At 41.1% G+C, this 72,089-nt stretch overlaps 1 protein-coding gene across 1 annotated transcript; it reads right to left on the minus strand.

Annotated features, from left to right (window-relative positions):
• Positions 1–8,792: 8,792 nt before the first annotated feature.
• On the minus strand, positions 8,793–40,638 carry pudp (pseudouridine 5'-phosphatase). The gene is made up of 4 exons (XM_062381055.1): positions 40,553–40,638; positions 39,523–39,741; positions 37,492–37,721; positions 8,793–9,612 (listed from the first exon to the last, which is right to left on the minus strand). Exons 1-4 carry the CDS (start codon positions 40,620–40,622, stop codon positions 9,436–9,438), a joined length of 696 nt encoding a protein of 231 aa, XP_062237039.1. The 5' UTR covers positions 40,623–40,638; the 3' UTR covers positions 8,793–9,435.
• Between the last annotated feature and the right edge of the window lie 31,451 nt (positions 40,639–72,089).

Genomic DNA, 72,089 nt, shown 5'->3' on the forward strand with positions numbered 1-72,089 from the left:
ATAATGAGGACGGGTGCACCACCAGGCTTTGAGCAGACAGACCGGTGGCGTTGTTCTGGCTTAATTAAAACGTGGGAACAAATTAATCAAACCCTGGAAATAAATTGTATCCTGTGCGCACACAATCCCATTTTGAGCACTCATTGTAGTCAAATGGGAACTATTTTAGCTTTTTTGCTTTGGCCAATCTGGGGCTCTGTTATTACCTCATTGTAGAAATGGGCCTTCTACCTCACTGCCGCATGCACACCCTCCAGCTGTTTGCAAACATGCAATCGGTTAATTGACATTTTGGAGTAAAACATAAAGATAAAAGTATTTATTTGTCAAGTGTTGTCATCGCTTGGTCATTGTGCAACAACTGTCCTGAAAAAAAGTCGATACGAAATATGGATAAAAACTGAAGTGCCACTGCTCCTCGCAAGTCATTCCAAAGGGAATTGTAAAGCAAACAGCTGGAGTTGTTTATCCTGATGTGTTGCCGTCTTTTACTGCTATTGACATTCTGGCAGTTGACGGCCTGGAAGAGAAACACTTCCATCGACCCGGCTGATGCCCCGGAGCGCCGACCTGCCGCTCGGTGCCTTATCAGAGCCGGGCTCTGTGTCCGACTGACGGAGCTCTGTTGGGCCTTTTCTGGCCACTCAGCAGACCATTGATAGGACCATTCAAATGGAGGAGCAGGGGACATGCCTCACTGGCCGTTAGGACCCTAAGGGGGGGGGGGCCTGGCCCATGGGTCATTAAAGGGTATGTAAACAAGGGGTCTAATGGCGGTAAGGAAGGAGGAGTGTTACCCATGTGTCCAATGAACTGGAGTTTATCCTGCTGTAAATATGAGAGCATCTTCCAGCCATTAGCACGGTAATAATATGTACATTACTGTTTGTTTCATCCCATCAGATGGGATTAAAGAACATTTGTAACACATTGTTTCTCTGACCTGTCAATATCATACCTCATGAAACTAGGGAAATGAGGTGAGGCTATCAGTTAGCCCGATTGAAAGACATTTGTTTCATCTTAAAATGCATTTTTGTTGTGACATTTATGGCTTCGTATTAGAATTTGAAAACTAAACTGTGTCAGTGTGGATGGACAATAACAGATATGGTTGGAAACAATACCACGAGGCAAAGCAATGTTGACGCTTGCATTTCCGCCTCGTCTTTTGAAACTGCTTCGCCTCAATTTGTTATGCTTGTTATACGACATTTATTTGCCAAAGCACATCTCCTTGGTTTTTGCCCCGATGCACAAACACCCTCGGTGCACAAATAGCACGGTAGGATAAGTAAGTTTGCTGCACCGCCATCTTGTCAGATCAAATCTCCCCCTTTAGTCTCTCACTCTTCTTGTTCCAGTCTCGGAATTGAGCCCGTCCCCCACGTGAAGTTCTTTGCCATCTTTCCTTCTTCCTCCACACACTAACACACAAACACACACACACACACTACTATTCAAGAAATGAATAGTAGCCATTCTGAGTCATGGTTCAAGTATTGTGTAAAACAATTAGAGTGCTTGGGTCGGTGGTTCTAAACCAGTGTTCTCCAATTCTGTATGCCGAGCTGAGCTTGGGCAATAAACTGAACCTCAAGCTGCCATGGTAAAAGTGCTGCTCTTAGTGGCACTGTGTGAATGTGTTTGTGAATCGGGGAATGGAAAAATAAACTGTCCTGTAAAGTGCTTTGAGTGGCTATCGAGATATGGACAGGGCTACCATTTCTACCAAACAACCATTTACCATTTTTTGTTCACGTGTGTGACTTATAAACACGTTTCAATGAATTTCTAAACCGCTGTTCCTTATTCATACATTTCATATCAGCTATTTCAGAGGTCTGTTAAGCGATTGAAACAATCTTTGGACCAATGGGAAGAAACTGGCTCTGAAATTCAGCTCGATGGAAAGCAGCAGCAACAAAATAAACATTCTGCTTGTCCTTCGCAGACAAAATGTCAAACAGGAAGTGATTGTGTGAATGTTGTTGCCAGGATGGAGATCCACAGACTGAAAGCACACTGCCTCGCCCCCATGACCGAGCGCCGCCTCATTAAAATCTTTATTGATAATAACATAGAACGCATTGCGTGTCCAAATTCCACCAAACTCGGCAGAGCGCTTTCTCTGGAAATGTACAACACACATCCCAAGTGTGAAGCTGATGGGAAATGGTTCAATATATGTGTTACACAGACAGACGTTTGTGGCATTGGTGGGTAGATTGTGAGCAGTTAAATCTATACATAGATCAAGTAGCATTGGCAAACATTATATCAGTGGAAAGGGACGTGTTTACATAATTTCTAGCAACTTCAAATAGCAAATATAGGCCTCCCCCTGGCAGAAATCCAAATCAGAATCAGAATCAGACTCAAAAAGTATAGTAAAGTAAAAGTATTTATTGCCAAGTAGGTTTACACCTACAAGGAATTTGCTCTGGTTATTGGTGCATACAATGAACATAGAAACATAACATAAAAACACAATAAATACAACACACATATGAAAGGCAATAAAAGAAACAATATATATTTACTCACAATTTACTCCCTTTTTCTAATATTTATACAAAGTAACATATATTTAGACATAAACATATCTAAATAAAAATATGTAATAGATAAATGATATAAAAAGTGAAGTAAAAAGTGAAATGCAAGATGCAAAACAGTGAACAGTGTCAGATTGCAATATGCAATGTAATGCAGTATAATATAATATAGCATAATGTGTTAATTTAACACATCCTTGAGGTGTGGGGGCGGAATAAAAGTCAGAGTCAGGTGGGGGTCCCGGGCCTTGTTGATACAGCCAGTAGCAGCTTCGTGTCGCTCAACGGTTTCCCCTTCACTTTGGGGTGTTGCTCAATCCGCTGTTCGATGGAAATGTCGCTCCCCTCACGTCAGCCTGATACATAATTCAGAAAATCAAGGGGTGAGTAACTCTCCCGAGGCGCTCACCGCGGAGTCTGAGCCACTCTCCCCCTGAACCCAGACGACCTTTCCTGCATCATTTGCTTTTCTTCAAACCGTGGTATTTTTCTCAACTGTACACATTTATATTTCATTTCCTTTTTATCGCAGCCGTTAAGCGGAAGGCTGCAGCTGTCATCTTAATAGCGCTCGGCTGGTCTACGGGGACGGAAGAGGCATTTTTTTTTTTTTGCAGAACACTTGTTCTCAAACATTCGACCGGCTTCAATAGAAGCTCTAAGCCACACAGTGTCCGCCTCAAAAGAGACGAAGATTAACCGAGAGTGATAAAAAGGAAACAGAGAAAAGAGCGAGGAGGGTGTAAGGACCGTGGAAATGAGATGCCGATGCACTGTTAGCTCGTTTGTCACCGTTCTTCTTCACAGAAAAGCCCGTGTAAAGTATTCATGGGTCCCTCTTTTGCCTTTACACTTTCCTTCCTGCATGAGATCACTATTGACTCGTGTTGAGCCCTCCGCAAGCAGCGAGTCTATGAGAGGGCAGCCACACTCAGGCACGCCGTTATTCCCTTGCCAGATTAACACTGGCTGTGTCAAACCAGTGGGAAGCAAGGTGGAACAGATGAATGTGATTGTGATAAAGATGCGAATATAAAATGTAAAACAGGAATCGATACCTCACATTAAATCATTTAACGGAGCGGTGCACACTCAAATTAAAAGCACACGGTGTTATTGTTTGACGGGGTGATCTTATTAAAGGAATTAGAGAGGCAAATGTGTTTCGCTGGAAACATAAACGTTGGATGAATTATGATTCATTTCCTGAAAGAATGAAGAAGCAGAGACACAGGGAGGTGGTTGAGGGGGATGGCTACAGCTCCCCCCCTCTATCATTGATTCTATGTTCAGGTTCCGTAATGCTCTCACTCAAATAGACCCTGCTTGTGCTTTCATGTCCTGCTCCCCAGCTTCAGCTCTTTTCCTCACACTCACGCTGCTTCTGTTAGTTTGGGGAAGCTGTAGGGCAGAGTGGCCATTTTGTTTCAACAGAGTTATCTCCTGTTTAAGGGCTGCCATCGAGGTTCAGTTTTTGCAACTTTTCTTTTGGTTAGACAGAAGTATGTTTGGTTCTAGCTAGGGATGTGTTTCGGTTTGACTCCCTCTGAAGTCATTTTGCTTCTGTTGCTGGCAACAAACAACCTTAAAACTAAACTTGAATCCTGCCATCTTGTTATAATCTGGTAATATGTTACTTCCCCCGACCCTTAGACCAAGTTGGGGATGTAACACTTACTCTGAAGGGTGTTTGGCCTCATTCACCAATACCATCCCAGTCTTCCCAGTCTGCATTCCCTAATGTCCTTTGGCAACACACTGAACCCCAGTGACAGCTGGTCTAATAGAGGAAGTGCTGCACATGGATGCACTGTATGAATGAATGGGTGAATGACAAAAACTGTGCTTTACTTTTAGTGGTCATCAAGTGCTTTATAAACAGAGACAATTTGTTTTGTAAGAATATTTCACTTCGGATTTATGAATGCCACATCTCTGTGAGATGGGAGTGTGTGGCAGTTATTGCTTATTAGCATATAGGTCAATAGAAATAACACAAAATGAAAAACAACATTTAAGAATCCAAGAAAGCCCCCCCCCCCCCCCCCCCTCTGTGTGGGGGGTGTGGACACACAGCACTGCAGCCGAGTGTGTTTTCCTGACCCAAGCCCGTTGGGACCCGGCAGAAATGGATCGTTTCGTGAAAGACGCCTCTTTAATAATAACTATCGGTGGTAAAAACCATATTGTTTTTTCATTATCATGCAAAAGTTTAAAGCAACCTAAAAACAGACCTTTCCAGAATAAACCTGATTGATAACTCAAATCTGGCAGCTACAGCTGGATGACCTCTTCACTCGAGCAATTCATATTTCTCTTTGCACTCACGCTTCCTATCCCTCCTCAGGGCCTCTCTCTGAAATTAGCCACTTCCAACAACGGGAGGGTAGTCGTGCCACAACAGGAGGCTTGACCCAAGACGGGATGATTCCCGCTCATTTAAAATGAGCAAATCCAGGTTGATTGCATTCTAGGGGCAATTTTGTAATGTTTGATGAAACCCCCCCCCCCCCTCCCCCATGAGGCTCCATCTGGATAGAGAGAGTAGGATTTCTAAAAAAAGTGATTCATTCATACGACGTAACTACAATGCCCGAAAACAACAAAAACATCTCGATAAATCCTCATTACTCCTCGCAATCAAATCCCCATGGCACCAAAAGATAACAACGAGCGCGCTGTTTAATTCCTCAAAGCATTATTGCAAAAACGCGCTAATCTGATATTGTCTGGTCTTAATTGTACATTTAACTCCTCTTTGTGTTCACAAATCTGCTCGCCAACATTGTCCTCGCCATCACCTGCTCCTGTAATCAAATTTATTCTCTCATCACTGGGAGCTGAATAAAACATGAGGTCTATTTGCATCACTGAGGATAGCGGGCGGGTCTCAGAGCTGGTGGGGAGAAAAAGCACAGTGTCTGCATCCGATCTCATAACGGGCAAAGTGCTTCTCGCGGTCAGAGGGCCTCGATATCTTCACCTCCGTAAAATCCCCTTTGGTTCACGCCGAGGCTGCACACGTTGGCAGCGGAATACAAAATGGCATCCAGCAGGACCAGTGCCATCAGATCTCGGCATTCATCGGCGCCCTCCCCTCCTCGGCAAGCCAGTCGTGGCCTGTGCTTTGGAGATATGCAGACTTGAGAGATATGCTTTTGCTTAGTGTTGAGAATAGAGAAATCTGTCTAAAGCTCTCCCCACCGTGTTCGTGGCGTTGCTGAGATATTTGTCTCGGCCGAGGCTTCAAAAGAAAAAGGAGGATTTTCTTAATACTATTAACATGAAGAAGTTTGCATACACAGAACCACTGTTGAGTATTTAAATGCAAACTTTTGGATTATAACCCTTTTTGTCAGACGAATCAATTGAAATACTTAAATCACTCGCTGTAGGGGATTTTCTGACTTTAACACAGAAGCCCCCTGTGTATTTAATCCCTCATTTTCCTCAGCAAGGTGAGTTCTTGTCTTTCCAAATCCCCTGGAGAAAGACAAGATACAAATATTGCTTCCTTACAGATATGACATTTCGGTCAGTATCTTTTGATTCGGCATATCTTGATGGAAATGTTCAGGAAGAGGCCAATCTGCATTATCTGATGGGCTCCCACGCTTCTCTCTCCACATTCCGTTCGGCAGCCCCCCTAGGCCTGGAACAAATAAAAAAGTTTACTGTTTATAATAAGGTCATCTATACAACGTCTCTCCCTGGCGTCCAGTGGTTCCCCCCCCCCCCCCCAACTTTGCCTGTACAGGAGCTGCTTGTCTGAGTCCTGATAAAAGCCGGATATAAAACCTGACATTGAAGATGGATGTGTCCCGCGGCCACTCTCGCCTATCAGTCGCGAACACAGCCGAGGACAGGGGCCCGGGAAACGTGTCAGGGAGCTATCTCTGCCGCCGCTCCCCTTGCCCTCTTCACTCACAGGCAGAATTAAAGTTGAAAAGGTTTGCGGCGAGGATAAAAGAGGACGGTGACTGGCAGAGATGGGAGAGAATGCAAATTTGTGTTTTTTTCTCCCTTTTTGGTTAAAAAATAAAACGCACATAGGGGGCGACGCCTCAAGCCCACTTGTATGTTTTTTGAACAGGTAGCCGGAGACACCCTGAGATGTGAGGACATCACACGGCTGACCCGGTGAGATTGCCCAATATCCCAGGGGAGGGGCTGTTTATAAAGTAGGACAAAAAGCCAGTCCAAAAAGGGGGAAACCATTATCTTGAAATGGGTCACAGCGTGCTCAAATGAGAGGAAAAAGACGCCAAGCTCCACAACTCAACATCACAGGCCAGATTTCAATTTCAAAGAAGACAGCATGCTGAAAGGCCTGTTGTAGCCAAAATGCTCTTCCCAATACTCTCTGTCAATCGAAACACGGACACTGTCCCTTGTGAACATGTTCAAAAGCAGCAGTGGAGTCAGGTCAAGCAAGGTGAGCAGTGCTTGATTAGAAATGGAGCTAAAAATAGAATAAAAGAACAATAAGACAAGAACTAAATGGAAGTACATGGCAAGCTGCACAACTTATATAACGTTAACCCCCAAAAATGGTTACATGAACATCAGAAGGTCCACTAAGTCTGACAACATCCTTAAAATCGGGTTAAATCTTTTGAATGGAGACCTTTTAGTCTGGTGTTCTTTTCAGGCAGCCTCCACTTTGAATCTACGTTTAAGCACATGCAGTCCCTTTTAACACTTAAACCACAGTGTGATCAGACTGTAAGCCGCACGCACACGCCAATACAGGAACTTCACCTCAGGCAGGAGAGGGTGAATGGTATGTAGAACTCCAGAGAGAGGAGGGTGTGAGCCAGAAACGAGGGAAAAAGAAAAAAGAAACAGCTGAGGAGATAAACTCGCTCCGTGGGTGAAATCAGATTTCAGCGAACCGAGGGAGCGGCGGCACCGGGATCCTCCGGCGGGCCGTTAAAGCCTGCTCAGCAAGAGGACGGGGTACACGCCATTCGTAGTACGAGCAGAGATGAAAGAGAGGAGGCAACTCAAGGCCTCTGGATTACTGGATTACACAATGGGGTGGTGTCGACTCCAAACTGATCCAGTGTGTATGTGTGTGTGAGTGAGTGTGTGTGTGTGTGTGTGTTCCAGGAGCTGATCATTTTAGCGGAAACATCCAAAGGACCATGGTAACTGTGTTATTACATGCAGCACGACATTGTGGCCCATTGCTGTAATGCTGAGTTCACACCAAGCGCAATGAAACTGCATGCAAAGACGCAAACAAACGTACATTTTGTGTCATTTGGGAGTTGAAATATTTGAAGAAGAGCCAAAAAAACAAAACAGCATGACCCTATGTTGCAAAAGCCAGTCAGCGCTGAGTGTGAAACTCACAATTGAGCAAGAATTTCATGAAACTGACTCCGATAAGCCTCAGGTAGCATCGTATAGATTGATTGTCAATTTCATACGTCTCCAGGTGGCCTCGTGGACTCACACTTGACCATGCTGCCTTCTCAGGCATTTCCATTAACAGGACAATGCAGCAACTGAAGTCAGTGTCTTGAGTAGTGTGAGTAATGGCTTTCAACACGAATTATCCTGTGGTGAGAGTAAACGCAGCCTAGCTGTAGTGTAACACAAAAGCCCTGCACAAGTTTAAGCACACTCATAATTGCAAGGGGCAAAAATGTTACTTGTTCAGCCTGTGACATTTTGAAAGGCAGAGGCTGAACGTGACGGGTACATCCGGTTTAAGATGTAATGATGTTTTTTCATGTAATCCACCACTGACCTCCGTGTGCATCTACTTGCGACACGTGACACACACTGACCACAGGCTGGTTGGAACAGTCATAGAAAGTAGGAAAAAAATGTCATTTGATTTGAATTAAACCTGAGCTCAACCCAAGCCCGAGGCTTTTGAGCACATCGTTTCCGAAACCCAGCGCGAGCCAACACTGCAACAAAGCTTTAGGACTCGGTTTGTGGTAGCAGAACTCTTGTATATATTATGCCACCAAAACAGTTGGTCAAATGCTGTTTATTTCCTTTTTGAATCCTACAAACTAAAATGCTTGCATGCAAATTCAGTTCATGTTTAACCTGAATGTCTCCGACTCAATGGGGAAACGGCAACGTGCAAGAAAGACTCACTAACAATCATGCAAACATTTCGAATGATACCCAACCGCAGCATGGACTCGTTTATTTTGGAAATGCACACATATGATTGTCAGTGCCCGACATCCAAGACAGTGGAGCTTTCCATAGAGAATAAGCCACAGTTTTATTGTGAAAACAACACAATACATTATCAATAAAATGAATTTTGAAATGTGCGCTATTCATGTGTGCCAAAATGTGGGGGTCTTTTGGGGATTTTAAAGTATGACATTCACATTTTTAGACCCAGTGCCCATGTTTCTCTGGGTATTTTAAAGACCCCCCTGCTAGCTTTTTACAGTATTACAGCTTGAGCTGTAGTTTTTGCTGTTGAATACATTTGTAATATTTAAGCAATGCACATTAATCCCTGTTCACTTTGGCAAAATGGTGGAAGAAGATATGGAAACAGATATATAAACCTCACCTATGCCAAGTGACACAACATGTGTAATATATCCAGCAAAAGCTTTCAGAAAGGAGTCCTGAAATAGATTGCTAATGAACTGCCCTGAGATCTAACAGCTTATTGGTCTTCTTCAGTGACATTAAGTCTCATCTGTCGAACGATTGAATGTCATTAACTGGGAAGAAAAAACAAATAACATCACTTTATACCCAGAACAGGGTAAGGCATGAGGGGAGGAAGTCAGCTTGTTTTTTTCGACTTCATCATCACCGTGGAATAAGAGAGGAGTCGGACGCACAGACTGAATTATATGGTGTGGTTTCTGACGGGCTTTCGGGCTCAGTCATACGCCGGCAAGCCAAAGAGCTGCGGCCGGAACTCCTCCATGCTCCTCAGCCGCAGCGTGGCCTCCTGGGTAAGGCTGGGGTCTAGGTTGTCATCGGGAATCATCACCACCTGCATCCCTGCCGCCAGCGCTGCCTTCACGCCGTTGGGAGCATCTTCAAACACCAGGCACTGAGCAGGGACAAGAGAGAGGAAAACAAAGTGATATTATCCTATAAGCCTATTAGGTCTACAGGATTCCACCCCTGCAAACGCTGCAGAGCTGAGAGCGAAAACAAAACATGGGCAAAACGGGGGAGCAGGCCACCATTTCCATTTTCAATGTGATGAACTTGACACTCCTCCGAGCAGTATTGTTTACCCCTGCCAGGTGAAATATCCATTTAATCTTCAATTTGAAGAAGGGTGCCCCCTGCAGCCCTGCTTCATTGGCTTTGTTTACAGTTTCAGAAATGCTCTTTGACTCCCGAACCGATACGAGTTGTTGTGCATATCAAGAGGCTGGATACACTTTAGTTTGATAAACAAGTTCTTGGTTTTTTTTTACACTGTAAAAGATGATTTTTTTTCTGAGGCCATGGATGCAGGACTTAGGGACACACAGGGAGCGGCAGCCTGTAATATTTTCACTCAGTCTATAAAAAAAGCAACATTTATTTTACATTCATCCTGGGAAATGTGTGTGTGGCATATTCCTACCAGTGACACTGAAAAGACATGACTTTTATTTTGTTACTTGTTACCTCACTTTATCCCTATTCCCTATTAAAATTGCTTCGGACTGGTGTTTTGATTTCATAATGAAAAAAATAATAAAAGGAAATTAGCTTTTCCCATCCACGGGCACGTTTTAGACAATGGACTTGTGAAACTCTTCCCACTAAGAAACTTAGTGTTAGTCAAACTTCTAATAAGCGGTTGAAATAACTGTTCTATGTTTTAAATCCAGCAAATTAATAAAAATCTGTTATTTTTATTATTCTTGTCATAGGTAACATTGCTGCTCTGTTTTAGTGGATCTCATAAAATAATATAATATGCCTAAAACATTGACTTACAGCGTTTTTCAGTTTAATCTTAAATTTGTATGCAACTTCATCAAATAAATTCAATGTAAAAGGTCATATTTAATGAAGTGTTACCGATCATGTTGAGTTAGTGTCGGTAAATCAAATATCTTGAGAAATATTTAATTAAATAAGGTTTTTTATACATGAAACTTGTGTTTAATGTAGATATTTATGTATAAATATAATTTTATTTAATCAAATCACTCCGAAGTAATTAGATTTATTCACACCAACTCAATATGATAGAAATACTTTGTTAAACATGACACTTTATGTTAACCTTCCTGCTCTGGTGGACAAATAAGTTTTACTGCTCTACAATTTGTCACGATACTGTGTTTCTGTGTTTTCACATCTCGGAGGCGGCAGTCGGTACGGCAACGTTCGCACATGGCGGCCATCTTGCCACAGGCGGCTCGCCCACCCATAACAATAATTCTTGATGTATATTTGTAAAGGGAAATCTTGTACCTATTTAGAACATTATGCTTTATTTTTATTATTAATAAGTATGCAGTATCATAACTTAATCTCTGACTTAAACCCATCCAGTTAAAAATCGGTTGAAAATTGAGCAAGTTATGGTTATTTAAAAAGTACGTACCTTTACAACACAATGTCATGGGTGAGCGAGCTGACTGTGGCAAGATGGCCGCCATGTGCGGACGTTCGACTCTGTTGGCCAAGACATCTCGCCTTTATATATATATCTATGCTCACTACACCCATGCTGTATTGTTTATAGCTTAATAAGGCATAGAGATGAGGCTTTGTTGATGGTGGTGGAGAGGTTCTGCTGCTCATTCTTGAAAATAAGTGATCAGTGCAGACTGAGTTAAGTAATATTAACCACAATTACAATTAGTTAGTGCCTGCATTATCAATAACTTAAATAACAGTTATACTGTTAGGGGTATCACAAACTGTGTATGAGATTTTTCTTTGTAAAGAAGTAACTGTCACAGTGAATCTAGTCTTTTTAAATCTTTGGAAGTGGATGTCGTTTGTGAGGCAGACCTGTGTCAGGGTGACATGCCAGGCCAAGTGAAAAGATGGAAAGCACAAGGCTAATTTTGCATCTGAATAATCTTCTGTTCAACAAGGACATTCCAACAGCTGCAGTAAAACGAATACGGCTGAACCTTCACCAGGAGGTTAATCAGTTTTCAGTATCAATAATCGCATTCAGAAGTATGCTGAAAGGAAGAGAGAAAGCGCCAAGGCTTCGTTCATACCAAGTATTTCACAAACTTTAAAGCTGGGCGCAGAAGCCAGAACGCTCATATTTTCCCAAACAGCAACTCAATAACATAAGCTCCAAACTCATTGTTTATAGGCAAAATTGAGATTGATAAAAATAATTTTGATGACATTTTCATGTTTTGTATGAATGGCTAATGAAGTTCATGGCCAAAAATGGTTACATTACACTCAATGGCATGCAAATCACCAGGGGTCGAATTCAAAATTAAAGGACTTAGTGCATTATATTTAATGCTGAATTGAAATTGGAAATTGCCAGTGCAGGATGTGGGATTCAAAACATGGACAGGGTAGGTATCATAGGTCAAATATCTCATTCAAGGGTCTTCACAGTGAAAGTAAAGCCCACGTTTTCAATTATATAACACAGAGTTGCAGCTGAATCCAATACAATTGAAGAAAATGCCGTCCCCTTCAAATATATAAAAAAAAAAAAAAACACAACAGAACATAAAATGCCTCCATGCTGCTCCAGTGGTGTGATCCAAGTGTCCGGAAGCCCCGACATTCAAAATCGACTCGAACACTGTTTACCCCCTGAGACTCAAAGTGTTTAGTGGACTCCAGCACTTCACCCACCCCTCCATCGGCACAGTGGTGTGTAAATAATGGATTTCATCTTTGGGTTAACTATCCTTTAACAACAGTCAATATTAATTTCTTGAAACCGGAGCGACCACTTGTTCCAAACCTAAAGCTCATTCAGTGGACTGGACGCGATAAAACTATTCTTAACCCAAAATAAGACAAACTTTAGTCATGAGAACAAAAATAGTGAGTATCATACTAATATTATAACTGATATAGGTATATATATAGCTGCTGAGAAATGACACTTAACAAATCAGCTGAAAATAAGTAAGTAATGTATATCTATTAAGTTTTGGTATCTGATGTCTTGACTTAAAGGTAGGGTTGGTACGTAGATTCTGAAGTACTTCATCTTAGTCTGTGAAATCCTTTCCACATCCTGATGGGCATCAATAAAGAAAGCAGCTTTCTCTGGCCCTCACGTGATTGTAATAAACCTGATCAATCATTTTGTTGGGACAGAATGAAATGATATGCTGGCGGTTCTATCTGTCACTAAAAAACCTGCCTGCGCATGGCCGCTGTATCCACAAACCATCAATCCACGGATTAGCTTCAAGGATTGCTCGTGTGTCTGCTGACTCCAATCCCTAATGACCACGTATACACCCTGGATAAACCTACATTGTATATATAAAAATCAATGTGGGGTTCTATATCTGTATATTTTGGTCTTTTCATGCAGTATTTTCATTGCTTCTTTTTGTCCACACAGGTTGTAGTTTTGAAGTGGCCAGAAGTGTTTCACAGAGAGGTCTAAAGACTATTGTTTCGGCAATAATTAAACCACAAAGTGACTTTAGCATGAATTTGAAATGCCTCTTTGTTTCCTTCTTTATTACCAACATTGGATAGAGAATTCATTACTGAGTTAAAACACAGCTTTAACCTTTGTGGTGAAACGGTACTTCAGTGTGAATAAAGGAAACGGCCGTAAAACCGAGTCTAAAGCCCTACAGAAGGAAGCGAAAGCTCAAGTCTGAAAGGCTCGAGGACCTTTGTTCATCTCAACTCTAATACTCAGGTAGAATAAAGGGGGCTCCTCGAGTCTCTTTAAATCCTAATTGACTTCTGTGATGTCACTAAGCCTGAAACTGGATGATGTTGAACAATGCAAGCGGAAACACAGAGTTCACAACAGAGGGCTCGTGCTAATTCCCTTGAATGGGAGCAATTAAAACTAGTAATTACCCAATGAGCTGGCGAAACGACCCTTTAATCTGCCTCCAATGCGCTGTATTGAAATGGATGGACGCCCAGTGACAGCTCAGGTGGATTATAAATAGAAGTTACACAAGTAAGAAAAACATTTTTATAGTTGAATAATGATAGGTCTGTACCAAGTATGTGAACAAACCCAGTCACAGATACATTACAAGGACTGCAACCCAATAGCTAAGACACAGTCTTGCCTGATATTGGGAGGTTGTGGATGATTACATTACATCACATTAAGACAATTCCGACCCTGAGCTTTAGATCAGGGTCGATCATATTGATCAGATTATTCCACATCATGTGAAACTATATGAAAAATGAACACCTGATAGGTGTATATACAGGGTACATACAGGGTACCCATCAGCCCCCCCCCCAATGCTTTTCATTTATTTATATGAGGAGCATGATCCTGTTGCTGGACTGCCACTGACATCGAAACCACTGTCAGGTTTGTTGCTAATCGATAGTTTCAAAATAAAAGCGCTTAAATACAGCAGTTAAACTGTTCCTGGTCTCTCTTTCTTCCCCTCCCCACATCTCTCTCTTTTATCCCACTCTTTCAGCCCACCAGTTTACTCTCTCTTTTTTTCTCGTGCTCATTCTCTGAACTTTTGGGTAACTCTATAATATTCAGAGGGTTCTGACCCTACTTTGAGCAGTGGTTTAAGAAAATGTATTTTGTCATTAGGCTCTGTACAAATTAAAAAAGTAATGGAATTAAATTGTCAAATTAGAGGATGAACTGTGTCTTTGTAAGGTGGGCCACCACATTGATTCTCCATTTTTGTCATATGTTTAATTTATCATGACTTTCCAAAGTCTCTTCGTTTAACTGTGTTTTTCTAGCTCTTCCCCCCCTCACTACAAATTTTGTTTCCTCCACTTTAGTTAGTTCCTCCATTTAACCATTACAATCAGGCAACAATCATAAACTGTCTGAATAATTGATAGGCATCTTCTTTATTCCTCCCAAGAGTAAACACATCAGTAAAATGTAGTCCATAATCTGGGTTAGTATCAAATTAATGCGCTTTTCCACTGAAGAGTCTCAAGAATCCATAACCAGGGACTTCCTGGAACCATTATAACCATTCTAACGACAGTCGTGGCACTAATGGAGCTCGTAAAAGCCAGTTGGGGGGCACCGTCACCAGCAAGCATGAAATAAGCATGCATAAATAACGTTATTTTCAGGCTGTGTTATGTCCCTTATTCTGACAGATTCCAGTAGTGTTTTTGCTGCAGTAATGCTTGTTGTTGTCTGCTCCCCCACCAGCACAAGTCCTAATTGAGTCTATAGTTGGTGGAGAACAGCGGAAACAAAATCAGAACCTCTGCCACTTAATGCACATTACATTCTAAGCCCCTACTGTGGTAAAAGGTGTTAACAGGATTTCCCTCCTGTGATAATGGTTGCTGGAGTGCCAGCGAAATCGAAGAGGTTATTTTCAAGGAAACGAAAGGGGGTTTAAGCGACTTCAATCATTCACACATAAGTAACATGCTTTTGTCTGATTCCAGATGAGTGTGTCTAAAGACGTTCATTTAAAACTACATAGACAGACTGAAAAACGACAGGACAGTCACTGATTGACGATGAAGACTTGTTGGGAGAGATTGTGACACAGAGAAAAGCATCGCTCTCTCAGCTCACATGCACAAAGAATAACCTCTTTTATTGGAAGGCAAAAAATCGATCTGTGATTGGTCAATACATATTAGGGCTGGCCGATGAGATGAATACCAATAGATTATCTGCGACTGGTGCGGGGGCCATTGTTGGTTGTTGTTCTCTTTTATTGGTTAATTGATCAGGAGATATTTATTTAGCTAATATAATGGTCTGCCTCCTCGAGACTTATCCTCTCAACGTATTTTTTTATGGTTAATTTGTCACAGTATCAAGTCTGATCACCACACAATGATTGAGACTTTTATTAAAATGGTGCATATATATCATTCAGCCAGTACTTCATCCGCTTGTTCTTACCACACCTACTGTAAACTCAGACAGGGAGAAAACAACATAATTTGGTTTTAACAAACACCAATCACGTTTATAAAGACGACAAATCACTTCATTCGGCTCTCTCAGCTTGTCAGTTGCATCCAATGTAAGGCAAAAAATAAATACACACAGGATAATTTTTACTCTAATTTGCAACAAGCTCTTTTGTGCATTTGCATTATGTCCATTCCACAATCAGGAGATTCAAATACCTTTCATAAACGTTTTTAGTTGTGATGAGGTTATTGTGAAGTATAGGTTTAATCTGTCTGTTGCTCACAGGACAGATGTAACGGAGAAGAAATCAGTAATCAGTTCTGGATCGTGTCAGGAGAATAAAACAGGATGTACGTGGGTGTGACAGACTGCAAGGTGCAAGGTTGTGCTGCATTTTTAAATGCTGCCCCAAAGAATTGTGGGGCGGCATTTTCTTATTTTCTTTCAAAAAGGATAGCCTGGTGTTTGCTTTGCTAATGGAGACAGGTTATGAAGCATTACACCTCCTTTCTTTATAATCAAGAGAATTCTAACAGCTCGTATTATGGTGGTGGCTGAAAAACTTCCAGGTCATTTCACTTAGGTAGGAAGGTTCCCAAGCAAAATGGAGTATTCGAGCGGAGCTCGAGTCTATTTGGAAAACAAATGAATGCATTTGTTGATGTGAGAGAACACACTGAAATACCCACATGCCTGCCACAGCTGACCACATTTCAGTAAGAAACCACAGCAGCATCAGTATCTAAGCACTGCTGACTATGGCCCAAAACCATTTCCCAATAGAGGCTGTCACACAAAGAGGTGGTGTTCTGCTTGTTAAACAGCCAGCCACAGAGCAACACAGCTTAATATAATGCAACAAGTTGGGAGACAAGAGTTGAACTGCCTTTGCATGCCAGCATAAACCCTCATAACCCAAATTCAAAGTACATCAGAAAAAAACAAAATGACATTGACCAATTGGGCCAAAAATCATTGTGTATGTTGATTAAAGGGCAGTTTTGAATGTTTGTTTTTTGTTGTTCATTTTAATGTTTATGTCCCTGTGTGTGCGCATGTAAAACTGCATTGCTTAACTTTAATGTTAAGCAATGTATCACTGAAACATCGTTAAAATGAATGATAATAAATTCTTACTGCGTGGGAATCTATTTCAAAGAAAATTAAGATTTCAAATATTTTCATTACCACGTGTGAATTATTAGTCAAACTCTATAATAGAGAAAAACTCAAAATCAAGCAACATAATAACAGACTGTCATTAAGAAACTGTTTCCACAGACACATCTTTGTCACAATGACTGTTCACCAGCTCAGAGTCTGACTGTGACAATATCAGGACAATCTGATGTAGCATTTCAAAGTAAAAGCCCTTTGAAATATCATATTGTGACTGTTTTGGTGGTAGCAACAGTAAAATAGATTCTTATGGCATTAGACATTGAAAAGATGGCAGAGGGCAGCTAGTTACTTGGCCGCCCACTTGTTTACCAGTCTGGTTAACTGTTATATCAACAAATAGGGTTAGCGTAACCTTAGAGTTCTGGTGCTTTGTGTAAAAAAGATGGCCTGGAAAGGAGTCAAATTCCCAGCCTTCATTATTGACCCCCAGTCCGTCCCTGCTATTAACTGAAGATCTTCCAGGTTTATGGATCTTCCAGGTTTAATGGAGACATTTGAAGTAGTCACCTTGGGCTTTTTGGAAATGCAACATACACTACTTTCCGACCACTTTCAGAGGAAACTATGTATTAATCATGTTAATTCATGGATCATGATGTTTATTGTTAGTTTTGGCACAGACAACCCATCACAATAGGGGGAAAATAACTTGATATAACAAAGCACAAGCATTATTTACCATATATATGAGACCCAAACCTAATTCACAGCCTAATCTCATTTTCTTAATCCAATGTAGATTCAGTCAGCGCTCAGAAGCCATCATTCATCATTAAATGTGCATACACCCTCAAATCGATAATACAACTCTCAGGGGGACGGAGTGTTGGATCCAAGATTGCAGCTTTGTGGAGCTGATGGGTAACTGATCAAAACAACACCTCTCCAAAATAAACAATTTTCCACTTTTGAAATTGGACATCAAAACCAAGTGACCGGGATAATCTAAACAAAAACTTTTTGTGAATTTGATTCGTTATTGTGCAAACTCATTGCAAAATTCAAACACACCAAGGCCTTAAAAGCTAAAAGGTGTAGGAAGAAAAAAATTTCTATATGCAAATGATTTCTCTTTCTGTATGGACAAAAGATACCTGCATCCTAAATAGCATATTGCAGAGGAATTCGTCGAAAGAAATAAGAACCGCACTAGTATCAGTTGGGCTTTAAACACCCACTTTAATACATCACTCCTTTGTCTGGATTGAATGAATAAACAGCCTTTTTTCAAATAAAGAAAGGAGGGATATACAAGTTCTTAAGAGTCTTTCAGAAAAACAATATGAAGCCTTTTAAAGTTTGGGCCAGAGCGATGCTGACTGGTCTCCTTTCAGTCCCTCTGTGAGGAGACACAGCACCTGCTGGTCCTCGGCTTCATAAAGTGCCATAGAGGGTTTGAAACACATCCACAGACCCGCATCCTAAGCACATGAAAGATTCAGCAGAGCCAGCATATGTGGATTCACTGTGGACCCAAAGGTGAATGTGACAAGACAAAGGGGAGGAAGGGTGAGGCAAAAGCCGTAAAATGTGTGTGTTTGGTGTGCACAGCTACAAATGCACACCTTGGCTATTGTCTCCAAAAACAACTGGCCCACTAACACAGACACTGTCAACTCCCTAAGGGGAGCTTGTTGTGGCCAGATGACAGCAGCCAGTGCCTGCATGCTGGGATTTGGAGAGGATCCAGCCCTTGTTTGGCTGCAAACAGTGCTGCTGGCAGTGGAATTGAATAAGGACGCCTCTACAATGAGCGGCTGCCCTAATTGAGCGTCTTCTACATTTTAGCTGAGTTCACAGGCATCAGGAAGCTCCTGTGTTTATGGGGAAAAGATCATACATGGGGTTTGAGCCGGAGCGGTCGCATGGTGTTGAGTTATTTTGTCCACCGATGAGTGGACACGAGTCAACATTCCGATTAAAGGAAACAATCCCAGCTATTTTGTGTAATTCTGTCAGAAGTCCCTGGTTAACCTATTTCTATATTTCTTTTTAATACTTTATATTATCCTGCTTTCACTTAAAACCTTTAATATTCTCTAAATTCTGATCTGCCGTGTTAAAGTGGAGGAATGGGAACCACTTACCACTCTATAACATGAATGATGCAGCCTCGGGAATTACAGAGCTTAAAACTAAATGTAGAAAGGGTGGAAATTGAGAGTGGTTGCGTACAGTCAAAACAAGATGAGATGAATTTTCATATTATATTTAAATGTGTTCTATGATTCAGTATGTACTGATGGAAAATGGAAAAAAATCCAGGGGAAAGTTTTCTATGCTTAAAAAGAAAATATATAGTTTGCTCAATTTGTGTTCACAATATCCTGAGACCCATAGAGAAAATAAAGACCAGGCCTGAAGTAGGAGGTGCTGAGATAGTTGTAAAACCTATAAAAACATGCTGTGTTTAAGGCAAGTGATGCACCATTACATGGAGTAAGAGGAATAAACATAGAGCTCTGTCTGTTTACACATGTCACTCATTTTGCAAACTGTCTGCACGTGCCCAAGCCTGATCTAAGTTTGAAAGAGTCAAAGGTAAGTGCATGGAAACAAATCCTTATTTTGCTGTTTGCACATCAACAATCCAGTCTGCTTGACCACTCTTAAAACCTGCGAATGAAAAGGAAATGAAGAAAATGCAACTTTTACAGACAGTGTTGCATCAGTGATGCTGACTTCAGGTGCAGCATTTTTGGCAGTGGCAAGTTTTCAGGTGATTGTTTGGCATATCTGGCACAAACAATTTTGGAGGGGTCATCGTTTCATATTAACAACCTACTACAGCGAACCAGTGAAGAGAACCCAAGGATAGACAAGTCCGCAGTAACAGGCTGGGAGACGGACCAAGAGGCTTTGTAGGACACTCGCTCTACAAAGTCCTCAACCTATTTGGCATTACAAGAGCGGCATTAAATATGTGAGCAGAATTGAAGAAAAGGCCAATAGGAGATTTCAGATTAACAGGGGAAATCCAGGAGCGGTTATTGCTGAGACACAAGTTGGGCCCCGACCAACCCTATCTGACTCACCTGGCTAAAGATCCTAGAAGGAACTTAACATTTCACGTCACATGTCGTGAATTGATTTAATGATTTAAGATAACCATTGACTATTATATGCATTTATACAGGTATGAGAAATCCATACCGCCCTCTCTCGTCTTATTGTGGGCAAACGGAACATCCCACCTGAGACAATACCAATTCATTTCATGTATAGGGGGGTTAGAGTTGGCTGGTATATTAAACCACACCATTACACAGAGCTGTTTGTAAGATGCATAGCGATGACGTAATGTATCGTAATTCTCGTTTTGATCTCATTCATTCTGTAGTAAGAGATGTCGAGTTGGCGGGACATGGAATGAGGTGCTCTGGTCTGTATGGGTTAGCCTTTAGCCTAGCATTTAGCCTAGCGCCTAGCCCAGCTTGCCTCCCTTGCTTGTTCCCTCTCCCTCTGCATAAACATGGGCTTTTGCAGCCGGACTGTCGTAACTCATTGCTCTGACCTCCAGGGCAGTCCGCCCCGAACACAGACATTGAGAATACTCAATGGAAAAAGCCTATTTTCTCCCTGATTATCACATCTGCTTTTGTAGCTATATTAAAATAAGACAGTTTCATAACCAGATAAAAACTCTTCCTGGTGATTGATGATAAAAGACCAAAAGCACCAGAGTCACATAATGGATAATGCATCCCAGCAAATTCAGTACCAGGCACACACACACACATTGGTGGCGAAGTACCTAAAAATCGAAATCCTTTTGACGAGTGAAAAAGCGCATTCATTAAAATCCAGTAGAAGAGGCTTCCTTACTATTTTCATTCCTATTGCTACTTTGCTCTGTTCCGAGCTCGATTGATTTCCTCTTGGTTCCGTTCTTTCAAGATATATAATGAAAATGCATCACCCACAAACTAGATGAGAATATTCACTCCAGTTATTGGTCAGGAAGAAAGCAAATACAGGAAGGTGGCAACCTTTTTCCTTGATGCTAGTATAAGATAGGACTTGCGAAACATGATCTGCTCACTACTACACTACTACACAAGCTGCTACAGTTGACACCTTTCCAAACAAATCACACTTAGGGTCCTAGTGTGAAAACACTGCGAGTTCTAACGTGTATAACCCTACATTTAAATCAAATGTATCTATTAATTTAAGCAAACCAGTTACTTATTGCATGCAATAGCTGGGAAATGTGACTGCAGAATAGTCAATATTCTTTATCTCTGCAATGTTGTTCTAATAATGGCCTTGGCAAGTGTAGTGCTGTGAGCACTGCTCCACCAAGAAGTCCCTGGTGGATTCATCGGTACAGCACTGAGAAAAATAATGTCTTAAATAGAATCCCTCCCTTTGAATTACACTATCAACAGACAGATCTGCCGCGCTTCACTCGCTTAGCAGCTTTGTCAGCACGTGGCACTAAGGTGAAGCCAATGTATCAACCACATGTCTGACACTCTGTCTTCATGACCACTTAACATTGATTGATAACATAGATTGAACATGCTATCGTGTCCACCACAGACACAATTCAAATATGTGCTGTATAGTTAACACTACTGACGTCTCCTGCTTTTGGGAATTAACACATGTTCAATGGTGTTTTGAAAGATATTCACAATTTGTACACATCCGTGGCTTTTTAATTGAGCCCAGCTCATTAGAGATGTTTAAAACCAGTTCAGGTCAACTGGGAGAAATCAGGAGAATCATTTGGTGCATACATAATTGAGGTGGTTTGCATGAGTTTTACTTGGATATTCAGATCATGAAAACTGATCTATGTAAAAGAGTCATCACTCACAGCTGATGCATTCTGTCAGCAATGGTTTAAAGGCAGATTCATGGTTCTGCGTAGAGGCTACTCTGTACGTATGCACAGGGCCTGTTGTGAGCATTCATAGTTGTGCGTAGCGGTGTGTGTGTGTGTGTGTCGCTCTGTAATTACACCTGCGAAACACTAGTGGGCATGTCAGGGTACGGCGTGGGGGTTCTGTGTAGGATTCACTTCTACTCGTAGGCTACACCGGAGATTCAATGCAGAAGGATGAATCGGCATTAAGAAGGAAAACCTGTATATTGTCAATGTATTTTAACCTCTACCTTTGTATGAATTTGTTTCTTTCGATGTGCCTTGAGTTGTAACACAAACACAAAATACAACAGGAGGGAATATTGTCTCTTTTACTTCTGTTTTACTTCTGTTCCCTTTCTGATATTAACGGTTGCTTTGAAGAAAAACATTTTTCTATCAAACATATGGTCCCTTAATGACATAGGATGCCTTGTTACACATTATAAACAAGTCCATCTGCTGCTCATTTCTATATAATAATATAACCCAGCAACAATATGAAGTGGCATGAAAAAGTTTGCACAGTTCTGGTCAAAATTGCTGCCACTGTGAACTTTCTTACAGATGCCATCTGTGTTGGAATTCTGTAATCATTTAACATCTATGATTGTTCCTGAATATTTGTACTCGTCTTCCTCTTGCAGGTGATCAGGCTTGTTGGCAAGTATGAATGAGCAATTTACAAAAGTATGGTTAGAGCCAAAACGCTAGTGACTGTAAAGTTTCTATGCTACTGTGTTGAGTTTCTTACGGCCCCGGTCTTCAAAAATAGTAAACAGTAAAATGTCTGGAGTTTGGTGAACAATAAAGACCCATTAAAGACGAGAGTATTTTCACACGGTTCTATTTGTACTGCAATGCAACAGGATATAATGTACACCTGTGGCAGTACTATCATGTTATTGTTATGCAGAACATTTCACCCTTCTTAGTATGTTAGGATTGACTTGCTCCCTGTGGGTAAAACAATCCTGTGCTTTACTCAGAGCTCTTGCAGCTTTGGCTCCCAACAGAAAGAAAGCAGGACGACAAAAGTTGGAATAAAATATGTGAATGTCAAAAATAGCATGTGAACACACGCCAATAAAGCTGTGTGTTTGTGAGTCATGCATGTGTTTCTGTCCTACGTGCAGTGGCGAGTGCATAAGCGACAGTGACAGATCGCCCTCCGCTTCTTCCAAATGATCCGGGAGCCTAAGGCGGCTTGAGCAAGGGATGTGTAACATTTCATCATCTCTGTTGTGGAGAGCCGAAATGAAACCAGTGTTGATGATAGATGGACCTTTACAGTGGAGGATAAGAACTAAGGAAGCGAAAGTGTATGTGTTAGTGCAAGCATCATATGTCAAGAGGTCACAGAACAAGTACATGGTTCAAGGCCTTTGCCTACCTAAGGCCAAATTCTAATGAATGCAATTGGCAACTAAACAGATAGATGGTACATCAACATTTATGCAGGGCATAAAAAGCTGAAAGTCTGTTATGCAACTCTGCCAATAGTATTTACATATTGACGATTTATTTAAACTGCTCAAAGATGCATTCAACGTAAAAAAAAAAAAGTTGGCAGGGAACAAAATGTGTTCAGGAATCAGGATTCAAGAAAAAAAGATGCTAAAAAACTAAATCAATCATGCTTGTAAAAAACACAACGATAGGAATGAAACATGAGGTATGCGCAACAGACAAATATGGTTTATGTAGTAACCCCTTACTTGGGGAGATGTAGAATTATAAAAGTCAAACATTCAATAGATAGTTCAGGCCTACAGTATGCTGCTATAACAAGGAAGTGTTTTGCCTCATACAAAATATATTATAATATAATTATAATAATATATTATTTTAAGAAAAATATTTGGCTCATTTAAAGGATCAGAACCAGTCTCATGTCTGTCTGTTAAGTGCAACACTGGACTCAGAATGTAGACTGGAAGATGGGGGATGAGCTAGTCTAACCTACGATCACAAATACACCTAATCATTTTTAAAGAAATGTGTATGAAAGAAATAATTCAACAAACTTACTTAGTGAGGTTTAACTGGGAGGCTACATGTTCAATCCATAATTTGATTAAGAACGCCTTATCTATAATGGTTTTGTTTGCACAAATACAAACACTCCAAACCTTTTTACAAGAGCCTGAAAAGTTTAAATCAGGACACCCTAAATGTTTTCCCCAAAATGTTTTTGGATCTTTTAGGATTGCTCTGAACTATATAGTTTAAAGTGTTTATATTCCAAAAAAGGGTAAAATGCAGATTTTCCAAACAGTAAAAAGGAAGACGTGTAAAAGCAATTTTCGTTGGCATTTCAATTCGCTGTCATTTCTACTTTTTGCATACTGAGTTTAGAAAATAATTATCATGGTCTTTTGTATTTGGACATGGATGAAAACAATTTCTTCATGCATGAAATCAAGCTATTCCCATTGCATTTCTTCAAATCATATTACTGCCCAGTTATGGAAATTAGTGTTAAGATCATACTTTATTGACTTCTGAAGTGCAAATGAATCAAATCAATTATTAAAGCCGCCCCTTGTTTCGGGGTGATTGCTCGAACTCTCTGCTGAAAGGGTTCTTTGTGAAATCGGGGGAGAGGGAAACACAGCCGGACATGTTTACTGACTGACACAAAGTAATCACAACAGAGGCAGCGATTACTGAGCACGTTTTCATTAGGAGATAACTTAACACTGTGCTGTTTGTAAAGAGATTGCAATTGCCTCAAAGGAAAAGCCAGAAGACAGCCCAAGGACCTAATCAAAAAAAAAAAAAATCACCATTGAGCCAAAATGAGTGTCTGCAAATCTCCCAGCCAGCCTGCCTCCCTTTGCTTTGCCTGTGATCCAAGGAGGACCCTGAAGCAGGCTTAACCCACACATCTGAAGTCTGCGGCGATAAAGTATCCAGCCAGGAAAAATACAAACAGGGAGAAGGGACTGGCCAGCGTATCCGGATGCAAGTCGAGCAACGTATACAGTTGAGTAGATAAGAGGAATACAGACGGCTGCAGAGTGTGGGCTAAGAGGTTTTAAATCAACTTGGCCATCACTGTATTTTAAACCATTCTGCAACCCGTAATAGTTTGTCAGAGTTTATTCCAAAGGCTAACCAAATGGAACCTTTCAGCCTTTGCTGTGTTTAAACCCTCTCAGGACTGTTTCTGTGTTCCATGGAAACCTTTTAAGATACCTTGCATCATCCCCAAAGCCGCTCCATTACAACAGATGCTGGCTGTTCCGCGAGTGACCCTGGCCATGTCGCACATTCAAGCACCAGACTGGAGACAAATGAGATGGCTAAAATGATAAACTAAGGATTCTGTTGGCTGCAGCTTGGAAACACTGTTTTTCGCCTCATTTTGGATCGGAGCACCTTTACTTTGGAATCTGTATCCTTGTAAAGCCCCGATGATTTCTGAGGGATGAAAGCCAATAAAAGCACGGGGGTGGGGCAGGCCCTGAATTATAGTTGCCGTGTTGTTGCAGCATCATTATCTTCACATCCAAAGCTCCTGTTTTCAACAGGGAATTCGCAGACCTTATCCGACCTGTGTTAGATCCCATTCTTTCTTTCTCATTTCTCAGTGCAGGCTTTCTTTAATGTACTGTTCCTGCACCAATACTGTTTGCTTTGAAATGGGCTAGTGATACAACTGTTGTGACAATGAAATGAATATTAAAAAACTTAATTTAGAAAGTCATAATATCATAGATGAATAATTGTGTAGTGAGTTTCTGTCCCCCTTTAGCGGACAACAATCCCTTTTGGGGTTCGCTGAATAGTGTCTGGAATGAAATGTTGTTTAATCTTCTGACACTTACAACCGACAAGAAGCATGTTAAAGGATCTAGTTTTGCAAGTACCATAAGCTTGTTTAGTAGGTAGATTTGGTGAAATGAGAAACAAATTTAATGAAATAAAATACATGTTTCTCATTCCATTAGATCAAAAAATGAAGGGAACACTTAAATCACATATCAGATCTTGATGTTACGAATTATTCAAGTGAAAAACATTTACTGATGTACATTTTCGAATTTGTCCAGAACAATAAGATGTAACAATATTCAATGCAAATAAAAAATATCAACCCATTAAGGGATGAATTCAAAATCACAAACTTGAACGAATTTCAGCATGGCAACCTTTGACCTTGCAAAAGCAGTTCAATTCCATTATCGCCACTCTGCAGGGGCTCAATCCAAAAGCGAAAGACATCAGTTCGCATCCCGGATATTTTGGTTTAATCACTGCTATTGTTTGAGGCATTCTGCCATTTTTTCCTTGAGTTTGGTGTCCGTCCACATGCCTTGTCCATGGGAACGACACTGAACCTTAAACACCATGTCGGATATAAAAGCACAGCCTATAACAGCACAAGAATATGACTTGAAGTGCAAAGGGATTTGAGTGTTCATTGGGAAAAGCACTATAATAAATGCGGTCCATTTACCTAGGTGTGGATGTAAGGGATGCTTCGGCAGCTCCATTACCAGCATTTCATACACCAGTACTCGGCACCACAGTTGCTTAAGTGCACTTATATCCCAACTGCTGTCACTAAAATGAAATGTTCTTGTAAAACATGATCTCAAGGACCCATTGTCTAGCTCTCTTATGCATTGTTCATACATCTCACATGTCTTGGTTAAAAATGGTTTTAATTTAAAATGCCCATAATACAGATCTGATCAAATCTAATCTCTAATCCTAAAAGAAACAAATAAGCGACGCAAATCTGTTAAATTAGGGATTCTCAGATTTGTAAATATATGGGCTGGTGTAAATATGGTAAGCTTTGGCAGGGCTAATTTAATGTTCTAATAGAGAAGTGCGTCTTAATTGTACCTGATTTGAATATCTGGATTATTAAGCCTTCCCCTGGTGTAATGCCCTGTATGATTAATGACAGGGGGAAGAACTAGTTCTCCCTGCCTCTCTCCCTCCCTATCAGTGTGAGCATGAACCAGCTCACTTTCATGTTTCATTAATCTTTTTCAGGCTGCCGAGCACACCTTTGGTAAAATCTCCTGTCTCATCAGCGGTGTTACTTTGGAGTTATGAAAGATGTCTCGGCTCTCCGTGGAAAAGAGAGCAGTGCTTTCTCTTTCACTTTCGGTCAGCTCAGACAGCGGCGTCGACACCACATTACTCACCTGTGGGGCCGGTGGACTGCGGTGTTCACAGTGAGGGACGTGGGGCTTTCTCTGCTCCGCCCCAGGCCTCCCGAGTATCACATTAAATCACATCTCTGTAATATATTTGTTTGGCTGCAGGGAACATTTTCACAGAAATAATTCTGAGTAGGAGACACTGCAATATTCTCCACTTTTCCTATATTGCCCCCACACACACAAATATTAGAGGTGTATACAGACTTTTTACGAGCCAGTGCTTTTGTATTCGTGCAAACTTTTAGGTATTATCGATCAATCCATAACAATCTATTTGTATAACCCATATTCACAAATAACAGTTTGTCTCATTGGTGCGGCATTCTTTGCCCTTGACCCTCAGCAAGAATAATGAAAAATCTATAAATCCATAGAAATAATAAAAAGCACATTGACAAATAACTATTTACAACGTTGACGAGAACAGACAGCGTCAAACATAAACGGAGAGGTTATTCAATGTTTGTACAAAAGAAAATGTCTGCAAGAGATGACTGGGAGCCATAATGACATTTGTAATGGTAGAGGTACAGCCAGTAATAGTGTTATATGTGAGAAGGCATTTTTCTATATTAAAATCTAGTTGAAATTACAATCCACGATTCAGTTACCACCAAGATCACGACCACCAACACAATCTATTAGATATAAATCTGTGCCTTCTTTTACGCAATGACTTTCTCTTTCTTTCTGATAGAGATTACCATATTGGAATTGCTCTATGCAATTCATTCTGATTCAGTGAAACTTTGTTTGCAGACTGAATGATAACAATGACATCTGAGTGGGAGAATTTGCAATTCTCTATTTCCTAAGTAGAGCACGTATAATTTACCTTAAACCCTGAGCCACTGGTAGCTAACTAGCTCTGGCTACCATCAGCAAATACAGTAGTTATATTGCCGTATGAGAGGGAAAGACTGAAAAAAGGCAGAACACTGATTGGATTACAATTCATTTAAGAACCTGGCACTGCTAGTTCATACAGTGCTTTGAGAAAGTAATAATATCCTTCACTTTTTGCACACTTTGAATTGAGAGATTTAACTGCATGTCGACACAACTACCATTTTCCTCTATCAGTCTGTTCAAGTGGACATGTCTTTAAAGTGTTGGCAAATTTAGAAGCATATAGCATTTACAAATTTGAGTCTCTAAATAATTACTGCAGCTTATCTCATTCCTCTACACATTCCTTGCTTCCTCACATTGGATGGGAAGCTGTCCGTGAAGTGCCATCTTCAGGTCTTTCCACAGATGTTCTCCCTGTCCCCTGCAGCTGAGAAGGCCCTTTTGAGCATGACACTGCAATTAGCCTGTAATAGACGAAGATAAGGGATTCTTGTTTGTCTGAATGTTTCTCTTATCTCTTCATAGTGTCTCTGGAGCTCAATCTGGAATGACCATAGATCATGTGCACAGTAGTTGACAAAGTACTCACACATTTGAGTAAATATTGTAAGAGATAGATTTACAATTCTGGTTGGAAATGAAAGCGGGAAAAGTCTGGGGATAAAAACAAAATCAATAAGCCTTCCATTCGCCTTGTTCAGAATGCTAGATATTAGGAATTGGTATTTAGGGCCCACACAAAAGGATGTGGAGTTTGGTGTGCTACAGATATTTCACTAACCTTGACCACACCGCGATGCACATGTATTCATTTTTTCCTTTTGCTCACATCAAATAATATATCTGTCATTGACCCTGTCTTTTACAGACTCATCCAAAATGAATATAACCATCATTTGCTTTCAGTGCAAGCCCACTACCTAGTTTCCTCTAACCGCTTTCAACTTCATGTATGTCAGTGTCATGTGTGTCAGACACAGCTGGTGTGCTGCAGTCTTGCTAGGATCCACAGTAATTAATGAAGGGCTTCACAGTTCATGAGGGTCTCTTGAGGCATGACCATCACGAAGCCGGCAGCTCAAGTGTTGGTCACACGTTTAGCCCATTAGCCCGTCTCGTCTAACACAACTAAACCCATAGACGGACAAACAGTAGAGCCACTGGAAATAGGGTGTGCTGTGTTTTTAGTTCACTTGTGCCTTTTCTGACCTTAACTTTGTTTTCTAGCCAGCAGTGAGTCATCATTTATACAGTAGCACTGAGAAACACAGAGAAGCTGGTTACGGAGTCTGTGCAGGAAGAATCCTTTGATTACAAAAATCTGGGTCTGTCTGAGTGGACTGAACGTGTGACATCTATCTGCCTCTCCACCGGTTTCTCACATCTTAGTGACTCACAACAAACAAAAGTGGGTTTTTCATCAGCGGAATGAGGCAGGGAGATTGTGTGCGCGAGTACGTGTGCGTTATTACCATACAAGTGTTTCTTCTGTTTACCTCCCCCTCCCAGTCTGATCTCCTTCCCTCTCTCTCGCGCGCGCCGAGGCTCGTCTCTGCCTCTCACCCCCTTCCTCCACTCCTCCACTCCTCTGTCAGGGAGCGGGAGCCAGGGAGTGATGCATCATCATTCGTTATTCCACTGAACACTCTGTCGATTCCCCCTCTGAGCCGCAGTTTCATATCTCATCAAGAAAAATGCCAGCCCTCACCGTGGCTGGCTGCAGATTAAAAAAATCAGGTGTGCCGTGCCACAGGCGGACCTATTTGCGGCGAAAGAATCCTTTAAAGTGAGAGCAGAGGAGTTAGTGAGGATATATCTATCGGGTGCCTCAAATCTCCCTGTTAAATTAGGCTGTAAATGTCCAAATGGCACACAAAGAAAATCCCACCGTTGCTCCCTTGTTGAATGATGTCTTCTTTTCTCGGCCCCCCTTTGTTATGATATGATCCAGGAGCCAATTACAAATGCAGTATTTTGGAGTTAAATTGTGATATACGGTCCCCGTCACTTTTTATCGAGGTGAAGGGTTTTCACGTCATGTTTGGCAGGACTGCTGATTGATGAACACTCGATATTACAGTGTGTGTCTGGGGGGGAGTTTACTCTTGCCACTTACATTCACTCTTAAAACTGGCTCGGACTCCAGAGCTGCAGGATTCAGACAACAACTATTATTATTATTATTATTATCATATGAACTGTTGTTGCTATCATTAATTACATCTGTACGTTCATAATTATAACTCTTATTGTTTTCATTATAACAACTAGTAAGAGCTGATGAACATGCTTGTACACAATTGGTCCTGGTCTATCTCTCTCCTCTCGCTTGACCCTCTTGAGATAAAGTATATTAGTAGTAGTACTTTGTCTAAGGAACAAGATGAAAACAGTTTAATCGACCTGCTAATTCCTCAAATGTCTTTCTGTCCGTGGAACACATATCTCGTCAACCACTTAGCTTATGGTCTTGATACTCTTCATGTCTATTGCAAATCGCTGGAGGAATTGCAATGCCGAGTTTGGTGTGATTTGGACACACCACATGTCAACATGAATAAAAACTGAATAAACTGAGGACCAGCGCTCTGTAGCAGTCCCTGCGGGCCGGGCACAGCGGTGATTTGCAACTGGGTGAAACCTCACCTCCAGTCAAAATGACCGCCGGATCATTTTTGATAACTTGACAGTTTTTATTCACCATATCAGACAAAGAAGGAGTTACATGTGACGGGTACTCATCACCTGCATGGCAACAACATTCACAGAATCACTTCCTGCTGGACAATTATCGTCAAAGTATAATCACAATGTTGGTTTTTGTTGCTGAAATGCTTTTAACTGAGTGGAATTTCAGAGCTTTTATTTTGAAAAGTTGTCAACTTGGGTCACAGTATTGGGTCTATTGCTTGACAGACCTCTAAAATAGTCGACATGAGACGTATAAAAAAATGATAACCATTAAATCATTTGAAATTATGTTATAATTTTATGAAAACATTGATTAGAAAATCTAGAAATAAACAAGGAGAGACAAGCATTACCCCAGGCCAAGCAAACAGGCCAGTTTAGAGAGGGCACTGGGCTAGTGGTCCAAATTTGGTAATAAAACCAGTAATTATTTACAGTGTTTGGTCCGACTATCTCTTTTATCGTGGCAGAGTGTGTGGGTAGTAAATGGGGAGTCGATTCGACACCATCTTTCACAGTCAGAGACACAGATTTGTGTCCAACAAGTCTTGTTGTATTTACAGCCCCTTGACGACTAAAGTAATTAAATCAGATGTGTCCTGCCATCTACGTGCTTCATTTTTTATGAGCGTCCATCAAAAATAAATGACACTAGCAGAGGATGAGAGTGAGACATGGTGACAAGTCACTCTAGATGCATTTGCTCCTTGTTGCCCTGATGCTAGCTGGCAGGGATCCATACTACAGGTAACATGATACTCCAGCCCCTCCTACTTGGCAGCAGGTAAACCCATCTCCAGGATAGATGCAGATTCACTGTATCAGTGTCTTTTTTCAGATTATTTCTGTGTGCACTCCACACATAGAAATTTGAAACGCCCAATTTTGTCATTTTAAAGAAATGGGGAATAAAAAAAGAAGGTAATCCTGTTTGCTAACACAGACAAACACAACCTCCTTGGCTGGAGCTACTTACTTTGACTACAATATGTAATCCTCGCTATTTGTCTTTATCTTTACTTATAATACAAGTGATTTATATTATAACCTATAACTTGAAAGCAAAAATCTCTCTCTCTCTCTCTGCGAGATTGGCAGAGGTGTTTTACAGAAACAGCTGTTTTACGTCTTGCAGCTCTCTCTCTCTCTTTCCCTCTCTCTGTCCCTCTCAGTTGGAGTTTGGATACTCTTTTATGTACAACCCCAAGAAACGAAAAGCAAGCAACCAGAAACCGATATTTTCTTTCTAAAATGTTCTTCGCTCTGTTGCTGTATCTGCGGGAAAAAACATTTTAACGGTGCAGCCAGTGGTGAATGTGTGTGTGTGTGTGTGTCTGTTTCATTATCACAAGTGTTGGTTGTATGTGGGAGGAAAAAGATGTGAAATCAAAGCAGGGACGATGAACTTAAATATAAATTGTATTCAACTATTTACTGTAATTTATATTTATGTATTATTATCATATCTGTTAATTTATGATCTCTCTGAATATCATCATCATCTGTTTCACAAGACCAAAAGCTATCATTAGTCATAGTCATACATTGGAATAACTTTATTTATTTGCCTGAAATATGATAAAACACACAAAGTAAAAATGCAATTGACTGGATTAACAATTAATACCACTATTATAATTTATAATACAAAACTTTGAATAGATATTGTAATAATATTGTCATTATGAATCATTCTGGCCAAGATAATCATAAATATGGTATAATGACACCGTGGACATCATCAAAATGTCCTTTGAATTTCCTTTCCACACACTCAAATCCTCTCTCTGGTGATTTCAGCACAACAGCAATGCCACCATGAATTACCATACACGACCTATATTACCATACACTTGGCAGGAATGGGTCTGTGATGTAGACTGTATATATAAAAGGGTATATAACAGTAAAATGTTTTCTACTGTTATTAAAAGCATGAGCATGTAATCAGGCTAAATCTAGCATATAGTTACTACAAATTAGATCAAATGTTAGACTTATAAACACTCACCATAAAACAAAATATCTAGTCAATGGTCTAGAGTCTAGACAATGACACAACCAACCATTATTGTAACAGATTTATTGAAGACCTGTTGTTGCAGAGCTCTTTCTTTTGACAGGGTTCATGTGACCGAGGGCATGTTCCTATTTCAATTGCTGTGCCAAGCTGTCCTCACCCAAAGTGAATACAGATGATGTGATAGCTGAAGGCGAAGCTCAGAAAAGGACACGGGAAGTCCACGGCCTCACTTCTAAACATTACTTTTTTTTTTAGACAGAACAAAATGAATCTGAATCCTCAACACAAACTGAGCCGTTGATTAAAAATATTTAAGGGTTATGTTCATCAGCAAACAATGGAGCCTGAATACTAGGGATTATAATTATGGCTATCATAAAAAAAACAATGTAAGAATTTGTCTGGGGGTGTGACGGTTTTTCCTTCACATTACACAGTTGTAATTACTGTCACTTGTTCATACAGTATGTCACATCTCTGCCTATGTTTAAGACTTGCTATTGTTACATGGCACTCTGCATTAAAAGCACAGAGAGGGACCTCCACCTTTGGCAGGGTTCCCCCAGTGGAAACTTAGAGTTATATCACAATTCCGGCGGATGAGAAACTAAACTTTTAAATCAAAAGCTAGTTTTAAGCAGGGAAGCATTTTTGTCAGCTGAATATGTACTTTTGAGAAAAGGAGTTTATATGATGGATCTACTAATTCCAGAAATGTATTTCGTCTTCGCATAAAATACAGCAGCTTGGTCAAACTGCATGTCAAAAAGTTGCCGTCAAATCACTTGATCCTTTTATTTGACCATATCACACGGCCATTCAGGGGTCTTCCGTGATGTTTTCACTAGTGTGTACTCATATACATTTTCCTAATTGTGGGTTTCTTTACCCTAGAATGAGCCCTTGATATTTAAATCATTTATATTTACATCCAGAGCAGGTCTTCTCTACAGAGGCCACCATATTTTTTTACAGTAGTCCAAACTTGACAGAATAAACAGCTTTTGAGTTTTTTTTTGACAACTGAAGGTACCACATTTTCTCGTTCATGTTTGGAAGCGGAGGGGGAGATGAGGAGTATTTAGCAAGAACATACGTCGTTACCACTAGATGTCACTAAATTCTACACAATGATCCTTTAAGTAAATAATTCAAACCTGTATAATAACCAAGACACACATACTTCAGTAGGATAATCGCTTAGTTTACCAACTTACTCTGCACCGAATGTTTACAAAAAGCTCCAGCAAAAACAATACATAGTGACAGTATAATGTATAACTGTTTAAGAAAGATTTAAGGGCTAGAACGGGCACTGTGGAAGCTTATACAATGTACAACACAGCAAATAATAATTTAGTGTACAGAGCCCAACAAAGGGAGATAGAAGAATGAAAACCACTATTCTGCTCTGTTGCCATTGTTGCCAAAATTTAAACACAAACGTTCGATGACAATCTACAAGACAGACACCATCATTTTGTCTGAAACTGCTAACTATATGTCAGGCAAGACAGCACATGTTATAAGAAGTGAATGAGCAACAGTTTGTATCCATGGTGACTGATGTTTCCTGGCTATGATGAGCTGCCTCTCACCAGCGCTTCCCACTGAATGAATCCCACCTAATTTATTGGCATTTGGCTCTAAACAGTCCTATTGCCACCACTGGGGAGATTTAAACGTAACTGTTGCACTGGTGGAGGTGAAATGATCCCACACGAAAAAAGGAAGAACCGTCTTCTCAGTCAAGTCCTTACATCACCCCTAAGCTACCTGCTGCTCCGCGCGCTCCTGTAACTCAATGCAATCTTCCACTGAGCGTTTATTTCATCAGTCTCTCTGAGGAGGCGAGACATGTTCCTGAGGTTTACCGTCCATACATGATGGATGAGACTCCACCGCAGCACTAGCCATTTGAATCTGAACCCTTTGGTGATTTTAATGAAGGTAAACAACGAGTCATTTGTTGAGCTACAAATAAACTGGTGCCCCCGTGCAGGTTTACGAGAACAGCAGCACTGTGTACTTTTTGTCATATCATGGTTACAGGTCCTCTCTTATCATTATTATCATCGACACATAGTCTTTATTTTTATATTTTAGCTGTAATGTCTGTGTAATCTAAAAAAAAAAACAGACTTCTGTGTGACGCTGTTAAAGCCAAATCTGATTTTGTTTCTACAGCCCATATTCATAAATCAGAATTTACCTATTAGGACTTCACAATATGTGAAAAATATGCTATCTCATGCCCTAAATCCTCGACAAGGTAAGGAAAAAGTTACATAGAAGAAAAATATATATGTATTCACCCTGAGTTTCAAACAGAATGAAGTCATGTAGATCAGTTCTCTAATTGGCAAGTCACGCACTGAGGAACGATTTGTTCAAATTATCGGAACACTACCATTTTTCACATGTGCTCTACGGTGTGAGTGTTTTCTCCAAAGTAGGTCAGGCCGCACGCTGTTCTTTGGTGTCTTTTAGTGAGATATTTGGCAGCTATTTTGGACTGACTCAACACTGCCAAAAGCTTCCTGAGTGTCTGAAAATATATCTTAAACAGCCCATGAACCCTGAAAGCTCACCACTTTTGATCAAAGTGCTAGGGTAGACGTGCGTGTCAGTCTGACGTCAGGCTATGCCTCTTATAACTGCAAATGGAACACATTAGCTTTGAGTCAAAATCCAGTGGCTGACACACAGGCAGTGTAATCCAACTGAATATAGGACATACTGTACATGGTGTCTGACGTACTGCTGACAGGTGGTCCTCCGCCTCCTTTACCTGCTGTAGTTCTCTCAATCATCATAGATTGCCCAGGCTGCACGACAGATCAGACACACATCAGCCACACACTTCCAGTGTCTCAATCTTTTATGATAGAATCCCTCTCCTGGACAGAGATCCAGAGAGTTCCAGCTTTCCAGCAAGGTCAAGACTGGAACGGTCTGTGAATCAAATCCCAACCCATGACCTGACATAAATACAGGCTGCAGGTTGCTGCTGCACGAAAACCTCGGCAAATACATAAATGACAAAAACAAGTTCAAAAATAAAACAACGAGCGCTGTAAAAAGGCCCATCCATAAAGTCTAATTCAATCCTACAGAGCAGCTCAACCATAATTGCATCTCTCCAGAGATAACAACACTTTGTCCTTCATACTCTAAATGCATGTTCATTTCTGAGGTGGTTTGTGCCTCAGGAGGTTGAGAGGGTCGTCCACCGACCATAAGGTTGGTGGTTTGATCCCCCGCTCCTCCGCTCTGCATTCCAAAGTGTCCTTTGGCAAAATGCTGAACCCCAGATCGTCACTGATGGCCGTGCCAACTGTGTAGGAAGGGTGTTTGATAGAAAACGTGCTGTATAAAAATGAGTGTGAGTGAGTAAGTGCAACTTGTACTGTAAAGTTGTTTGATTGGTCGATAAAACTGGAATGCCGTTATATATTACAAAATAAATTATCGTAAAATGAAAGTATAGGAAATGATCTAAACAACAATCCTTTGTTTTCCATTTGAGAAATAGTAAACAAAAGCATTTTTTGAAAGCTTCCAGTGATTTAATCTAGGACAAAGTACTTTCCTCATTTCTGGTACACTTCAATTTGAAACATATCTGCAGAAAATGTTGAGTCGCATTAATGGAAGTCAAACAGCAATCACAAAAATTTGACAGGGGCAGCCGTAGGAAGGTTTTCAATGTGTTGTATTACTGACCAGCCATTTTTTGGGCTATACTTTGATTTAAAAAATGAGCTATAAAGTGTGAATCTTCAGTATTTATTGGATTTTAACAGATTATTCTCAGTCTTCACTGTGTGTTTCATTTATCTCAGTTTCATTTCAGAAACACAACTGGTGAATTAATGCAAGGGTATACAGTGGGGATCGTTATTGCCATCGTAAAACCAGACTGAATTCTGCAGCCAAAAGCGGGAGGAGAGAAAAAGTGACAATAGTTGGTGAGCAGTGACGTTATTGTAGTTGTGTGTGTGTGAATTGTTATTTAGGCGGCGTGGCTGGTGAAGATGACTGACAGCTTGTAGTTCAGTGATCAAGCTGTGTTTGCAGTGCATTAGACAGTTCTGTTTTAAAAAGGCAGTGGCATTTGCAAATGCATAAATACCATAAAATAAAGAGCACATCTACTGACATTTTAAAGGTACTTAAAGAAAATTGGGCAAAATCGTTCTTTAATGAGCCTGTGCCTCAGCTTAACAACCTCACTCCTCTGCCATCGGTCGCTGCTTATGTCCAGACGGCACCATATATGTTTGTGTGACGTTCTTGCTCGGAAAGATAGGTAGCCACAGAGCAGGAGATGCTGCTAATTCAATCAATCAAAACAATCAAATTGGATTTGTATAGCGCATATCAACAAATCATAATTTGTCTATTAGGACTGAACAAGAGCAAGGGATAACTACCCCCCAAAATCTATTAACAGGGGAAAAAACATCTAGAAACCTCAGAGAGAGCCACATGTGAGGGATCCCTCTGCCATTATAAGAGTTGATTAATAAACACTTAAATCATATTCTGTTACATTTTAAATTGGGTAATAAACTACAACTTTTTTTTAAATCAGTTATTAATAGAATATTCAAAATCTTTGCGATGTGTCCATGCTTCCAAACATTGGTTAACATTTTAGAATAGATAACATACAGGGTGATTTGTTTCACAGCTGCATTTTTCACGTCAAACCATCCACCATTTGCCGATTTATGGTTTAAGAGTTACCAATTTATAACATTTAAGCTGTTGCAGTGGCTTTCAACAACTCATTTAATAGATCCTGAATAGTGACAATGGCCCTCTAATAGTTGTACAACTTTGGCACCACATCATTGGAATGAACTTTGAAATGGACCCGGATGGTCTGTGATGCTTCATGCTGTATGAAAGTGTGAAATCTACATCTACTCTCAGCCACTTACTCCATTGACGCCAAATGCATTTGTACATCATTTGAATATCACTTCAAAAACAACGCACAATGTGGATTGACCGCAGAGAGAACTTATTTAAATGATCACACATGAATTGAAAATGCGGTCCATCGGTAAATCGGTGGTATTTACCTTCTCTGGGGGAGCTGGAGGGTTGAATCTGCCGGCACAGACCAGGAAGGAGTCCGGCTGAGGTTTGCTGTTCTTCACCTCGGGATCATCACCCACAACAATGTGGTCAAAAAGACTGAAAAAGACTTTGTGTTGGCTCGTCTTCAACTGGAACGTCACATCGGCTGAGCTGGTTGCCACTGCAATGGGGATTGAATGCTTCTGGAGATGGTGCGTGAGTTTCTCCACACCTGGTTATGAAACATGTTTCAGAGCGAGGCTTACGGTTAGAACGATACTGAATAGCAGCTCTACAAGGCCAATGTTTTCAGTTAAAAAATCCCCTTTGATGTGAAGCTCCCTCCCAGACAACATGTTATTCTTCTTTTTAATTTCTATGCCGCCTGGAGAGCAGAGCAGAGTTTTGGGAGTTTTTTTAATCTACAGTTTCAAGGATGAGAGTCTATAAAAACCTGTAATAAAAACTCCCTCGAGGAACACGCACCTTTAACCTCTTAGGTAAAGAGAACATGCAGACACTGAATACATCCCTGTGCACCCTGTAAACAATGCTGCTGCCAGACATTGCAAAGGCAGCCAAGAAATATGTTCTACTTTGTTCAGATTAGGATCAGTTGAAGGTAAATCGATCGAAATAGGGAATCAGTATTTTAGCATGTGAAGATACAACAGCTGAAAAGAAGCAGGAAGTAAAAAAAAAAAATAACCTAGCCGGGATTATCTACAATTGCCCACAGTGGCCTATATGTGTGTGGCTATGTTAAGTTTATTAGGGCTCTTAGAGGCCTGGTTGTATTGTGAATAATAAAGCAATACGGCTTTGAAAGTATATCATCATAAAGTATTACAGGGAAATGTCACAGAGGCAGGCCTTTCTGTCTAAGAGTAAGATTCCTTACTAGAAAAAGCTGCGGTGTATAAAGCCACCAGCCTCCATTGCCAAAACCAGTCAATTTAGTTGCTGGTGTCCCACTAACGGTTCTTTTGTTAGAGTCATTGTGTTCAGTGGTGGAAGAAGACATCAGAGCCCTTACTTATGTCAAAGTAACTCAAATCAAATAAGCGATTAAGGAAGCCGTCAAAGTAAAATTACTCTTTTTATTGAATCTTTTTCTCAATGGAAGGTGATGGATTTGAACACAGCCATATCATTAACATTAGCTCCAGCAGGAGGGACGGTCCAAGATATAAGACCCACACTCTTTTAAAGTGGAGGTGGGCCGCCTTGGCAGAAGCAATTAGTATGGGAATACTCTCCTATTCAGCAATGAGGAGGTGGAAATAACCCTAAGCTTAGCTGAATATTATTAAGGTGCAATCTGGTTTTATCACATCTGATATATATGTCTGGTGTTGTGGCGGTGATATGATCTGCTTCCCAATTTAGCTTATCAATTAACATGGCCTGGATGTGAGCAGGAAGGTGAGAGAAAAAAAAAAACATGTAGGGTTTGACAGATTAAATCTTGCCGGTGGAAGAATAACGATTAACATGATATGAAGATCTGCAGATACAATGTACTGAAAGTAACCCACTAAAACTAAAACGGCCTATTTTAGCTATCAACAAAGAAATCTAATACCCTAACTAAGAAAACAAACTCTAAATGTACCAGCATGCAGTGCATGTGAGGCTCCCGGTGAAAAATTTGCTCAGCTTGGAGGGAGGGTGTGAACGAAGGTCCCCATGCCTTTTAGAAAGGAGTAGAAAAATGATTATCTGCATAATGGTTCTGTTGAGTCGACCCTGACAATCAGCATTCTCTTGGCTTTGTTCAATAGCATAACTGACATCAATGAAATGCTCTCCATTATAATTCAATAGGGACATGACATCACTGCTACGTGCTGAATTGCCGTCATTATGCAATGCAAATAGACTCAATTATTATAAATATTTTTTTTTTCCAGGAGTAATTCTAGATTTTCGTGTAGACAGAGACCACAGGTTTTGAGAATCAACTGACTTATGACCTTAAACTGTGTAATCATTAGGTTGTCAATTCATCAATGAGTTGTGAGCCAAATTACCTGGCATGAGCTCGGCGGAGGGAAATATTCTCTCTTGTATTTGTCTGCTCTCGGCGAGGAGCTCCCCGGCTGTCATGGGGAGATCCAGAGCGTCCCGGATCATCTGGGCGGCATCCAGAGCCTTTTTACCCATCACCGTGGACTTCAGGGCCCACGTGTACTGCTTTCCAAAGCGGTCACATATCTCCTGGAAGGACACGGTGTAGAGCCGCTCCGTGTCTGAAACAAGGAGAAAAAAAACACACAAGGAGAATGAAGAGCTGGTCAAAGGAATGACATTCAGGATTAAAAGTGAATGGAACCTTTGGTGCACAGCAACAAAATGTGTTCGCCTGCAAAGGGGACAGGGACTCACTCTTGTCTGTGACCTCAAACTGCAACTAAAATCCAATGCACTTCACTTTGTGTTTTTTTTTCGTTATAAATGTTAAATATGCCTAAAATGGTAAGCAAGAGGTCCCCCGTTATACCTGACATCATTTAAGAAATAAGGTATTTTGAAGCTGCCAGACTTAAAGGGTACATATATGATCACCAAGCATGCCCCGACCCATTTAAACGGTTCAATAGATTATAATCTTTAATTCGGCATACACATGATTTATAAAAAACAAGTTATTACCTTATCTAAAAGGTAAGTTTAAACGTCTTGCCATCACAGTGGAAACGCTAGGGGTAACTTGATTCACTGTAAAATCCAGGCTAAACCACCGTGGACTTTTGTGTATATCCAGAGAAATTAAGCACAAGCTGATGTTTTAAAAGGAAGCCGAATTAACAAGCAGCAAACAATGTTTCAAACGCTCAACACTAGAATGTTCGGAGTGGTCCGCTCGTGTGGATATGTGCGGAGGAGTCTTGAACTTCTGTATTTGTCTATGAACTGACGGATGAGAGGATTCGAAGTTTGGCGAATGAGTAGTTTCGCCACAGTTTTGGCGCTAATGCAACCTGGTGTGAGACAGCTTCACAAGATATGAAACACGCACACACACACACACACACACATACACAAAAACCGTGTAAACACCTAATAATAATCCGTCCATGTCGAAGAGGACATGGCTGACAGGTTTGTAGCAGCTGCTGGACACAGACATTTTTAGAGCGCCGGTTTTCTTCCGCCTTTACTATGACGCGAAGGGGACGAACAACAACTAACACAGAGACGAGGGACATGTTTTACAAATTGAAAGTAGTGCACCGTGAATAACATTTTTAACATTATTAAGCATTCTTTGTAAATTCGGTTGAAACAGAATACACTATCAGTGGGAACGCGTTGGTTTGAGAAGCAGCATCAGAACGCAGGGATAGTTTTTAGTCGGCAATGTGCAATGGCTGCTGGGTAATGATGTCCATCCTGAAAGGTTATTATGGCACATATTGTCAAACTTCTCAACAATCACAGGAGTCCTGGTTATTAAATGAATAGCAATTTAACAAACTTTTAAATCTATTTGACTAATCTACTCACACATTTAGTGTTGTTTTGCAACAAACAATTCTGCAAGAAACATTCAAATAAAAACTTTAAAAACAGAAATAAGATAAACAGAATATTTTTTTTAAAGATGCAGTTATTAGTCCCAAACACATGCACAGACATGCAAAGGCACACTTATGCAGGTAGGGAAATTTAACCTCTGCTTTTGACCCATCTGGTGCAGGACACACAGAGCAGTGAGCGACCATGTACGGCGCTCGGGGAGCAGATGTTGGGGGAGTAAGGTGCCTTGCTCAGGGGCACTAGACAGGGTAGGGAGACTCTTGGATTTTTGGACTGATCAATCCAGGTTCGTCTTTTTGTTGTCTCTCCGTGAAGTCGAATCAGAGATGAACCAGAGACCTTCTCTGCCCATAGTCCAAGTTTCTGCCACTAGACCACCGCCTCTCTTCAGAGTTAAAGATGATCCAACCAAAAGAGGCTGAGGAAAAATAATCGTGGAACTACTTCTTGGTGTTATTATAAATCGAAAGAGAACAGACTGTGGTGATGTGCAGGGTCAAGGTTAAATTTTAATGCTGTCTGCAAACCCATGAGGCTCTGCTTGTTTTCCCGTTGTGTGGAACCATAGGCATCCACATCCACTGAGGCTAACAATTTACAAGGAAGAATAACACCCACACACCTGACCACTCTAACAGCCAGCCGTCTCTCTCTTCTTACCACACACACACACAGACACACAATTTCCTGTCCTTTATATGATGCATTATAAATGATTGTCTGGTAGATATGTGAGGAATTTAGGTTAGTTTACAGATCAGTAATGCAAATTATTGACAACCAGGGTAAGTGCACCTGAACTGTGGTGCATCTGTATGACAGAAGATTGACTATAATCACAGCCAGTTGAATAATACGTCATTTATAAATGCCTGGGTTTGGAGTTTGACCCGTGCTGAGAATATAATTATTTCAGAGCAAGGTCACGCTGTAGGCACTTCAGTGTTTCCACACGAAATCTAGAAGGGAAGTATTCAATCAAACACAAAAAAAATAGCAAGTTGCACATGGTTATACATGGGAAGCGGTCTGCATGTGTGGATGAAGTCATATGATTGTTTCTGACAATATCTCGGGACTCCTCTTCAAAAGGATAAATAACCCATGTTTTTATTAAGTCAAAATTCTGTGTCTTACATTTCCATTGTCCACGGTGTGTCAGAGAGAAGGGCCACTGCAAATTAATGACAAGAGGCCGCTCCCTGTATTGTTACCAGCACTGCCATATTTTTCTGAATAATTGGAAGCCCTGCTTTAACAGAGTTTGTCTTGTTAGTGTGACAGAGATGTCGGGGGGGTGGAGAGAACCCTGTAACCTGGACTACCTAATGAGCCTATGGCTTTCAGGTCTAATTGGGTGCCTGCGAGTGCGCAAAAGAGGCTTTGAGTCCCGTTCGAGTGTGCTTTGTGCCAAGTTGTGCAGTTTAGGGAATTGGCCAGACAGACTGGAAACACTAAACAGAAAGCAGCAACCTCGAGGAAAGTGCAGTTTATATATATTTATACATATTTAATGTAGGAACTCTGACAAGGTAAGTACTTTTGTTTTGTTCAAGCAGGAAATAGCTCGGGAAAAGAAGTAGCCTGATGATGCTTCCAATCCCACAAATCAACGCAGCAACAGAGGGATGACAGTCCGGTGGTGGTAGCAGGAGATTGCTATGAAGCTTGCCCAGAGCGACACTTTGCTGTCTGACTGAAGCAGTGTGTCTGTAGATATAAATAGTGGGGTGGTAAAAAATCACGGCATAGAAACACAGTTAGTTTGTTTCCGCGTCTCCCTCTGGAGCAGGACTGCTGCAGAGACACTGCTACAATTAGACTCAGACATGCTTGTATGCAATGCTTTATCTCTGCTGCCTAATTGATGCGATGCAGACATCAGCAGTCAGTGTGGTCCAAGTTTGCTGTGGTAGATAAGACAGTCTACGTGATTAAATGCAGAACTGATGAAGACCCTACTAATTTCATTCTATGCACTTAAGCTGCCCTAATTTCTCTATAACTTTCCTACGTCTGCAATTATGGTGGCATCCGGTTGTAATGCTGGATCATGATAGTGGTTGCGGGATTTGTGAATATTTGCTATACAGATACAATTTGATTTATTCGTTGAATATCAGATATTTTATGTATATTCCTGGGATGAAACTCTAGGGGATCCCAGAGCCGAGACAAGCGCCATCAGGTCGGTGGCACAGCAGTTCACAATGTCAATGTTGGAAAATGTTCAAAAAGGAACAAATCAGGACAATTGAGTGGGTCTTAACCCAAGGATTTTGGAGAGTGAGCGACAGGCTGTATTGTGTTCAGAGAAAAGAAAAACTGAACTATAGGACTCATTTCTCTGCAGCACATAGTCACAAATTGTAAGCCCCATGGCACGATGAGATTGTTCCTCTGTGTATCCTGAAATCCTGTGCTCGGCCAGTGCACGGTCACATATAACGGAGCAGTGGCAACCCTCACCTCCCGTTCACTTCCGATCCGTGCAAGGGGTCGAACAAAACGTTCCCTTCCTGGTAGAGAGTTTGAACGTGACAAGTTGAACTGCAAACAGTTCCGGGAGGTGGTTCATTCCATAGATATATATATAAAGTCTAGATGTCTCGGCCAGCGGAGTCGAACATCGGCACATGGCGGCAATCTTGCCACAGGCAGCTCGCCCACCCATAACATTGTGTTGTAGTGGTACGTACTTTTTAAATAACCATAACTTGCTAAATTCTCAACCGATTTTTAAACGGTTCGGTTTGTTACAAACGTCAGAGATGTAGTTATGACACTGCATCACTATTATTATTTTCTAAAAAATAGAATAGTGTTCTATATATGTACAATATTTCCCTTTACAAATATACATCAAGATTTATTTTTTATTTTTTTTATTTAAAAAGTACATGTACCACTACTAACACAATGTTATGGGTGGGCGAGCTGCCTGTGGCAAGATGGCCGCCATGTGCGGAGGTTCGACTCCGTTGACCGGAAACGAGGATGAGACATCTAGCCTTTATATATATATATATATATATCTATGGTTCATTCACTTTGCAGCTGGGTCCACTGCATTCTAGCAACAAGGCTAACAAGGCTAACTCCCTGTCAATGTTAAAGAACTTAAAAAAAAAACATTAATGGCTATTTCAATGACTTTTATATTTCACATGATTTTATAGTTTCATAGTTTTTGCATGATCCTGCTAACAGCCAGACAAACAGCGAAGAAAAAATAACCTCCTTGGCAGTGGTAATTATATCAGATGGTTCTGTGAGTGAAATCCTGCAGGGTGAAAGAATGATATTCCTGGAGATGGATGATAACTTGGGCAGATCTATTGGAAGTTATTGTTGCATTGCCACCCTCTGAGCTGTCCATGCAGAAATTTGTATTACAAACTAACTCCTCATAAATTGGACGTATACCATCATATTTTATGTGGAGCTACTCTCTATTGGAACAATATATCAAACTTCAACTTCAACTTTGAACCAAACATTGTTGATCCAAAGTGCTTTACAAAAAAAAAGTGATGACCGATAAGCAGTGATAACAATAATAAAGATAACAATAACAATCATGTCCCCAAAATACTTAGACCTTGACCTTGGGACAGACAGCAGTCTCTGCTCAGATGACCTCAATGTCATGACACTGTGGTATGGGGTCAGGAGCCCTGCGATGCGGGATGGGGCTAGACCCTTTTAGAGCCTTGTACACATACACTTTGGGGGACACCACAGGAGATAGGCGCTGATGATGAGTTACTAATGGAGACGCTAAACGATCTGCGGGTTAAATGTGAAGAAGCAGAACCAGCCTTGGCTTCTCTCATCTAACTCATCCTTTGTTGTGCCGTCTCTATCTTGCTGCATGAGACATTTTTTTACCTTCTTTTAATCTGTTCGGCTTCTTCGCTCAACCTTCGGACCCAAAGATATTGAAACAGAGAAAAGGGAGCCCTGACCTACAGCGCAGAGTGGTGGATTTAAGCAATCTCTCTCTGTTCTTATTCTGTGTACTGTCACCCTGAGCAAGAGGGTCATTAAAAAGAGTGGAAGCTATGTGAAAGAGAATAAAACAGATCTGAACCATTTCATTTCTCCAGAACAGATGTCATTACAATCAAATGAGTGTTTACTCCTCAATTAAAAACATTAAAATTGTGTAACGGTAGCTATTGTATAGCACTGGTTCCCCTCCAATGAAATGCAAGACTCACACGGTACAGCTTACTTTGTTTGATTTTATTATTAAGGTTTATCCAGTCTCTCTCTCTCTCTCTCTCTCTCTCTCTCTCTCTCTCTCTCTCTCTCTCTCTCTCTCTCTCTCTCTCTCTCTCTCTCTCTCTCTCTCTCTCTCTCTCTCTCTCTCTCTCTCTCTCTCTCTCTCTCTCTCTCTCTCTCTCTCTCTCTCTCTCTCTCTCTCTCTCTCTCTCTCTCTCTCTCTCTTTCTCACACATGTACACACAGTTCTCATTTGTGATGCTGTTCTACACCGTCCTTTGGGAGTCCCTCAGTCCAAGCGAGCTAATGTTGATAAAGGGGAGAGAGCGATTAGCCAACACGGAATCCCTGTGCACAATCAAACTCCCTCCCTGGCACCGTTACCAGTGCCACATCCCCACCCTCTCCGAAAAAAAGGATTTATCGTCTAGTTTTTTTTTTACTAAAGTCCTGTGTCAGAGAGGAGCATCGAGGGTGGAAAAGGTTGGGAACAGATGAGGCGTCTCTGGGCTGCAGAAGCACTGCGCGAAACCAGGCGGAGGGGCAGTGCAGGGCAGGCGATGAGACGTGGCTCCATCCAGGGCTGGACTTGAAGATCCAAAAGAGTAATGAAGACAAAGTTGGACATGGCGGAACAGAGAGACAAACCGTGACAGTAGCTCCTTCCATTGGGAATGCAACCCATTTGGAACCTTAGCTGCACAGCACATGGCACCACGGCCTACGCATGTGTTGATGAAACATCACTATAACATTTAAGATGTTTATCACCTTCACGTGTATTCCTATTCCCTATAATGCTGTAGATCGACTCATCAACCAGTAAGTGCGATTATTAATAATTACTGATAGATCTAGTGTTTTTACAGTGTGACAGGCATCCAAGGATGATCAACCTTTCAGGCCAACACTGTCACATTCACAGATGATACAGTCATTTGTAATTCTCCTCCAGTTTATCCTTTGATTACTGACTGTGACACTTCCACAGGAGGGCCCTAAAGCAATCAATGTACGTACACACACAAACACACACACACACACACACACACACACTGCTATTTACATTGCAATGATAAGCTCGTTAACTCTCTGTGGCTGATCGGTATCGCCCTCAGCAAATTCCCTAGACGGCCATTTGTCCTGGGCGAGATATCAGCAATCACCATTTTAAATGAGGAGAGGTGATATGAAATGCAAATTCAGCAGCTAAAAATCAATGCCGTTCACCTCGGGGGAACAAAGTAAAGGCAGAGCGCCCCCGTGCAGACAGCTGTCCTCGAGCGCTCTGAGAAAGACGTTACATCTCATTACAAGACACAGAGAAAGCAACACGATTTCTGACTGAAACATGCGTCTAACCCTAACCCTAACCCTGAAGAAAATAGCCCAACAAAACTTCTGAGAGCCCTTTCTTCTAATAGCAAATAAAGCAATAAAAGCCTCCTGGGTGAAGCCACAGCCCCCACAATAATCCAATGGAGGGATAGAATTCAAGAAAGGTACAGGATGGAACACTTGACCGCCCTGTTACAACTGAAAACAGAGGTATTCAAAAACAACTAATCCCCCATATCCAATATTGTCTTGATGTAATATCATGTGAGATGCACTGTGTTTGTGGACAATGTTAATGTGTAAACTCAATTCTGATATGCCTGGATCTTGAAGGCTTGGGCCCGAGACATCCATGGACAGTTAATCCCACTAGTTTAAGATTTGTACCCGTGGCACCTAATTTCAAGTAAAAAATGACTGGATGTGATGCACTGTATGACTGGATTTGATAAAAGGAAATAAAAAGAAGTTAAAAAACAGAAACACAAGTCTGCAAAATCACTTTTTTAGCAGCGTTCATGTGACCTTGTCCTAGGATATAAAAGTGCAGTGGTGTATTTCAATCAATGGCTCCCACCTAATCAGGTGATGCATTTCCGGGGGCCTGCTGTGGTTCATGTGGGCACACGGACATTATCGCTACCGTAAAGACTACAAAAGCTGCGCCAGTTACAAATAGAAACATATTGTGATTTTTTAATGCAACGTTTTTTTCTTTTCAAATCTTTCCCTTTCATTTGCACTACCTTTTGTAGCTAACTGAGTACTTCAGGAAGCTAAGCGCTCCACTCAGATGCGGGACAAGGTAACTCCATCCTTCTAAAAGACTGAGGGGAGCCGGGCGGCCGAGGATCGAGTTGATATATCGTGTGATTTGTTCCCTTCCAGAGGGTCTTCACCATAAGTCCACCACTCTGTCAGTCCTCGACCTTAGGTGGAAATTTACTATGGGTAGTCAAGCTATGCACATTTCATTTTTGATTTTCCATTTAACCATACTATTATCTTCAGGGTCAATTTGACAACATTCACTGTTAAAGACTGCCATTTTTCTTTTCATGTTTAATAACCTTTCGAAATAAAATTAACATCAAGATATGTTTTTAATGTCCCCTTGCACATTTTGTGTGCTTTCACGCATTAATGCACACATACAACCTCATACAGAGTTTCCTCCCTGTGCTTGTGTTTTCTCTGCTTTACTCCGAGTACACAGAGCTCAAGACTGTAGGTGTGAATGTTTTGTTTGTCTATATGTTGTCCCTGTGTTACACTGGTGATCTGTCCAGGATGAAGCCCGCCTCTCACCCAATGTCAGCAGCTATTGGCTCCAGCTACCATTAGAGGATGTGCGGTATAGATAATGGATGGATGGATATAGCCCTACTATATGCAGCACCTGTTTCCACTACACATCATTTATACATTGTTGACACAGCCGTCAAGGGCAATTTGGGGTTGAGCATCTTGCCGAAGGACACTTCAGCAGGGAGACTGGAAGAGCCGGGGAATCAAACCACCGATGACCCTCAAGTTGATGAGCCTCTCTACTCTCGCACTGCTGATCCATTGGATCAGAAAAAGGCAACAACTTGCAGAGTAGCCTTTTGAACCATTGCACACAAATTTTTGAAAATCTAGTCACTGTGTTATAAGTTTCATAGCAGCTCTAAGAAGAACTGTAACTCTCTATAAAATACATTTGATCAATGCTGTTGTAGCAACATTATTTCTACTTTCTGCACAAGTTTCCGCATCCTCCGTCTTTCTGATTCCCTGTAAGGAATTACCTTCAAAGTCAAGTCAGGTTCATTCAAACCTTTTCACAAGACTGCTCGTGAAAATTCTTAAACTGGACGTGTTTGTTTGAAGGGTGAAGCAAGGTGTCCCTTTGGTCTCATCAGCCCGCAATTCAGAATCGGAATTATCAGAGGCCTCATTAACCTGATAAACTCGAATGAATACGTTTATGAGGATATGATGGTGGTGGTGATGAGGTTGACAGTGAAGACAGTAAATATAGTGCCGGGCAAAATCCCTCCCATCCTGCTTTCACTGTGAGGAACCAAATTACCCGGAGGGAGGCTGTAAGCACTCGAGACACGAGTGTTTATGAAGAGTCTTCCCCTCGCTGATGATAATGCTCGGCTAATTATGGCACTCATTTACAGGCATCTCCATTTTCAATTAGCAGGTTGATTACAAGAAGACGTGAGTTTATGTGGAGGAGGTTAGTGTTTTGATCTGTGGGATTTTGCATCTATAAGTTACTTTAAAATGTTGTTGTTGTTATGATCTGGTACTTTTAAAAGATTACTGACCATGGCTGTTCGCTCTCCTTGGTGCGTGACCCGGCTGGAGCAGACGAGCAACCTTTGTCGTCAACAGTTTATTTATAGTGCACCTCCATGCAACATGACTTTTATTAATTGTGTGTTTCTTTCTTTAGCTGGACAGGAGTGTTGTGCTTTAAAACAGCAGCAGGCCGCTACCCTCAGGTTTCATCCATATGGTGGTGGGTGTTCACATGTGGTCCTTATTCCCCCTAACCCATGGTTAGCCAACCTCTGCCCCCTAGAAGTTGCTTTAACTAACAACCCAGTGGGTCGATCGGCTATGGTGCAATTTAATTTGTGTGTCTCTTTAACATTCATATTTGTAATCGATTAAAAAAAATTCAAGATTATTTTTGGAATAATGTTCATTGTCACGGTTTATTTCCAGACCTTCTCCATTCTTGAACATTTTAGTCATTTAACGGATTACTTTCCCTTATATTAACCTAATCCAACCCTCCCTCCTGCCACAAGTGCCTTAAGCAAGTACTTTAAAAACATGCAGGGTTTGATAAATAATGACGGGGAGGATTCTCCTCTGTCTCTCTTAAGCACCCTGTCCAGTTAGTGGCAGCAATTACTGTATCTGCTCACCTGGCTGAACAGATGCATCCGTCAGTTGCATACAGAGCTGTCAATCAAGCAGAAGGCTGCAATGGTGACAGAGGCGAAAACGGAGGGTTACAATAAAGCTCTGGAGTTGCTACCCAGGCCACAATCCCCAACCCACCCCTGATGACCACCCTCGACCTGGATGAGGGGTTCTTTTGAGTAAATCGTGGACAGGCTGGTGCCACTGCCCCCTTAATCCACTCTGATGATGATGAGTGCATAGAAACCAGGAGGCAAATGACTAGTTAAACACAGACATTGAAAGACCACAGTGGAGAATGCTTTGTCCAGTTAGCACAAATGGCGACTTACACTTGCATTTTAAGACCCAGTGCAGCAAATCATTATTCTAAGAGGAATCTACAGGTTTGGGTCTAATCTTTGGTCGAGACTATTTCTTTACAATCCTCACAATTTCTTCAAACTCGCGCAATGTGATATGGTTTGGTTTCTGTTGTCCAAATTAGCCCTCGCAGTGGCTCGCTTGTGTTTCATTGTTGGAGATTGAATTGAAACATTGATACATTTCTGCCTTGAGAATGCTAAGTATGCTGCAGAATATGCTGTGGAACTCAGAGGCACTAAACTGCCAGGCATCTCTATTACTGCAGCAACTCCTCCACATTTTGATTGTTTCAGTCTGCGTCATTTCCACCTTCATTATCTCTGTTGTCTTCAATTTTATATGAATATCATCAGCAGCTCTACCTCATCTTCTGTTATTTGCACCAGACTATACATAATTAGATTGGGCAAATCTGTGAAATCCTCACTTAAGTTGAGCAAAATGACATGACATTCTGTTCAAGTGCTGAACAAATGTAACCCGAGGAGACCCAGTTTTCGGCAGCCTCAAGTTTGGCTGCAGAGACCCATTTAGAGACAGAATGCACGAAAGCTTGCCGTGTTTACTCAGAGAACTTTGAAGTTGTGCAGTGAAAGGCTTGTTGTTCCACGGCTGAGAATTCAAAATGAAAATCTGTGTGTCTGTTCTTTTACTTCACATTCATCTTTTTAATTGATACACTGTTTAAAGCTACAATTTTGAATATCTTTATAAATATTAAATCAGTTTTTTATACTTGATCTTTTCAGTGAGGGATATTTCCAAAAGTTGATTATTTACATTGAATATGACTGTTTTTGCGGACAGTTCGCACTAAAGTGTAAGTTACATGTGTCTTTCTTCAAACCATAAACAACGTTTTTTTTGTATTATACTGTGTGTCTAAAATTGCTTCCTCATCTAACTTTTTCCTTCGACTCATATCCACTTGTTTGTGTTTTGTCTGTTTTGTAACAAGAATCAATTTCGACTAATTGCAAAGAGGGATCGATTCATGATCTTTTTTTTTTTTTATTTGTGTGCCCAAATTGGGGACTCAATACTCTGCCGAAGCTCATTGTGCGTAAAACAAACTGTTTCCATTTCCCATCCTGTTTCCAACTGCCATCTGCCACTTGCACATGTGGCCCAGTTGCATTTTGGGCTGATGATCCTCATAACCACTTATTTATTGGAGAGCCCTTGATAAAAAGCACACACCAGGTTCGGCAAAGTGAACCATGGCCTGCAGTTAGTCACAGAAATGTGTGTCCCCGCAGGTCAATATAGCACACAATGACATCATGACTGCTCTCCAATGAATCTGTTGCTCATAAAGCGTCTGGGTAGTGAGGCATCATTTAAGTGTCCTGGTCTTTACTGAATTCTACTCAGTCAACCCTCTTCAAGTCCTATCATGACTGTGAAGATGGTGCTCTGTATTCCACTTTAAACAGTGAGTGTAAGACTATGGGCATGTTTGTATTGCTGTTTACTGCACTTACTCAAATATAAATAGTGTCTCACCTAATCCAGTCGTAACTGAGGCTCTATCAAAAAGTCACGCCTGGGCCATTCCATTCCAATTGCCCGGTGAACAACAGGCACTGTTCATAACCCGGCTAATACCATTTCTACAGTGGCGCATGGTGGAGGTAGCATTGTGCTATCGGGGCCTCTCAGTAGTGGGGGGAGGGAGACTGGCCAGTACTGAGAGAAGGTTTCGTTGAGGCAGGTGACAGTGGACAGGATTGGGGTGCAGTATCTTGCCCAAGGACACTTTGGCACAGGGGTATCGATCCTTCTAGTAAGTCGACAACCCACTCTATCTCCTGAGCCACAGCCTTCCCAGTGTGGTGTTTAAATCCATGACAGTTTTACCCAGTATGCCATACTTACAAACACGTTTTTCCTTTGTTATTATGGGTTTACTGAGTAAAGATTGAAGAGCAAATATATATAATTCAATTTTATTTGTTGTCATGAATGAGGTTTTTTACTCAAAGATTTTTACCGTCATTTAGCAATTATAGTAAATTCAATTAATCAGCTCGTCTCATTGAGATCAAGAACCTTTCTGCCTCCCCTTCTCCTCCTGAGGCCAGGCAGTAATAATTAAACAGCAACACGACCAGTTTGCCAGAACACAGATGTTAAGCCAAATGACAAACAATCAAGAAATATGCAGAATTAATGAAGTTGAGAAATAGCTCTTTTTGAAATTTTTCCTCCTGTGATTATTAAGGCCATCACAACATACAAAATGATATAATTATCTTTAATTGTTTGGAAAGCATTATGTTATTTTTTATAAGCGATTAAAAAAAATCTGACAATCTGTGTTGTGAAAACCCTTAATTGGACATTAATGTTATGTGGTAGGTGATTTTACCATTTGGCCATTGGGCTTTCTTCAGTAATTTCTTTCTGGGTAACTGCCATTTTAGAAAGTAATATATCACTGATGTTTGCCTCAAAATAATTGGTTCAGAAATTGAGAATATAGTAATAGATCTATATGATATAGATACAGAGCTCTATTTCACGTTATACAAGAAATTAAAATTGGCAGTGCTTATGGTCACAAAAAAGAAAAGAAGAAAAACCTGATTGTAAAAAAGAGAAAAGGAATAGATGGTTATTTGTATTATAGAGCTGCTCTCAATTCAAGGTGAGTTTACGGCATGGCTCGCAGTACCAGTTAAAAATGTTTCCGGTTGTTCGGTTCTTTCATTTTATCCATATATTAGTACAGAAATATCTTGATAAATGAGTCCTATTATCTGCATTCCTGTTGTGTGTTTGTGTCACCTGCGGAAAGGGTCACAGTTGCTCCGAATTAACAGTCTGCTGCACCTCAGGAACATCTTGCTGCTTGATATGGCGCTTGATTTATGTGGCTGTCATGGCTGACGTGCAGTGACCCCTGAACAGCCCAATAAAATATTCATATCTGTACGGCACACGCCGCAGCCCTTCACATACTCCCTGTTATTTACAGAAACACAGGCCTTCAAGGTAAAGGTAAGTTTCCACAGAATACGTTTGGAGATCACTGTAGCCTCTGGGTTTTTCGGACAGACGATAAACATTTGTGTAAATTGAACCCTGTGGAAATCTGGAAATAATGTGTGTCTAATTGGGTGTGACCAACAAGGCCTCGAGCCAACGCTTTGCATCGTGTTTGCATCCTATCAAGAACCCAACAGGAGAGTCCAAGAGTGAGATAGGATTGATGTTACAAGAATATATCACCATTATTTGAGATGCAATCATGTTCATTTTATTTGGTTTTGCCTCAGAATGCGCCTCACCAGGACTCCACCACTCATCGACCTCCGTTGAGTACCCGTGGCCACCAAAATCAATTTGTAGTTCCTAATGTCCTGCATTGTCATCGCTGCACAAAAAGAAAATCCAAATCTCAACTGTTCTTGATTGTGGTTGTCAAAATTTTTGAACAGTACACCAAATGGTATCTTAAATAACCTCTTTAGACGCCTCTATTAAAACTTCCAACATCCTGATACAGCACTTAGAACTTGTATTGAAGTTTAAGTGTTGTCCCTCAACAGTCATTTTGGACAAAAGTGTCTTATAAAAGGTAAATGTTGCTAAACAAAATTCCAACATTCCCTTAAAATATTAGTTTTTTCTCCTTTTAAGGGTGAGATAGTCAAATGGATACTGATACCATGTGTGCACAGAATCGTACGGAACCGGAGCCAGGGCGTGGTTAGCCTAGCTTAGCATAAAGACTAGACACAGAGGGCAACTGCCAGCCGGATTCTGTCCAAAGTGCAGAAATACACCAACACCTTTATTGCTCACTGATTATTATGTTGCATCTCAATTGCTCCACTTGTACATAAACATATTTAAAATATATGCACCTTTAGCTAAGATCCTGCCAGGAGATCTATTTCTGCCAATCATTTTAAAGATGTTTTATTAGATGTGCCAGAGCATGCATTTAATATCGATCTGCAAAAAAATTAGCAATATCACTGACATTCCACAGCCGTTGTTGCGTCTCCAGATTTAGATTTGAGACCCTAAGTGTAACCCCCTGACTATTTTAAGGGTTAACTGCAACACTGTGGCTGATCTGTTGATAAAATGACACCATTGGTCAGCCAATCCGGAAAAGCACAGCATTATTTGACGGTCCAGCCGTAAACTTTGATCTGATCATGTGAGAATAGAGAGCAATTTTATTTCAAAGATTTCTATAACCCTTGATCTCTGCCGTTTCATTTATGTTGAAAAACAAACATTAACATTATGCAGCTTCCAACGTGATGAATAGAGCTAATCTTTTCTTCTCAGTGCTTCCGACTTTGATCGACTCTTATTAAAACCCGCTGAAATTGAATTGAAGCCCATTTTGACACGCACGACACCAGATGCCCATGGCAGTACATGAATACAATTAGACTGCAGAGCCCGACCCCCAAGATAAATAATTGTCAGTAATACCACAGCTAATTAACTCAACTTCTTCCATTCAAGGTTCGGGGACAATCGCCACTCACTGAGTACAAAACAAAGGCTGTGCCAGGGAGACAGAGCCATAATTATGGAGCGTATGATGTGTGGCGATGCAAGAGGATACGCATTGGAAAGCAAACAACATCCAAGGCATGCGCCTTAGAACTGTGTCCACCATCCCCGGTCTTTACCACCATCGTCAATGCAAGGGACAGAACAGGAAGACCAGAGAGCCACAGAGTTTCTTTGAACAAAAAGTTGTTTTTTAATTAAGTTTCCATTAACAAGAGGGGGAAAAGTCAATTTCACAACAAGTAAAAAGGTAAATTACTCCAACTAGCCTCAAGTAGCAGCTCGAGACCAGTTAACAGCATCACAACCAAAAACCTCCCTCTCAACTGAGAGATATGAACATATATCTCAACATATATAGCGGCCGGTAAAGCCACTCAAAACAAAGAGGGGGATACACATCAGAATCAGAATCAGGTTTACTGGCCAAGTAAGTTTTCACAAACAGGGAATTTGACTCGGTAATGTGGTTCTCAGGTGCTTACACAGAATACACATCACAAAAACAAACATAACAAAACAAAACAATACAAACAGTCCGAACAGTGCGACGGTCTAAGAAAAGAAGTGCAGGTGTGCATATTACAATTTTCCATTGAGAGTGAAATAAGTAAACATAATTAAATATAATTATAATATATATTATATATAATATAATATAATTCCGGGAGTAACTGTACAGTGGTTATTATTATAAGGATCCAGAGTTATTGCACAGTGCCAGAGTGGGTTGACTGTTCAGGAGTGAGACGGCGAGGGGGAAGAAACTGTTTTTGTGTCTGGTGGTTTTGGTGAACAGCGATCTGTAGCGCCTACCAGAGGGGAGGAGTTTGAAAAGGTTGTGTCCAGGGTGGGAGGGGTCTGCAGTGATCTTTCCTGCCCGTTTACTGACTCTGGATGTGTACAGGTCCTGGATGGCGGGCAGGTTGGCACCGAACATAGACATACTAACTATAGCCAAAACATAACATCCCAGTATTAGATCATATAATATTAACTAAGGGAAATGAATTAAATATAAATATCAAACAATAATTAAAGATTTAACAATTACAAATCGGGATAAGGCAACAATGTCCTTCCCCATGATGGCACGTGACATGGTACAGTCCAATTAGGACTCAAAGCCATTTAAGGTGGTCAGCTGGGCCTCCTTTTGCTGAATGGCCAGATGACTCCAGCAACAACCCCCAGGAACTGGTAACTCAAAGAAAACATAATTAGTTACCACAGAAAGAAAATATGTAACAAATAAAAGTATGTTGTATGAAATCAAAACGTGTCCAGTTATTTTATAAATGAAGTCGGTGCGTGTGCAAAAAGAAACAACTAAGCAAATTAGGAATTAAGAGGTTACCGCCATGTTTCAGAATGTCGGTGTGTGGTTGCTGGTGCGGCCATCACAGTCAACATCTCCATCACACAGTGCACTGTACACATCTGCTTCAGAATGTCCAGCATCATTCCCATGTATCCTAAACCTCCCACCATTCTTCCCAAACTAATAAAGACTGGTCAAATCCCACGTCTGGAGACAGAGGACGAGGCAGACTGGATCACGGAACAGGAGGGAGGTGAGCAGACTTGGTGAGACGCGAGAGCAAAGGCTGAGTAATGTGGTCTTTCAAACAATTACCATTGCAAGTTATATTCCTTTAGTCTCATTATGATTACATCGCAGTTAGTGCATTACATTTTTAACATGACCGAGCCGTGCTGGCTGACCCCCGCCTGGTTCCAGTAGTTATGCCGAGCTGCTCTTACCATGCCCCTCACCATGAACTTAGTACACAGAACACTCGATGGGCATCTTTTACACATTTTTGAACTTTTCCTTTAATCCATGTTGCGGCGTAGACCCACTGTCTGGAGCTTCTCCACCGAAAAAAAACAGAGTACTTAGTCTGTAAACTGTCACTATATGTCCGAGCCATCACATTCAAATGAGCCTCATGTCATCTCAGCTGGTTAGTGTGAAGCACACACATTTGCACACATCCCACAAAATCACCTTGGATACTGTGTCTGCCAGCTCATTCATTGGCAATGGAGCAGCTCCAGAAAGTGTTGCGTGGTGGCAGAGCTCAGTCCTGGCTCCCTTCTGTCTGTGCCTTGGAGGGGGACTTGATGGTATTTGCAAATTATATCTCCCTTCATGTGGATTCCATTCGAGTGATGACAGCGCGTTGTGTACAGCAATCTTTTCACACGACGCCAGACAAAGAGAACATTTTGGGCCGTGAAATTCGCTGGTTGTCAGTTTGCTGATCGGAGGAGGATACTGTTTATCTGCGGGCATGTAGACGAGGGGCTCACGTCGTCGTGTTTGATTCCCACACCGCTTGCCAGGATCCTGCAGAGTGATCAGCAGTCAAAGTCGGCCTGATGTACATTGGCCTCATTAGCCTTCCCACAGAGGAATGGATCCGTCTTGTAACATTACTTCACATATTTACACTCCAGTAATTAGAAATTACAAAGTCAGATCCTCATCGCTGCATCTTTTATCAGTGAGATTAATTGTCTTGTCACAAGTGCATACTATTATTGGTTAAGTGGGTAGGGCCATGATTACAAATAAAAGAGGCAGAAAAGGTAATTAATTCATCTGAGTCCCGCATAGAGTTTCAATCATTACAGTCTCACCAGTCCAACACACACACATACTAACGACATATGTTTTTACCGAGGGCAATTTACTCTGTCTTTTTACATTAATTGGACATATTACTAATTCTCTATATGGAGTTATAGATATAAATACTCTTTCCTGAGCTCCAATCTAAAATAGGAAAAATTCATAAATACTACTAATGCAATTATACAAGTACAGTCAATACAAACGTGTTCATAAAAGACCAACAAATAGAATAGAAATACTGTAAGAGAATAAGTCCATATTTATAAACTCGATAAACAGTAGAATAAGAAATCTCGTTACAAATATATAACAAAAACAATAAATATGTAATAAAAGTGAAAGGCTGACTAGGATATTGGACATTGTGAGTGTGAATGTGTGTGTGTGTTGAATTCAAAAACATAGTTTGTCCAACTGCACAGGGTTGATTGCACTATTTATTCAAGTCTTACGGCCTGGGGGGGAAAAGCTATTCCTCAGTCTAGTGGTGCGAGTCCAGGAAGTCCTGTATCCCCGACCAGAGGCCAGCAGGGAGAGCAGGCTGCTCGGGATGATGTGATGTGTCCTTTATGACCCTCAGGGACTTCCTGCGACGCCGCTGGGTGTCTACTTCCCCTGCAGGCTGGGCAGCCCGCTTCTGGTGATGTGCTCTGATGTGCTGTGCTGTTTGTGCACCGCCCCCCCCCCCCCAGTGCCTTGCGGTGCATGATGGTGCAGGTGCCATACCAAGTGGTGAAGCATCCAGTCAGAAAACTCGCTGTGGTGCCTCGGCATGAGCTCTTGAGGATTGAGGGCTTTTGTCAAAATGTCCTCCGGCCCCTGAGCCGATACTGGCACTATAGAACCACATCAGAAATGGTGTGAATTCCGCATTTTGATACCAGTTGGAAAAAGTAGACTTGCATCTGTTGTGACTCCATCAACCCTAATCCCTAATGAAACAATGCAAGCTGTATTATATTCACAGACTCCCTGTGATCCTGAGACTCATAAAAGGAAACATTATAAAACAGACCAGTACAATTGAAAAAGAAAAGACATGGTATTCACTTTGTTTTTTTCCTCTGCAAGTGTAGTTACTGTCTTTTTGTGGTTATTTGGTTATTGTGGTCATATCATTGTGTATCTCCTTTGTTTAGTGTATTTTTGGTTGTGTTGAAGTTTTTTAGGGGGTTGTGTTGTATAATCTGTAATGTCTGCATCTGTTAAGGGTCATTCTGTCTGCTTTTGGTCATGTGGTTTATCTTTGCTGCATTTTGCCTTTGTGTCTCTTTTTACCACTTCACTTCACGTTGTCAGTTCTTGATGGACTTTACAACAAGTCCATCAAATACATTAGTAGAAAAACATAAAGAAAACACAAAACAACAATAAATAATAAACAGCCTTTTAATGAGATACTTAAACGCACATATTATGTCCAAAAATGTGCAGGGAGAAGCAACAATGCCTCGATAATTCAATACATCACATAATCAATTGTGTGTGATAACGATTCATGTTTTCTTTTTACATAGGGTGGAGTCACAGATGGATTTGTGCACTTGTTAAAGTCCTGTGCTCACAAATGTTGAGCTGGCGCGTGTTCAGCACAAAAACGATATGCAGCATTCAGAACATAGCACAAAAACCCACAACTGTGGGATAACTATCCATTACACATGCAAGCGGGGTATTGTTTTTGCCCCGGTCTGTACGTTTGTGTGTGTATGTGTGTTTGTGTGTGTGTGTGTCTGTATGCAAAATAACAATGATGGATTTGCGCTGTATCTCCAGATGATTAACTTTTGGAGCTGATTGAAGTCAAGGTCAACAAAAATGTGAAATTTGTGAAAAAATACTTATTGCAGGATATCTCCACAATTAACAGTGCTAGGGAAACAACCCCAGGCTTATACTGACCAATGTATTCACACTCAGATGATTTCCTATTAAAAGTGATCTTATAAAGAAAATGAAATAAATGCTTTATTCAAGGTATCTCTGCATCCCACCACCAATAACATTAGATACAGTATTTACTGCTTATATAGTTTTAATGAGTATTCAACACCATATACATGACATCCTTATGAAATGGCACTATAACAATCTGAAAAGTGACCCTCACATGGTATATATATATATATATATATATATGTAGCTAGACTATACGCTTCTCCAGTGTCTTGCAATATACTTACTTACAACTCAGTAGTTATGGCTTTTATCATAAAACCTACTAGAATGTGTTTATTGTCTTGCAGGGGCACAGTGAACAGTAATCTATTGTTGTTTCCAAAATCCATGAAGTGAATTGAACTGCACAAACACGATGCCCACGGATACAATATAGAATGATGACATAATGAATCCTTAATGCATTGTTCCAAATGGGACTCTGGACACTCAAGTAAAATTGGGAGGACATTAAATGCAAAGCATTAGCGTTGCCTTAATTATACACTGCTGTCTGTACAGCAGGTTCAGGGAGCTCCGTGGATTTGTTGATGAGTTGTCAGAGCGTGAAGGATTAACACTTAGATACCAAATTAGATTAGTGCTGCAGCGGCCAACCTCATCAAGGAATAAAGGCTCTTCTTTTCAGTACAGTTGTGCAATATAGGACATTAATGACACATGTATTAAAATCAGATTGTTTGCATGAAAATAAACGAGATATAAACACTGATTAAACCATTAAATCTGCATTGGACAAGAATGAAGTGTTTGGTGGCTAAATGAGTGGGGTCGCCAAATTGCTATCAATGCTGCTCATACCTCATTGTGGCCTGTGTTGTTAGCAGGATTGGTTGAGATAGAAGCATCTCGGCATTGCTGTGCTAATGAGTTGAGTGGAATAGGGTAGCAGCACACACTTCCACACACCCTTCAAATCGTTTCGTGGTGTTGCACTCATGGTTGTTCACATGCAATGACAAAACTGTCCAAATAAAAATGAATGCAGCGAAGATACGGGACGTGGCTTTGAGGTGCTAATCCAAGATTATAAAATCACTCTAAAGCATTAGGCACAGCAGTCCTTTCGGCTAAATGCTAATATTAACATGGCAGAATTGTCATGATGACAATTGGAGCTTTTTATTGGCGAAAAAAGCTCTTTTAGTGGAGGTTGCTGTAGCCACCGTTGAAGGCAATCTACTGGACCGATTTCAAAAGTGGTCCAAAGTACCATTCATTTACACCCCCACGCTTATAAACAGATGGATCCAGGAGAAACTATACAGGAACTCCCCTTGAATACCAGTTCTGAGCAAAATCTTGAACCCACGCGATTAAGGACAAAATCTACAACCCCTCATTTAACACAAAAAGAAGTTCTGAAGTTCATCTTAAGCTAATGAGGCTTCTTTCAGTTTGTCAAACAAGTCATTACCATACAAAGTGAGTCTTTTTGGTGGAACATTTCCAATGTTTGAATGGACAATTTAACCTTGCAGTCTTCAATCTGATGTTCAGAGGGACAGATACAGCAACAGTAGCAGGACGCCCTGCCGACTGCATTTGGAAAGCACATTTGTGGGGTCTTATCAAAACAACCCCGATCTGTCATTTAGCTTCCCGAAAACTCGGTGTCTCGTTGCAACTAAAATGATCGAGAGCGATATTCCTGCTCATACTTCAAGAACAGCTGATGGCGGATACGCTTCATAAATGTAATAACCCGCACTGATAAAATGATCGCTATCAAACCTGGTAGGGGAAGGTTATTGAAGGTAAATGTTCTCTTGACACTTGCTTGGAAGTTTGCAAATGGGGGTTCTGTTTTTGTTAATTCCTCCAAAAAATATTTCCACTGGTATATTCTCCTCAGTTCAGGGTGAGATTCTCCTCTCCGGCCCTGAGTTGCCATGACACATCAGTCCCAATAAGCCCACTTGTCATGTGTTACCTCAACTAAGCCCCTCACTGATGAAGGTTATGAGAAGCTGTTGAAGTCTATTTTCCCAGAGGTCATGCAAGATATTGTTTTTTTTCTATATTTCTGTCACTCTCCTCTGTTTTTTTTTTCTTCGTTTTTGTGAAATGCTTTCAAGTGTTTTGTATCCCATGGGTACAGTGTGGTGTGTATAAAGCAATATCTAAACAAATGCAAAACACATATACACCTAAAAGTTGAACAAAACCAGTCCTGAGCTAAAGAAAACACATGATAATTGACTTTGATTTTAGTCATAGGGACTTGACTTAGACTATAATTAGTTTTCATTTAATCACTTTTGAGTATGTTCTTGGCAGTGTAGGCAAATGGTTTTATTTTCAGTTCGAGTCGGGGTAAGGGATGTGAGATACAGCTTTAGACAAGCAAACAACCGTGTGGAGCCACTGGGGTTACAGACATCAAGCTCTTATCTTCCTTTCTGTCTGCCTCTTCGGAGCGACAGTAAAATAGGTGACAAACAAGGTGAAGCTTGTCTCATTACCGCAGTGGGCTGTGCCGCAGCAGGACCTCAACGGTGCAAATGTGACCATTGGCATCGCTCCGCAATCAGAGTTTCTCTGGGTCTCTCACTCTCCACTACACTGTGTCAAACATCGTAGGGAAGTATGATTTGAGGAACTGGGAGTTCCAGAAAAGTGATGCTATTGGGTTAGATCTGAGGACAAATCCTGTGAAGGTTGAATGTTTTTCGGGGAAAAGCAACAATCAACATGTTATCATCTTATTAAGTTGTTAGGAATGTGTTGAAGGGGACATATTATGAAAATTTCACTTTTGTAGTGTTCTACACGTTAATTTGGGTATCTGGCAGGTCTACCGTCCCAAAAACGTTGTGGTTCCTCTATGTCAGAAACGATACGCTAGAGTGCGTTGAATGGGATTACGACCGAAAATAAAGATCATAGTCACACCATGCCCATGTAGGAAGTCTCACTACATGACCTTGGACGACCGAGCTAACGCTAGCCGGGCTGTACTGGCCTGGTTAGCTCGCAAGCTAACCCTAGCTTCCTAGGGGCTCCCCCAACTAGGGGAGCCCGGCTAGCGTTAGCTCGCAAGTTAACCGGGTCAGACATTTAAGTGGCCGCATAAACAAGGGACCCCGGGACACCTCTAAACGTTGACTCAGTGTGGAAGGATACTGCTGCTGCGCCAGCTCAAACTCCCACTGCTCCCACTGCGGGGCTGCGCTGGGGAGCTGGGGCTCTTGCAGAAGGGAAATACTGCAAGTCTGTCATTACAGACCATGACTGCAATTCACAATGTAGCAAACAGTCCAATGTATACTCTCAGCTCAGGAGGTGGATTGCCATCGGTGCAGAGGATTTTAAAGTGCAACGATGGAGGAAGCAGCCCACATCTAAATATTAAGTAGAAATAAAATGTCTCACACATCATCAATTATTTCTGAAACAGTATTGATATTGTGTCTGCATCCGTATCTAGGTAAAAAAAAAATCTTACAACTGGTGTTTCAGTTTGTTTGCCCACATATCTGCACGTTGCACGCGGGAGAAAATAGATGGAATATCCCGAACGTGGGGATGTTATTCGATTGCACGGTAAATAGAGATTATAATGAGCACTAGCCGGGCAGTGTTTGTGTGTGTGCCTTCAGTGGAATGGTCAGGATTAGGATGTATTTGCTTTGAAAATATCTAGCTTGGAAAATGGCTACCAATTATATCTATTTCGCGAATGCCTAGAGCAAAGACAATAGTTTCATACAGAGGGCAGGATGTTACCATCCAAAATGAGGGAGGGATTTTGAAAAATGATGAGTCAGGTGACACTGATCAGTGAATAGTGTTTTTATTACGTGACACTGACTATTATGGGGTTGTGTAAGCAATCCATATGGCAATACTACAATAGTTCCCTTAAAAATAACTGAAATGTTAAATTAAAAGAAAATAAAACTTCTGCATCAGAGGTTTATTTTTCTTTTGGGGTGTGGGGGGGGGGGGTCTACAGGACTGATATAGCAGATCTTTGTGTGTCATCATAAATGTATCTTTGTTCATTTCTGACAGTGCTGTGGAGACTTAGAATCAGTCATTCTCATCCGTTCGTCACAATCACTGGCTTATTCATGAGCATCATACCTGACTCTATTCACCACACTTTGTTGATACACTCATGCCAATAGTTTCTACTTATGTATATTGTTTTCTTGTTATATTAAATATTTAGTTTTATACTTGTGAATATATTATTTTATTTTAATGTCCGATGCTCAAACCAGACCAAGTCAATTTCCTGTATGTGAAAATATACTGATTCTGATACTGGCTGCTGCCTCAGCTACCTTCATGAGACCCTGATGGAGGCCGGGGGCTTAAATGGGAGTGGGGGTTGTGCAAACACAGTCGATTTTGGTTGAGCCAGAAACTCTCACAGCTGACAGCTCCCAGTCAGACAGAGGTGCCGAGTTGTAGTCACAGCTGTTGGAAGGATAGATTTCCTGTATCGGTACTCCACTTCCTGTCCAGTCGGTGGCAGAGAGGCTGTTCAGGTTTATCCACGATGACTAACAGTTTGCTTAGTGTCTTCCTCTCCACCACGACTTCAACGGCCTCTGGCTCGCAGCCCATTAAAGATCTAGCCTTCCTGATTCATTCCTGTTTATACAGTCTGTCGGTGTTGCCAGCTCGGATCCCGCTCCCCCTGCACACTTTCTGCTGAATTGGTTTTGCTATATGAAACTAACTTTGCAATACATCAATATTATCGATAAACAATTGCCAGAAACTGGACAATTCATCACACAACTCTGGATTACATTCATTGACCTCATTCACTTTACAGCTGACACAAGATTTTTTAAATGATGTCTCAATACTGTTTCTGTAGGTTGCACTTCTTCCTGCATTGGAAAAGATCATTGGGCATTTTTTCCCCAGATCCGTTCCAAGAAATACATACATACATACATTCTTATTGCACCGAGATATTAAGCCAGGTGGAGTCCACCTCTGATTTACCATTGAATCTTCTTATAAGGTGGTTTTGATTGCCAATGGGCAATACAACACAATAAATACAACACACATAAGAAAAGCAATACAAATTAACAATATATATTTACTCACTATTTACTTCTTATTTACTCCCTTTTTCTAATATTTATACAAAGTAAAATTTATTTAGACATAAACATATCTAGATAAAAATATATAATAGATAAAAGATAAAAAAGTGAGTAAAAAAGTGAAATGCAAGATGCAAAACAGTGAACATTGCAATATGCAATGTAATGCAGTATAGTATAATAGAATGTAATGTGTTAATTTAACATATCCTTGAGGTCCTCCTCTGATGTCAGACATATGTATTAACACAACATGTATTGCCATTTAAACTAAAGTAATTCTAAAGTGTATTGTAAGTGAAAATGAAAAGTTAAACGAGGTAATGGACAGATGGATGAATGTATTTTATTGATCCCAATTTGGGAAATGATTGTATCACAACATCATGTCAAGGGCATTTCACAAAGAGAAAAGAAAAAAGGCTAAATACAAAAGAATCAAGAAAAGGTTTGTAAGGTGCTGTGAAGAGGCAACCAAGGCAGAGCTGACCTTCGGCATCAGGTTGTTTTTCCCCTCCCCTCTTCCGGGAGGATGTTGACTGTTCCCTGACCCTTTCTGCATTATTTACATGAAATAATTAACTAAGCTTTTACATTATTCTGTCTGTGGTCTTTTGCCCTCCTGTTGAAACTGGTTGGCGAAGGGCTGAGTTTCTTCTTGCTTGCCAAACAGACGCAGACGCTACATATTTAATTAAATACTCTTTTCCCCACTGCTTGCCTTGTCTGATGGCTGCAATTTTGGTCCAGGAAAGTCCTCTCAACATTATCAGGTCTAAGATATAAACAACTTCCAACAGCACCGCCAGTGAATACCAGTTCAATTTTACGGTTCAGAAATCAACACAGCACTGGGAGTTATTCCCCGGAGAAAAGGGAAGTCAAGCAGAGTAGACAGTCAACATCAAATTATATATAAGTATAGTTATCAATGTCTGACTTGACAAAAGCCTGTTTTCATTGAGCTTGACCACTTATTTCATCCCGAACTGATTCAACAGCAGTTTGAAAAGGTTGTATGCCACCACCAACCGGTCAAGTTGCAGATCATGCCCATGCCCGTCCAGTCTGTCAGAATATATACAGTAAGACTTTGAAGGAACTCAATTAATTAATTGATTGTGGAGAGGCGGTGGTCTAGTGGCAGAAACTTGGACTATGGGCAGAGAAGGTCTCTGGTTCGACTCCACGGAGAGACAACAAAACCTGGATTGATCTGTCCAAAAATCCAAGAGTCTCCCTACCCTGTCTAGTGCCCCTGAGCAAGGCACCTTACTCCCCCAACATCTGCTCCCCGAGCGCCGTACATGGTCTCTCACTGCTCTGTGTGTCCTGCACACAGATGGGTTAAATGCAGAGGTTGAATTTGCCTGCCATTACATGGGTGTGTTGTGCATGTCTGTGCATGTGTTTGGTATGAATTAACATATCTTAATCTTAATCAATTACAGCTATTATGTGTAATTTGTCATAAGCGTATGAATTCACGAGTTATGGCCAAAAATGTGTGTTAGGAAATCATAGACCTTTCCTCCTTTGGTCCATTATTTAAACAACACAAAAACACCTCAGAGGAAGAAGGATTTGAACATGGAACCTTCTTGCTAATCATCCTTAAGTCCAAGTGAACAGTTGTGCAAAATGCAGAACTATTGTCTTATTGACAAATTCGAATAACAATATGAGTCATCTATAGGGGAGTACTCAATTCTGTTTAAGTATTAATTTATTAAATGCTAGTATAATCTGAGTGGACTCTTTGAGAGATTTTATTAAAGCAAATCAAGATAAATCTTTGTGCACAAGCTATTATATCAAGGAAAATGAAAAACAATTTGGATGAAAATCTATCAGAATTTTCTTTTTTAATTTCAGTGTCACCTTCAAGTGAGAAAGACTCACAATACAATCAAACCTCTATTGAGCTGAAAGCAGTACTTTCCACCTCAAACACATAAAGGTGCTGCCGGTGTCACTGGTTGTGATTCTGTTTTGTCATGACATTGCTTCCACACATATTTAAATGGACCACTATTTACCGAGAAAACCGTTTGTAAGCAGTGCTTCCCAGTAGACTGCCTCATTCTGTGTGTTCATGCAGGAAGCAGGTTATTGTGCATAATATTTATCAGGAATAAATGCAGCACAGAAAGCTTATACTGTGCTGCATTATTCCTGAAGGGAACAGAACTGTGATCACAGTGCCCGTGGTACTTGCTCTAGTGGGCAATGCTCCGAGCACTTCACGCATTCCAATTTCTCCAGAATACATTAATACTGTCCTCTAGTTCTCCCTTGGTGACAGTGGAAATTATACAATATTATGAGGAGATCAGAGGACAAGCAGAACAGGGAAGGCGCAGTATTACACAGATGCATTTTCACACCACTCTGGATTAAAAGTTAATGGGAAGAGCTGAATATTGGATGAGATGAGGCCGTGTTTGCCGGCAGTCCTCTCCGGCGCCGAGGCTCCTCCGACTTGACTCTTCAAATCCGTGATTCACAGATTATGACTTCTCTCGCCAGTTCGTCTTTGATCATCCTGCAGCAGAATCAGACCCTGACAGAGCTAATCAGAGATGTTTCCAGAGGAACAAGTGTCCGCTTGCAACCGCGAGAAGCGCCTCACACCGACATCACACTGTGATTCATCGCCTTGGTAACACCCACTTGATCGAGTCCAACCAAAGCAACTAAATCCTTCAGGTTAGTTATACTTGGAGGCGTTACTCTTGAGAAACTAGAGCTTGAAAGAATGAAGCTGGCCCCTGCTGAACTCGCTGAATTTCTAACTCTAATTCGAATAAAAGGAAAATCTGCTGAATAGTTCTCAAGCTGAAGGTTTATTACACTCCTAATCTTACAAGGATTCTCAGACAAAAGACATGTTCAGCTGTACTTGTGGCTTTCGATAGCTGGCGAAGTTTGGACTGTTATGGATTTGAAAACTGACTATATTGTGGTGGTCCAGCTAGGCTATCCGCGACAGAGAAATACATCCAATCCATTCCTGGGCAATGAAGGATGCAATTGGTTGATCTTTCTCAGGTCAACCTATCCCAGAGTTCCCCGGTGGCTGTCACTTTTATGTCAAAGTGTCCTTGACCTCCAAAATGCCCCTGTCTCTGTGTAACTTGTGTAAGTGATAGAGGGCTAGGTATAGACAGTGTTGTATGAGCAATAGGTTAATGTGGATTGTGGTGTAAAGCATAATGATCTCTAAGACAAAAAAAACTCCTATATAGATGTAACCCATTTACCAGTTTGCACTAACAAATATTATAAAAACAAGTTGTGACTTCTGGTGCCGAGCCGTGGCCTTCATGGTCTATGAATGCTTTGTCCTCCATGGGATGCAGCCCCTGAACCGCGACACAGCTAGAAATAAGTGTGTGTGGGTTTTTTTGTGTGTGTTTTGGGATAGAAGATGGTTTCTGGTGTCAGAGGTTAACAAGGTGAATGTTGATATCCCTCCTCTGACTCCAGGTCCATGACGTCTGACATCCTCGCAGTGTTTGCTGTGGATGGGGTCTAGCACTCATGGTCATTTTGCTTTTATCTGTGTTTATATTGCGGTGACTTTGTAGCAGACGAGCACAAAACCTCAACATTTCCAGAAAATGTTCCACGAGACGTGACCCGTGTGTGCTCAAGAAACAGCCCTCAGAATAACATGATTGTGATGACTCAGAGCTCCTGCGGTGCTGGTCTTCTTCCAGGGACTCATGATCTTCCATTTGGTTCAAGCTTAACCACTTCCGATCGCGCTCTTTATCTTCAACATGTGTGCCGCAGTGAGCCAGGTTGTAGTTACTGAGCTTTGAAACGTCAGACAGTAGCAGCAAGTCTGGAGAAATGGAAGAATAAGACATTTGTAATGGCTCAAACAACGACACAGTGCACCAAGCTTTATTTATAGCTGACTGGCTGCAATCAGCTGCCTCCTCAGGGCCTGAAGTGGCTTTCACCTCAACCACAGGCTGTGAGACGGCTCATCAACGTGACAGATCAGCTGCTGAGGCTGGAGCAAGGCCAACTGAGGGGGAGGAGGGCGGGACAAACAATGTACTTACCGCTGCATGCCCAGAAGTTGCCCATTAGCAGCTTCTTTTTTTTCACATCATAATGGAACATTCCAAACATGATACCTTAAAGACAGAGGGTACTTAAGCTGTTGTGAAATGTTAATCTTTGATTTGTGTTTAGCGTGAAGCAACATTGGATTCATAGTGTAAAGGGCTTGAACAGTGTGTAGAGCAAATGAACAATTAAAACAATGACACTAATCATAAGAAACAAGAGATAGCTTTCTTAAATAATAAAATCAGAAGTCTAAAACTCACAGCACAATACAAACATTTCCACTGAACATTGTCCATCACTGTTGGACTATACTACTCTCAGAAGATTTATATTTTTATATGTATTCATACTTCTATTTTTGCCTATTTTACCTCAGATGTAAAACCGTGAGCTCTGCAAACAACCTTGATGGCCAGTGGGAATTTCTTTGCATCTGGCACAACTGTTCACTTGGACTTAAGGATGATTAGCAAGAAGGTTCCATGTTCAAATCCTACTTCCTCTGAGGTGTTTTCGTGTTGTTTAAATAATGGACCAAAGGAGGAAAGGGCTGCGATTTTCCTAAAACACATTTTTGGCCATAACTTGTGAATTCATACGCTTATGACAAATTACAAATAATAGCCCTTATTGAGTTCCTTCAAAGTCTTACTGGATATATTATGACAGACTGGACGGGCATGGGCATAATCTGCAGCTTGACCGGTTGGTGGTGGCATACAACCTTTTCAAACTGCTGTTGAATCAGATCGAGGATTAAATAAATGGTCAAGCTCAATGAAAACAGGCTTTTGTCAAGTCAGACATTGATAACTATACTTATATATAATTTGATGTTGACTGTTTACTCTGGTTGACTTCCCTTTTCTCCGGGGAATAACTCACAGTGCTGTGTTCATTGCCGAACCGTAAAACTGAACTGGTATTCACTGGCGGTGCTGTTGAGAGTTGTTTATATCTTAGACCTGATAATGTTGAGAGGACTTTCCTGGACCCAAATTGCAGACATCAGACAAGGCAAGCAGTGGGGAAAAGAGTATTTAATCAAATGTGTAGCGTCTGCGTCTGTTTGGCAAGCAAGAAGAAACTCAGCCCTTCGCCAACCAGTTTCAACAGGAGGGCAAAAGACCACAGACAGAATAATGTAAAAGCTTAGTTAATTATTTAATTTCAAATAATGCAGAAAGGGTCAGGGAACAGTCAATATCCTCCCGGAAGAGGGGAGGGGAAAAACAACCTGATGCCGAAGGTCAGCTCTGCCTTGGTTGCCTCTTCACAGTGTTTCTCACAAACCTTTTCTTGATTGTGGTCGCTGAGCCGTCAAAACTGACAAGCCTGACAACACACCTCAAATCCAAACAGTCGTTGATTCATTCTTAGTTTAGTGTCACTTCACGATAGCAGCCTGCCAGACACATCTGTAAGATGCAGAAAAGCCTGGGGTCAAATTACTCAATGAGCGAAAGTAACATAACCTGATGTGTTACTTTTAATGCTTATATTCCCAGAACGATTAAGAATGAGCTGTCAATATTTTTTGCAACAAACTGCTAGATTTTTTCAAAGGGGCCAAAGAGCATTACCCTGTTTTATAAGGTGATGACAGAGAGCTGGCTCTGACCTTTCAGTTGCTCCTTGGAAGCAGGAAAAGCTGACGTGTTTAAATGTAACATTTAACCTGGACAGGCAGGACAAGTCGACCTATCACAATGGCTTGTCATTACACTGTTACTGAAAAAAATTGGTTTTGCATTAAATTAGGTATGTTTCCGAATAAGCGTGTTTTCATGATGTGAAGCCAATAAGAGGAACGTCGGTGAGGTATGCATTCCATAAATCTTTAAAAATTCCATCAAGATAAATACAAGTTAACGTCTGCAGAAGTACTCAGGGCAAGAAAACATCCCTATTGGATTTTGGATTTCAGAGAGAATACAGTACCAACGAAAAAAGTAACTTGTGAAAGTGTAAAATGATCCCTGCCTTAGGTTGGGATTCCCAGGCATTATATCAGGATGATGTACAATGCTATTATCAACACAAACACAGGTAGCCCTCACATTGCCTGTCCACTAACACAATCGGCTACCTGCTTTATCTCTCTTCTTAAGACAAATCCCGATAATAAAAATGCAGCTTTTATCTCAAAATGTCTTAAACCTTCATTATCTGTATCTTTATTATTATTACTTTTTTTTTTTTTACTTCATATTGTTTGTTGTAAAGCACTTTGTTACCTGAACTGAAAAGTGCTATACGAATACAAATAAACTCCGGCTGGGTGGACAGAGCTGATATCCATTCTGAGGAAACTGCCGGTGGACATCCTGCAGCTCCCGCTTCATCCGCAGCGACAGACTCTACATTTGTCAGGTGCCACACGCTGTTCCTGCCGCGGTGAACGTGGTGGACACTATGAGCAGCAGCTGCAGAGGCCAGAAGGGGAGAGGCTTCTCTCCGTGCAACACGACCTAGGCTGAGCTCGTTGGTAGCGATCTTTCACTTTTCCCGTCTGCTATCCCAGAATATATAAACATCTGCAAGGCTGCTGAGTAATGACGAGTATGCGACGCATTTGACTGCACCGCTGTAGCGATGTATATGCTCCCACACAGTAACAGCCCTGAACTCTACATTCGACCGGAATCAATATCCGACGACCAGTGCTGAAAACACCGGCTTCAATAAATGCAACCCGGCAAGAAAACAAATGAAAAGAAGTGTGTTTGTGCTGAATGCTGATGCAGTAACAGGCTGCAGATGATGTTGTTTGTGTGGGGATGAAGCCAAGAGAGAGGAGGGGGGGTAACCTGATTTCAGCTGGTATTAAAAGGGGACATATTATGAAAATTCCACTTTTGTAGTGCTTCTACACGTTCATTTGGGTATCTGGCTTGTCTACCGTCCCAAAAAACAACTCCCGCGATTTGTTGTGGTTCCTCTATTTCAGAAACGTTACGCTAGAGTGCGTCGAATGGGATTACAACCCAAATAAACGTCATAATCACACCATGCCCATGTAGGGAGTCTCGCTACATGGCCTTTGACAAGCTCCCCCCGGCTAGCGTTAGCTCGCTGCTGCTACCCGTCAGACATTTTAGTGGCCGCATAAACAAGGGACCCCCGGGACACCTCTAAACGTTGACTCTACAGTATGGAAGGATGCTGCTGCTGCGGCAGCTCAAGCTCCCACTGCTCCCACTGCGGGGCTGCGCTGGGGAGCTGGGGCTCTCGCAGCCAGGCTCACCGGAAGTGAGGGGGGCGGGGCACTCAAAACAGGTCAATCTGAGGAGGGCTGTTTTAGACAGGGTAAAAAGGTACTGTTTCAAATGATCCTTGTGGTATTTTGACCAAAATATAGTACAGACATTTCATTAAGACCCCAAGGAACCATATCAACTGTGGTAAAATGGGCATAATATGTCCCCTTTAAGGCCTGCTTCTCCCCCTGTCCCGTGCCAGTTAGCCTAGTCTTGCTTGTAGAGTTCCAGTGTTATACCCATGTCTTGTGCTTTTGACAACGCTTTTCGTATTTAGCGACGTAGCCTCACGTTTTTTGGATACCTCTGCCTTGTCTCTTTGCCTTCTGTGTACCGAACCCTGACTGGAAATAAACGACCACTGTTTGTGGAAAACGGAAACTGTTTCAGAGTTGTGCTTTTGGCTCCTCAGTTCACTTCCTCAGTCATTACAGATTCTCCTGCAACTGTCCTGCACTCTACATCACTGATCAACACAAAGTGTCAAACTTCACCACAATAAAACATGCATCTTAACCAATCAGCTCTTTAGGTGGGAGCCACGTGTTTCCCATCATGCCCTTGGGTCTTGCAGAGGGTGAATAGCAACTGCGGCCACCTGGATCTTCTGAGTTTGTGACAATTGCTGTTGATCT

Source organism: Platichthys flesus, chromosome 22 (assembly GCF_949316205.1).
Source record: "Platichthys flesus chromosome 22, fPlaFle2.1, whole genome shotgun sequence".
NCBI classification, from domain to species: domain Eukaryota; kingdom Metazoa; phylum Chordata; class Actinopteri; order Pleuronectiformes; family Pleuronectidae; genus Platichthys; species Platichthys flesus.

Coding starts and splice junctions, on each gene's coding strand:
- pudp (XM_062381055.1), bottom strand. CDS start 40,622: ATGTCTGTGTCCAGCAGCTGCTACAAACCTGTCAGCCATGTCCTCTTC. Junction 37,722..39,522: donor CTCCGCCGAGCTCATGCCAG/GTAATTTGGCTC, acceptor TTTCATAACCAG/GTGTGGAGAAACTCACGCAC. Junction 9,613..37,491: donor CTCCAGCTCCCCCAGAGAAG/GTAAATACCACC, acceptor GTCCCTGCTCAG/TGCCTGGTGTTTGAAGATGC.